Below are 72,089 nucleotides of genomic sequence, written 5' to 3' on the forward strand. Positions count from 1 at the left end.
CAATAAGCATCGCCCTCGAGAGGTTAGGTGGGTTGAGCTGGCCGGGGTTCGAGCCCTTCTGGTTAGGCAAAAAAAACGCTTCATATTTGACGAATGTCAGACCTTGTAAACGTATTGCACACCGCAGGCAACGGGTTGCACAGCGCAGGCAACGGGTGGCACAGCGCAGGCAACGGGTTGCACAGCGCAGGCAACGGGTGGCACAGCGCAGGCAACGGGTTGCACAGCGTTGCACAGGTAAACAAAGCGAGGCGGGATCGAATGTGCAAAATTTTTGCTTTGTTTATTGTGTGTCATCGCCTGGTAGACTTGATTGATTATTTGAATAACTAAAGTTATTTTATTACTATCGGTCGAATTTCTACTTTAAGTTATACAGTACAACATGTTAAAGTTAATTTTAGTTATAAGTATTCGTATTGCATATAAGTGTTGAATTAAATGTATATCTATGATATTCATGGCAGAGAGCCGCTTCAGGAACCTCTATGGTAAAATGTTAAATGTGACGAACTTCATCATTACTTTTAATAAAAATCCACATCACATTTCGAATGGTATTCATCATTAGATCTAAAACACAGACAAAGTCATCATTTAAAATTAATTCTCAAAACAAAAAATCTATACTGAATAAGATTGCTTGCTACAAGGTAGATAACATAATGACTCTTGATTATCCAAAATAACAACAAACTCAACTTACTTAAGCAAAGTATGATCTCACATTATGTTTAAAAACGACAGAAAATACTTATTCGAAATTTCAATTGTAAACAAAATAATTTTAAAAACTTATACAAAGACAAAAGAATTAAAGAAAATTACAAATACAAATAATTTTTATTATAAAATACAAATATTGCAATATATGAAGCATCAAATATTGTACTCATTATCTTAAGTAAGAAGTAATAATTATAAGACAAGACCTCTCTCAGAATAAGCCCCGAAAGCTCATATCAAGGGGGACTTTTAAAAATGTATTGTTGTCTACAAGAAGTCTAGTTAAAATAAAAACCAAAAACTACGTAAGATTTACATACTGTACAAATTGAACTTTTGAACATACATACTGTACAAATTTTGTAATTTTAGATTTATAAAAGACCTGGGTAAATACTGGCTCAAAAAAAATGTTTCTTCAAGAGAGGCCTTGGCTCTATTATCTGTACAGATTCCATGATACCTAAGTCAGCCTGGCGAATCAGGCATGTATCTAAAATTTTAAAGTCAGACTTCAATATGTTAATTGGTAATCTTTCATTTGTTTCAATTCGATTGTGTTTGTTAAGTGTTTTTAAATTAATTACTTTGTTTACATTTGTAATTCATAATTAGTATTTGCTGTGTTTGTTGGATATTTGGCAAATCCTATTTTTTTTGATCAGTTGATGTAAGTTGAGTTTCTGTGTTTCTTCTCTTTTGAATAATGGATTAATGTGTCATTACATTGAACAGCTTAGTAACACATAGAACAACTTATGTGAAACATTGAACAGCTTAGTAACACATAGAACTACTTAGTGAAACATTGAACAGCTTAGTAACACATAGAACAACTTAGTGAAACATTGAACAGCTTAGTAACACGTAGAACTACTTAGTGAAACATTAAACAGCTTAGTAACACATAGAACTACTTAGTGAAACATTGAACAGCTTAGTAACACAGAGAACTACTTAGTGAAACATTGAACAGCTTAGTAACATAGAACTACTTAGTGAAACATTAAACAGCTTAGTAACACATAAAACTACTTAGTGAAACATTGAACAGCTTAGTAACACATAGAACTACTAAGTGAAACATTGAACAGCTTAGTAACATAGAACTACTTAGTGAAACATTAAACAGCTTAGTAACACATAAAACTACTTAGTGAAACATTGAACAGCTTAGTAACACATAGAACTACTAAGTGAAACATTGAACAGCTTAGTAACACATAGAACTACTTAGTCAAACATTGAACAGCTTAGTAACACACAGAACAACTTAGTGAAAAACTTAACAGCTTAGTAACACATAGAACAACTTAGTGAAACATTGAACAGCTTAGTAACACATAGAACTACTTAATGAAACATTGAACAGCTTAGTAACACAGAGAACTACTTAATGAAACATTGAACAGCTTAGTAACACATAGAACTACTTAATGAAACATTGAACAGCTTAGTAACACACAGGACTACTACTAAGGGACACACTGAGCAGCTTAGTAACACACTGAACAGCTTATTACTGTACTTATGATTTTCTTAGATGGATTTTTTTGTTGGTAGTGTCTTTGCATTTATAAAGTTGTATTATAAATACGTCTCACAGGTAGGAATTGCTTGTGTGTTTTTGTCATGTTAATTTGTTGGTTTTAGAAGTCTCTTGCCATCAGGTCTCTAAAAAGAACTCTCACACTCTCACACTTCCCCACAAACACTTCTCAGCCTCATACTCACTCCATCCTCAGACATTTTCTCCAGCCCAAGCACAATCTCTTTAACCCCTTCCCATACACACTTCTCCCTTCATCCTCACACACTTACTCTTCTCTCCACGATTGTCTCACTAAGAATGTGCAATATGGCATATCAGTTCAGTTGGCGTTGACCTCTGGATTAGTGTGTGTGTCAGGTCATTATCCTGCACTCTGACCCAACAGGTGTGCCAGTTCTTGGCAGCCAAGTCCTGTGCCCTACTCTAGGAAAGTACCAAGTCCTAACACACAGAAATCACAATAGCGTGATGTATCAAATGAACAAAAATTCAGTAGAATTACTGGTTGCAATTCTTATACCATGTCGTAGCTCAGTCGATTAAGGCAGCGTCTGGGATGCTCTCGGACGCAGGTTCGAATCCTCGTCACGGCCCTTGTGGATTTGTTTACCAAGTCCTATGTACTCATTTCTCAAAAATTATTTATCAACTGAGTGGCACTGTCTGGCAGTTTGTTCCACTCATCTGCAACTCATTTAGCCGAAACATGGCTTATCTGTTATCACTCGATATAAATATTATCAATATGAATTCATGATGTATTTCTGCTGATACATAGAAACTCTTCGCTGCGAGTCGGCCTTTGAACATTTTTTCATCTTGTTTCCAACAGGTAAAGGCTGAAGTCTTCGTTGTAAACATTCTCCAGACGGTGGAAATGGATGCAATGGATGCCATTATTCGGTGAGTGTTTGTCCTCACTCACCACACCCCCACAACCCCTGACCCCAGCCATTCCCAGCAAACACACAGCGTGATGTTACAATTTTGTTCGTTACTGCAACGTTGCAACAACCTAATATAGTTGTTGCAACGTTCTGGTTACGCTGGGTGTTTGCTGGGTTCCTCCTTCCCCCAGACAAACACACCAGTGATACATATACATGTATGCAATAATGATATCTTGAGATCTCAGAATCTATTTACACTGGTAACCCAAAATCTTCATTTGCTTTACTGCAGGCGAGATATATCGAGCATGGACGACACAGCTGAATTCATCACTGAATTCGCCAGTCATGGACGAGTAGCAAGGGGCAACACACAATACACGGACACCTATGACTCCTTTAACAGTTTTGAGTCGCCAACCTTCTCAAATAATGCACCAGCAAGAGGGTCCCATCACTATCCAGGGGCTGAACAAAGAGGCTACTCTGCAACCGGAGGGTCTGTAGACCTCCTTCAGCACGGAGTTCATCTGAACAATAGTACTATTAATCCCAGGCCGGACTTTCCTCAACAACAGGAGTGGTCGAGACATGAACAGGTCCCCACGGCCAGCCAGGAGGACAATAATCCCGAACAGTTGAGGCAGTCAGTTGGTCAATTGCAGCGCCAAAGGAACGTATATCGCTTCCAGCTGCAACAGGTCGAAATGAGGCAAAATACTCTCCAAGTACATTTCCAGGACCACGAAGAAGCCTCCAATGAGTTCCGGTAGATACTGACTCCAAGGACTCAGGCAGCTAGACGAAGCAGAAGTTGTCTAGCTGCCCCTTGAGAGATCCGTCACTTGAGTGACGGAATCCAAAAACTTCTGCTGGATAGAAGAATGTTTGTAAACCATTATTTTTTAATCTTCCTGCGTCAGTGAAGAAAAACATAAGGAATATCGAGAAGATTCGTGGCAGAATCATAATTCTAAAACTTTCTGTAGTTTTCGACGAAATATATATATATATATATATATATATATATATATATATATATATATATATATATATATATATATATATATATATAGATATATATAGATATATATATATATATATATATATATATATATATATATTTCGTCGAAAACTACAGAATGTTTAAGAATTATGATTCTGGCACAAATCTTCTTGATATTCCTTGTTTTTCTTCACTGAAGCAGGAAGATTGAAAAATAACTCTCCAAAGTTCATTTTTACTTTTTTATTTGGGTTTGACGTCTAGTGATGCGTTTTGACAGGTTTCACCTAACATTCTCAAAGACAAATTCTATTGTGTTAGCACCTGGTTATATCCTGTAATTGTGAGGTGGTATGTGACGTGGATAAAAGACATTACATGGGGTATTAATAGGGTATTAAATAAATGGGGTAGTAAATTAAGATTTACAGATTTTGTTCAACAATGATTTCTCCGATGGTTATGTCTAAGACATCATAAAAGGGAAGGTAGGCGAGGTGTGCAACAGGCGACGGAACAACTAATACCCCAATACCCGTATTTCTAATAAACTTGTTCTACAGAAACTTCTTCTCTACAAAGCGGAGGAAAGAGCCATAAAAGAGATCATAGAGAGGAACGTTACCCCAACTGAGGTCAACCAAAAGATAAAACTAACAATATATTATAAGAGTAGGAAAACCGCCAATCTGCTAATGAAGAATTCTCCCAACTCCAAGAAAAACGCTTTGAAAAAGATTAACGTTACGCCTTCACGTGCCCACTTGGGGATTGTCAGCCCCAACTATCTCAGTATATAGGCAAGACAGCAATGTCTCTCGCTCTAGGCGTTTAACAATGCACAAACAACAGGGCTCCATCAAGGAACATATAATCGCCATACACAATGAGACGATCACCAGGGATAGTTTGACGAGCAACACCGAAAGAATTGATAGATACAATGAAAATAGAAACTTAGAAATCAGTGAAGCGCTGCATATCAAGAAATCTAGACTTAACAATCAATAACCAGTTAATACACAGTTACACTCTACCCACTTCAAGACCCCGGGTCAGTGCAGAAGCTGGACTGAATGCCTCTGCAACAGGAACGGAAGCAACCAGGAGAACATAAGCTGCCAACATGTCACACTCTTAATTTACTACCCCATTTATTTAATACCCTATTAATACCCCCATGTAATGTCTTTTATCCACGTCATCTACCACCTCACAATTACAGGATATAACCAGGTGCTAACACAGTAGAATTTGTCTTTGAGTATGTGAGGTGAGACCTTACGAAACCCATTACTATACTTCAGACCAAAATTAAAAAGTCAAAATTAACTTTGGAGAGTTAACTTCCTACTTCAGTGAAGAAATATAAGTAATATATATATATATATATATATATATATATATATATATATATATATATATATATATATATATATATATATATATATTTGTCAAAGAATTTGGTTATTTGTAGCCAAAGTCTTGCTGCAAAGTTTTCTGGAAGTTACCAAGAATTGTAACACATTTCCACTTTAACCAGTACATACACATTTTTTTTAGGCTGAGTTGTATCAGATCCAAACTAGGTCAAGTGATATCCAGACATTTTGCATGCAGGCCCTATGGTGTTTACGAGAAACATATCAATATAGATAATCCCTAATATCATAGGTGATAACATTTCGCTCGCGTGGATCATCGGGGATTTTTAATGAGTTGAGAATTAGTCAGATAATTCTGAGCTCCTTCGTTAGTAGCCATTCTGGCTTAGTTGGGTAGACTACGGTCTCCCATTTGCCAAGTCCAAGTTCAATCCTCCGATGGTCCTAGTGACTTAATGACAAAGGTTCCTCCATTATAACCGCCTTTGCCTCCTCCCATATATGCATAGTAATGGAGCTCTTGACTGGGTGCAAAAAGACTCGCCAGAAGAGTCTAGTTATGCAGAGTTATGTACAGAGTTGTCACAAGGTTGACCTTGTGGTACATTTCGATATTTTATTCCATCAACATTTTTTGCACAACCTATTGGAGGTACAGACCATTCTCAGTTTAAAGTGATTCTAAGACCCAGTCTGGTTAATACCCTGGTTAAACACCTAAATATTTATTTAGATATTTGAAATGGTTTAAAAGCCTATTACGGTTCTAATAATAGTTTACTTGTAAACTGACAAATGAATCTATGTCCTAAAGAAAGAATATTGTCAAGTTATAATTTTATTGTTTTATCAATAGTTGGTTTGAAATATAAAAAGTTTATGCTAAATTTATTTTCCTTGAATCTGTTCGAAGAATTTGGTTATCTGTAAATGAAATTCTAGGGGATACTCAAATAGTTTTCGAATGTCATATTTTATATCTTTGAGAATAATATTCGGCATTAATGTAACCTAACTTAACTTATTTAGGAAGTAAATAGTAGCACTAATTATGTAGCGGTTTTGAAATGATTACCCCCAAGTGTCCAATCACTTAGGCTGGACGGTGGAACAGCGGTCTCGCTTCATGCAGGTCGGTGTTCAATCCCAGACCTCCCAAATGGTTGGGCACCATTCCTTCCCCCCGTCCCATCCCAAATCCTTATCCTGATCCCTTCCAAGTGCTATATAGTCGTAATGGTTTGATGCTTTCTACTGATAGTTCTCTCCCCTTCCTCCCTAAGGACAGGATATCCAGCCGAAATGAAAGTGTACTTAACTAATTGGGCTTGAAGGATTGAGCTGTGGCCCTTTGCTTGCACTTATAAACTTTTATATATAAAGTCCACATTTATGTGGATGTGCCTTTTATGTGGAATTGTTTTTGTATATGGGAGTGCCTTTTTATATGGGAGTGTCTTTTTATATGGGAGTGTCTTTTTATATGGGAGTGTCTTTTTATATGGGAGTGCCTTTTTATATGGGAGTGTCTTTTTATATGGGAGTGTCTTTTTATATGGGAGTGTCTTTTTATATGGGAGTGTCTTTTTATATGGGAGTGTCTTTTTATATGGGAGTGTCTTTTTATATGGGAGTGCCTTTTTATGTGGAAGTGCCTTTTATGAAATATACCTTTTATGTAGATTTGCCTTTTATTTGGTTGTTTTTTTATGCAGATGTTATTTTATGTAGATGAGCGTTTTATGTAGATGTACCTTATATTTGAATGTACCTTTTATGTAGATGTGCCTTTTATGTTAACAACTGTCTTAATTAAGAATATGTATCTTTCAAGACACATGACGTGTCAGGAACAAAATTTTACATTGTAATTCATACATTTATTAACAATTTCAATTACGTCTGAGTTTTGGGTGAATTCTGCCAATAGGCACCTACAAGATTGGTGATTTAGGGGGATTCATCCACTTCGGACTTCTGATTGCCTAGAATGTTGAGGAGTAGTTGATGAGGAGAAGGGATGATATTCCCCATATATAAATGATATTCCCCATAAATTCCCAGACATAAATAAATATAAAAATGCTTGGTCGAACGTTAATATGATGGCTGTGACATGTGCCTTTAAAACATAAATGTTTCTTGAGTTTCTTAAATGTTTCTTAAATTGACAAAAACTAATTTTCAACCCAAATAAATGAGTTAAAATTCGGTTTATTTGTCACTTTGTTTTGTTTATATTATAAACAGTAATTCTAAGTTAAATATTTACGTATGTATTACTTGTATAGGGAAAATATATTGTATTATATTTTTTTCTGCTGTTTACATTGCTGCCGCGGAGTGCCTACCATCCCGAGACACAGCAGAGTGCAGCAAATTTAATTTAATCTAAAATATTTTTTTTTTCTGGAGTATATTAGAGATTGTTATTTTAGTATTATATTTGGTATTTGTTTGCACCTTAATAATAGTCAACACAATTTTCTGTCCATTGTATCTTTTAAATGTGTGACGTTGTAGTTTAAAAAAGACAGAAATTTGTGTGAACCCAATTTAGTGGTTCAATATATAGGGAATGTTACTATTGTAATAGGTTTTAATGGAATAAAAACCATTTTAATGATTTTGTTTAACTAATGTACACCTCATTTAAAGTCACTATTAGTTACAACACAGCATAAAGAGAAAATTTTTAACACCGGTTGATACAAGTGCTAGAGGAAAGCAGGAACTACATACTCTTAATTATTTGTCCCCCATGTATACATCTTCCTTAATACTAAGACTTTTCTAAGTTATTCCTTGCAATAACATTACGACTGGATGGAATTTGTGTCGTACTTGCCTTGGAACTTTAGTGTTGAGTTTGACTTACGTCAGATGTGGCCACGTGAGCTTCTAACTTGACTTAATAAGTTCTAGTTTCGAGAGCTCAGTCATATTCACCCTGGATAGCTTCTAGAGCTCAGTCATATTCCTCGGTGCATCTAGGGCCAGTCACGCATAATTGTTACAGTTAGCGTGACAGTTGTGGGGAGACACTTATTGTTTAATTATTATTTTCTACCACAGACGTGGCCACACATTTACAATGTTAACCAGCATATATACATTTTCTTCTGTCCTCCATGGACAGGATTAGAGATCTGTAATACGAATAGCTCAATGATTTTTTGAGCAACCACAAGGTGATTTTGGTGTTTTTAAAATGTTAATCTAATCTTCATATATATATATATATATATATATATATATATATATATATATATATATATATATATATATATATATATATATATATATATATATATATATATATATATATATATATATATATATGCGGAAAATCCACAGAGAAATATGAAATGAGGTGAACGAAGGAGAAGGGGGAGGATATCCTCCCCCTTCTCCCTTCTCCTTTAGTCAGTCTGGTGTTGACAAAGGCTTTAACAAGCCGAAACGTTCACCTCATTTCATATTTCTCTGTGGATTTTCCGCATATATATATATATATATATATATATATATATATATATATATATATATATATATATATATATATATATATATATATATAAACATACATACATTTATGTATTTATGACCACGAAGGAAGGATTAAGACAGTAATTTCCTAAAATATTATCGTATTTAATAATACATCTTCAGAAGGATGAATTTATAGTTCAGTGGGTGTGGATATATAGGCAGGAAATAGGTGAGGTGAGGTACAATGTCTTTAATGAGATAATGGAATATTAATAAGATATTAGTGAGATAAATGTGTATCAGTGAACCTACTAAAATCGCCCTTTAGCTGTTCAATCAAAAATGGATATAAATTATACAAACCACAGCTAATACTCAAATTACATTATTTTATACTCTGTATTAAAGCAGATTCAATAAGGTTCCTATTGAAAATGATTTTTTACAGTTCATTATTGAAGAAGCACTCTCCCAATCAATTTGGTAAGAACTTTCTAAAATGAACAAACAAGACATCTTGTCATGTCCTACAGAGTATTTATGCTGAGAAATTCTAAATTTAAAATTGGATGTTTGCCCTACACAGAACCTATTACACACAAACACACACACACACACACACACACACACACACACACACACACACACACACACACACACACACACACACACACACACACACACACACACTCACACACACACATTTTTCCATCTGAGATCTTAGTTTTTGTTACCTGTACTTGTGTCTGCTTTGGATACAGTTATTGTACTTATCAATGTTGTTCTGTAGATACTTGTAATCTTAATTTGTGTTTCTTTCTCCTACAGGTAAAAAAGCAGCCATCACACTCATTCCTTCACCAGCTGAGTCACAATGAATGAGCTTACTAGGTGAGTTGAAATTATCAATGCGGTCATTCATACGAGCAACTAGAATTTCTTTTACATACATCAAACTTATAAACAAACACACAGGTTGACCTGAAGCTCATTAGTGCAGCAGCTTTCAACTGATTAGCCCTGGGTTCGGTTCCCAGGCATGTTGAAACGTTTGGGCACATTTCCTAACGCCCAATACCTCTATTTACTAGCAGTAAATAGATACCTGGGTGCTAGCCGAAGGTTGTAGGTTGTATCCCTAAAGATGGTCACTCGTTGGCTCTCATACACTCACACATGCACACGCACTCCCATGTACTCTAACATGCACATGCACTCAAACATTCAACACACACTCTCCCAAGCACTCAAATGCTCATATTCATTGATTAATGTACGCTGATTATTTAATTTAAGTGTCATTATTTAGTGTCATGTTAAATTTCTAATTTGTTTATCTTTATATATCTTCCAGAGTAACAATGAACCACCTTGACAATGAATTCATTTCAATATATTCAACCGTCTCTGACCCTGAAGGTACGCCGTTCGGTCACCTCGCCTTCGAAGAGTCGCTCGTCAATCATCTTCAAGATATGGCGCTTCTGTTAGAACTCCAGCAGGAGGTACGTGCGGACGTCAGGAGGCAACGGGCAGAGGGAGGTGGCCGGCGTCCCAGGCAAGACCCACATCCCCGACGCCAGGCAGTCAGGAACGACCAGGTGAATTTTCCGGAGGAACGAGACGTTAGTATACAAGGACAGAGGCAGAGTCAGTTGGGTTCGGTGGAGATGTTACAGGAGGAGGAGGAGGATGATGATGAGGCTCTGGAACGTCTCCTGGAAGCCCCAGAGGTTTCCGGGTTGATGGATTCCGAGGACTCTGTAGACTGGCTGGCTGACAAGTAGCTGCCTCCACATCTAGCCTAAAGCAACATTTGCTGGCTAGATAGAAGCGTGTTTGTATTGAGATTTTATATAAAATCTACCAACATTTTTCCTCTCCTGACTATCCCATTCTTTCCTTCCTCTTCTCACTGTCCCCTCTTTCTTCCCTATTCTCACTGTTCCCTCTTTCTTCTCTCTCCTCACGCCCCCTTCATTCTTGAAACTCTTTACGGCTTTATGTTAACCCAGGGACCAAGAGCCGTGTCCCAACAACGACCTTCAGAGGTCGCGAGGGATCCCTTAGTTTAATATCTTTGATTTATCATAATAAAACATTATCCCAAAACTCTTCAACAAACTGGAGGATGTAAAAGATATATATGGATATACCTTTCAAGTTAACATTTTTTTATAGTAATCATATAATACGTTTATGTGACTATGCAAAAGATCCTATATGTAGCTTTATGGTCTATATGTGAACTAAACATAGCTACCAAGAGGCTGAGGGAGAGTGGGGTGGCCCAGTACTGGTTTGTGGGTCCCAGTTGAGAGGGTGACCCGGTACAAGCTTGTGACCCCCAGTAATAATGGGGTGACAGTACTGGTGATAATACTGGTGACCCAGTACTAGCTCCTCAGTGGCCAATGACAGAATCTACTGTCATGTTTGATGGCAATAAAAGTACCTTATATAATGGGCTGTTAAAAAGTGCCTTTGTAACAAATATATTCCAAATGTTAAGGAATGTTTTTTTTACTTCTTACTTAGTGAATGTTAAATAGTACATCCATTTCAATGTTAAAACTATAATTATGTTTCAGACTTTAAGAATTTATATAACGGCAATTAAGTATGATGTACTTTTTTTAGACTTACTTTGTATAAAGTTCAATATAAAATCTGTCTTTATTAAAGAAAGGTGAAGATTCGTCTTTCCTGGTTTCTGACATTTCGGGTTTTTTCTTGCATTTGTTAATATATTATCATAATCATTAGTTTTCTAATTATAAATGTGTGGTTTCTAGTTCTGTTATGTTGCTATAAACTAAAATGTCAAAACTTAATATGATGGTGTTAGCTTAATATGGCAGTATTTAGTGTGATATGAATTTTAATTGAATAAAATGTGCTCGTAGATATATTTATTTATCTAACCTATTCTCTGTTAAGGTTAATATTACAAGAAGACGATTATTGTATCAGAAAGTGGCAGAATTCACCCAAATAAACAGCTGTGTGCAGCTGTTTGTTTAGATATCGTGGAACACCGGATAAAGTTTCCACAACACTAATGTGACTCAGATAACGTTGAGCCCCTACCACACAGAACACCTGTGGTTCAGGTAACATTGAGCTCCAACACAGAACACCTGTGGCTCAGATAACATTAAGCCCCCAAACAGAACACATGCTTACATTTATAAAAATTATAAAAGTTTAATTTACATTAAATAAAATGGTGAAAAACTATGGTGAACTGACTTGAATGGTTGAAACCCTATTAGGTGGTAAACATATCAACACAAAATAGATCACGAAACATTGGACACGAATTGGATTAATACAAAGTTTAGATTCAGACAAATTTCTGAAAAATATTGGTTTGGGAAATAAGTTTGTTGGACAAATTGCCAAGTAACACATTCTTGTGAAGAGACATAATGACTTAGTACGCATTATTAAAAAAAAATACATAATTATCAGGACACCTGTACACCTGTTGATTGACGGTTGAGAGGCGGGACCAAAGAGCATAATATTTTAAATATCTACCGTACTTTTGAATAGTACCGTGGAACTACATACACTCCTCTCCCAGCAACAAAAACAAATATATATATATATATATATATATATATATATATATATATATATATATATATATATATATATATATATATATATATATATATGTGTGTGTGTGTGTGTGTGTGTATTTGTGGTTGACCCAGAGGTCAGGTTGTCGTCTCTACCTCATTCTACCCATTAGTACCCATTAGTATCCCCCTCTACCCCCCATTACTACCCCACTCTACCCCATTACTGCCTTCTGTGGTGTCATGAAGCACCTTCATGTTGCTATTTTTTGTGTGACGGCAAACTATTATTTGAGCCTGTAGGATCAAGCTTTTAGCTCTTGGACCCCGCCTTTTTTAACCTTCGGTTGCCAAATACACTGACTCCCGGCCTCTTGGTCGTCAGCAACATTGCAAAAGGCAAGCAGTGGGACCCACCATCAGTCACAGGAGCGGAGATACCGGGAAAGGACAGGATGTGTGGCAAGATAGCTGAACACTGTGTATCGTCGCCTGGGGAGGTGGAGAATGACTGGAGTAGACAGGGAGAGAAGGTCAAACGTTCTGGTGGTGTTTCCAAGCAACTACTATTCAACAAAGCGTTTAGTCTCTGGGATTTTCCCCTCAGCCTAACACACCCCCCACCCCCCCTATCCGGTTGGAGTTTCAGGTAGTGGTGCCCCACATTGTTGCCTCAGGTGGGTTTCGTTACTGCTCTGTGTGTGTGTGTGTGTGTTTGAGTGTGTGTGTGTGTGTTTGAGTGTGCGTGTGTGTGTGTGTGTGTGTGTGTGTGTGTGTGTGTGTGTGTGTGTGTGTGTGTGTGTGTGTGTGTGTGTGTGTGTGTGTGTGTGTGTGTGTGTGTGTGTGTGTGTGTGTGTGTGTGTGTGTGTGTTTGAGTGTGTGTGTGTGTGTGTGTGTGTGTGTGTGTGTGTGTGTGTGTGTGTGTGTGTGTGTGTGTGTGTGTGTGTGTGTGTGTGTGTGTGTGTGTGTGACAGACATAAAGAACAACCCTCACTGTTCAACACTAAACACAAGCTCTGCCACAGAAAGTCATTTATCATCCTACAAATATCCAACATTAAATATTATTTTATGTATCACCAAAATAACTAAACTCTGATTCATGAAAATATGTTATCATTCAGAGAAGTTGCAGTGCAAGAAGTCTGTTGCTAGTTATCTCTACAATTAATTATAAGAAATGCAGATATATTTTACAAGATAACATCTCCTCTGAGGTCTGATTAAGACCTTTTGTTCCCTCTGCAATCCTTTTTTGCGCTACAGGATGAGTATGGGGTGCACAATAATCTACCACTCACAGGATGAGTATGGGGTACACAATAAACTACCACTCACAGGATGAGTATGGGGTGCACAATAAACTACCACTCACAGAATGAGTATGGGGTGCACAATAATCTACCACTCACAGGATGAGTATGGGGTGCATAATAAACTACCACTCACAGGATGAGTATGGGGTGCACAATAAACAAGCCGTGGTTGGCTGCAATAATCACCAAGGGTCTTGCAACACAACATCCTGCAGCCAGTGTTGGTAAACAAAGCCTCGAAAATCTTTAAGTTTCTCAATGTATTTCTAAACAGTTTCTCAGAGACAAATGACAAATAGTTAAGATGGTTTGTTTTTTGGTGTCTGTATTTTAAAAGTATACTTTTTTTATTAGGAAGAAAGTGTACTTCAGTGTACGACTAGCAGACAACAGCAGATTACTTCAGTGAACAACATGCAGACATGAGCCCCCTACACGAATGAACCCCACGTAGTGTACTGATCTCAGAAGCAGAGGCTTCAGTCGTGGCTCGGCTGCTCCAGACCCCGAGCAAATAAACAAATCCACAAGGGCCGTGACGAGGGTTCGAACCTCCGTCCGAGAGGACCCCCAGACATGTAGTATAGCGCCCCGAGTAAATCCACAACTCACCGACCTCTGCGAACCCTTTAAAGTACCTACGCTCAAAACTCGAGAGAATTTCATTGATAGGAAGACTCTACGCGCTGTGGCCGGCCAGCCGCCGTACTCAATGACCCACGGAACTGGTTTTGCCAGTCATTCATACGGGACTGACTACAGTACCGCGGCTCCATGCTGGCGCCTTCATGTTCTAGTACGTTTATTCAAGTTTGTGGACGCAGGTGGCGTTGGCTTGTGTTACTCGTCCTCTTGGTCGGGTGGGGTAGAGCGAAGGTCTAGCTTCTGACATGGTTGGAGTTCAGGTCCCGATGATCCGAGTGGTTGGTCACACTCCTCATATCCCAGCTACTTGTCCTCATATCTCAGCCCTTTGTTTTCATATCCCAGCTCCTTGTCCTCATATCCTAGGTCCTTGGCTTCATATCCCAGCTCCTTGGCCTCATACCCCAGTTTCTTGTCCTTATATCCCAGCTCCTTATCCTCATATCCCAGTTCCTTATCCACATACACCAGCTCCTTGTCCTCATATCCCAGCTCCTTGTCCTCATATCCCAGCTCCTGGTCATCATGCCCCAAGTGCTGTGTAGACATATCGGATTAGCGTTTTCGTCTCATAATTAGCTTTCCCCTGATAACTTCCTCCCTCCCCACAACATCAAGTTCTCTGCACTGACTACTGAATGAATTTTGTAATTGTGGATTGTGGGGGGTGGGAGATTAACCTATTTTCACATATGATAATACAACATGTAATGGGGGATTAGGAGCCTGGCATCCCTATTCTAAGAATGAGGATTAGAGAGTAAGGGGATGGAGGGGAGGATAGGATGAGGAGGAGGGGATAAGTGAGACCATTACACGAGTCAGGATGCATAAACGTTCATGACTTACGACGCATGACAGCTGTTAAGGATGAGAAGAGAAGGAGGGGGAAACAATCACATGTCTGACCTTGATGTTCATTCCTGACCCTCCCTAAGTCTCCCCCCACACAATCTCCCCTCCCCCCATGTCCCTACCCCCCATGTCCCTACCCACCTGCTCCCCCTACTTGCATACACCTCCCCACCCTCACCTGCCTACTCTGGTATGGGCTTCCCCAATTTCCTGTACCCCACTCACCCTAATTCACCTGATGTTTATTTACTGTTTATTACTGTTTACTGTACTGTTTATTTGACTTTTGATTAAAAAAAAAGGGAACAGTTAGAAACGTTGCTGCAAGAAGTAGTGGATATGTGGGGTCTGCATGCTGCTCCTAGCAACAGCCTGTTGGGCCAAGTTATCTCAAGACGAGCCTTGGGGAGTGGAACAACTCCCAGAACACTCTCCAGGTGTGTGGGCCAGTGGGCCACTCTCCAGGGGTGTGGGGCCAGTACACCTGAGCAAGATAACAAAATGGTAAAGTACTATAAGTAACCCAACCAGGATTCCCCAAGCATTTACCCAACCACTTACGGACGCCCGTACATCTCTCCTCAATCATGGTGGCTGTGTTGACATTTGGTACACAGTTGATGAGCTCTGGAGCACTACGAGGGTGTCTATAACAATAATAACTAAGGAAGTTGTGAGCTTTCCAAGCTCCTAAACACTTTAATAAATGTAAACAAAGAAGAAAATGGTTTAGAAAGATGTACAGGCTTCGTAAGTGGTTGTTTTACAACAATAACACCCTCAAAGTTACAGCTTTGTAACAACCGTTACATAGAAGGATACGAGACTGACCGAAATGTTGTCAATCTATTTTCATATGTAGGGTGGGAGGGTTGGGGTTCAGCCCAGTTACTGTGACTTATTATCTATATGAACACCGTAACCTTCACAGCTCTCTCGCAGTCTGTGACAGGAAGCTTAAATACAATGTTGTCTTGCCTGTGTATTATGTTTTGATGGAATACACTCATGGTGATACGGGAATACCTTCATGTATACGAGGATACATATATATACCCATTGCTTTCATGGTTGTGATGGTATATACTTGTGATAATGAGGGTATGCATGGACAAAATATTCGTAAAAAAAAATGTAATGTCTTCAATATATATGACTTCCAGGTGTTTTTGGCTGCAGGCGCGTGGTCCTCAGGTGTGCATTGTCACTCAGCATGACAGTCAGGTTTGGCCTACAGTCTTAGATGCCAGATATGCTTCTGCCTACAAGTAAACTCACTCCTTCTTGCACTTGTTAAATGAATGTTGCAAAGTTTACAGCTTTGTTTTTTCACTCTCACATTCCACTTCCCTTTCCAAACTTCCTCAACATTCCCCATTTCCCCCCCTCCAACTACCCCCCTCCAACCACCTAACACCTTCTCCCCCACAATCTGCAACCTCTCCCCCTCCCCCCAATCATTTCAGGGGTTATCAATTTAGGTATTAACCCCAGTCGTGATCTAGGTTACAGGGGTGTCAAGGCTCTTTTTAGATTCTGATTTGACTCTGTTGCCAAGGAGAGGTGAATTTAACTCTACTACTTCTTGACTTTTCCACTTCTCCTACCTCGTTGACTTCTCTTCTTCTCCTATCTACTTGGCTTCGAAAACTTTGGTTCCACCTTTGACCTTAATTCGTGTTTGTATTTAGTTTAGGTTAGGTTAGGTTAGGGAAGGTTAGGTTAGGGAAGGTTAGGTTAGGGAAGGTTAGGTTAAGTTACGTTAGGAAAGGTTAGGTTAGGTTAGGTTAGGTTTGGTTAGGTTAGGTTACGTTAGGAAAGGTTAGGTTAGGTTACGTTAGGAAAGGTTAGGTTAGGTTACGTTAGGAAAGGTTAGGTTAGGTTACGTTAGGAAAGGTTAGGTTAGGTTACGTTAGGAAAGGTTAGGTTAGGTTAGGTTAGGAAAGGTTAGGTTAGGAAAGGTTAGGTTAGGAAAGGTTAGGTTAGACTGGGTTAGGTTAGGTTAGGTTAAGCTGGGTTAGGCTAGGCTAGGATGGGTTGAGTTAGGTTGGGTTCGGATGACTTACGAGCGTTTAAAGTGTTGCGATAACGTCTAAAGAACAATACATACTTTATTAAGCTTCAGTCCCTACTCTCAGTACGTCGTGTTGCTTGTCGACACGTTTGGTTAACGAGTCAAGAACCTGTCCGGATGAACCACACTTCGAATCCCTTTGTCCGGACACTCCCGCCTCAGGGGGTCTCAGTATACCGTTGACAGCTAGGCCAGGAGGAGCGTGTTCGGATGACTGATGACCTGACGAGTCCGATATCGTGAGTGGTTGACTTTATACGACTAGTGTCACAATTGTGTAGGGGGCTTTTGTTTTGTTTTTTTTGGGGGGGGATATTTTTGGTTGAATTGTTTGCTCGGCTCGAAATGCTTAGTTTCTTGGATGGGTTGATTGCCTACTTGAGTGTCTGACCTCGTATTGTGGGGAATTTGATGTAAAATTGCATTTGTTTTTAAGCTATACATGCATCCATTTGGACTTATCGGTAGAGCGACGGCTCCGCTTCATGCTGGGTCGATGATCGATCCCCGATGGTCCAAGTGGATGAGCATCGTTCCTCCTTCTCGTGCTACCTATCCCAGCTCCAATCCCGTCCACATGTCCCTTCCATTTGCCATATAATCTTGGTGTTTCCTCCTCATAATATCCAGCCGCCTTGCCTCCTCAGGTACCCCACTCACCAAGGATTGCTAAGGATAAAATAGCAATCTTGAAAGATGGTATCACCTTCAGGAGTGCTTTTGTACTTGGAGCTTGGAAGGATCTAAGCCTTGGATATAACCCTTGGGTCCAAGTCTTGGATCCAAGCCCAAACTATACAAGTAGCAACTCTTGATTTACCACTCCGAAAATAATCCAACCTTTTAGCCAACCTAGAAACATACGAACAAGAAGCAACAAACTTAACCTATCGCGTCCAAAGCAGAGTAATCGCATATTATTGAGAGATATTAATTTTCTGAATAGGTTCCATTTGTAAAGTTGGTTCATATAACGTAAAAACACACACACACGCGACCCATTAGTTAAGAGAGCGAGTAGCAGTGTGCAGGATACAGTGGTCATCCTATTATCAACGCCAAGGGTCATGAGTTCACACAATAAGGACTATCTCGAACCGGGTGATTGTCTTCAGCATGGACTATCTCACAGGGAGATTGTCTTCAGCATGGACTATCTCACAGGGTGATTGTCTTCAGCATGGACTATCTCACAGGGAGATTGTCTTCAGCATGGACTATCTCACAGGGAGATTGTCTTCAGCATGGACTATCTCACAGGGAGATTGTCTTCAGCATGGACTATCTCACAGGGTGATTGTCTTCAGCATGGACTATCTCACAGGGTGATTGTCTTCAGCATGGACTATCTCACAGGGTGATTGTCTTCAGCATGGACTATCACAGTCGTATATAGTTACAGTGATGAAGGTCGAGTGTAATAAGGTCACTGTGACCTCCGCCACCCGAGCAACGCCGGGTACCCGCTATAGTTACTCTACAGCTATGACGTAGCGCGCCATTAATACCCATTACTGCATGGGGGTCTAGAGAGGAGAGCCTCACGTCATCGCGTAAACAGCGATGATAGCAGATACGAAGATATCCGCCCACTATCGATATCGTCGCCATCCCGAGTGCATAGTGTGTTGCTGATTCTTAGAAGTCCTTGCCACAGTAGCGCTTGATAAAGGGGACGAATGGCTGCCGCTGGCAAAGTCTGGATAAAATGCCATTTCGCTAAAGGGTGCCATAATGGCATCTATTTCTGAACCTTTTCTAAAGTTGGCTGTTGTATGATGCTCTATGTAGCCTGCCGCTGTGCCTGATGCTGGAGTGATGTTATCTTGAGGTTATCTTGAGATGATTTCGGGGCTTTAGTGTCCCCGCGGCCCGGTCCTCGACCAGGCCTCCACCCCCAGGAAGCAGCCCGTGACAGCTGACTAACTCCCAGGTACCTATTTACTGCTAGGTAACAGGGGCATTCAGGGTGAAAGAAACTTTGCCCATTTGTTTCTGCCTCGTGCGGGAATCGAACCCGCGCCACAGAATTCCGAGTCCTGCGCGCTATCCACCAGGCTACGAGGCCCCTTGGTGAGTTAATTTGTAATGCTTTTTAAGAATTCTTGTGGAATGCGGACTTTAGATTGGGTATTAATCATTTCAGTGGATAGGAAGCAGATGTAAGGAACCTGTTTCATTGTGTTCCAGCAACATGCCCGTCCTCACATGGCAGGAACGCAACACCTTGCTTCCACATACAAGAAACCCTTCCACATGTCCCCCCACATATCATGCACTTCCAACATATTTTCCCTACATTCAAGGAACTTAACACCTGTGGCACCACCAGCATAGATAAAGTGTGTTATATGGCGAAGAGTGTTACCTAAGGCCAAAGTATTTGTGTTTCCCTGGTGTTTTGTCGCCATATGTGTGTGTTGTCTTGTGATATATGACCAGCTGGTTGTGTTGCCAGGTGCCATACCATCAACTGTATGGCGTCTAGCATCATATGCCCAGAAGGGGTGCCCTTTATTGTCAATGTTGTCTGTGTTATGTTGTCTCATTATGTTGATGCCTACATATTACTCACTGATATATATGTACCAAATAGTACCCGCAGACACATAAACCACATGTTACCCGCAGTCACATGTTCTGCATGTTGCACAGACATATATATTACACATGTGTCTGTGAGTGCACGTCGTAAGTGTGTCTCTAAAACTACATTTACTTGTTACTTGTTAAGTAATTCACATCAATTTACTTTTCAAGTCTATTAGGAAACTGTTCTTTTTCAAAATCTTTTAAAAACAAAAGTTCAAGAATTTGCCAAAAAAACACAAGTAACATATTAAAAAATAATTATAATAATTATAAACCCAAAACAAATAAATCTATATAATATATAAATCCAAGCCTTAACAAAAAAAATTACAAGTAAACGGGATTTAGATGTTGTTGTCGTTACAGATTTAGCTACTCAGAACGAAGTGTCCATTTAGCACGGGCTATGGTGAGCCCGTAAGGGATTTAGATTGATGACAGACATTGTATAGGAGCAAGGGCGGGGTGAGGTGGGACTTCCGCCGGCCCGCAGCAATAGGTGGGACTTCCTCCGGCCCACAGCAATAGGTGGGACTTCCTCCGGCCCACACACCAACACATGGGACACAATACATAAAATAACACAACATGTACAGCGATAGTGAGAGAGGAAATGACATGGCTGGCTGGCAGATGAAAGATTTCCATTATTTCCTATCTTTTACACCCTCCTTCTCCTTCTCCTTCTCCTTCTCCTTCTCCTTCTCCTTCTACTCTCTACATCATCTTACCATTCCTCATATCTTTATCCTCGCTCTCTTCCACGTCAAGGCGATGATACCATCGATAAACAAACTTGAGAATCCATAGCGAATCTTAAAGTAAATATAATAAATATAATAAATATATCACCAAAAAAGGGTGATCAACACAGGGAGATTAACGCACAAGAATGATAATAAAACGTTCGTTGACACGTTAGATAGAATTAGAAGATTTACAAGACTTGAATTACATGCATGAAGGAATAATTACATTATTATGGGGTATAGCCCTGTTACTTAGCAGTAAATAGGTACCTGGGAGTTAGTCAGCTGTCACGGGCTGCTTCCTGGGGGTGGAGGCCTGGTCGAGGACCGGGCCGCAGGGACACTAAAGCCCCGAAATCATCTCAAGATAACCTCAAGATATGAGAAGACAAGTACCCACATGTGTAGCTAGACAAGTACCCACATGTCTTGTGTTGTGTGAGTGTTCCTTGGTGGTCACTTTCATCGACCAGAGTGTTCCTTGGGTGTCACCTTCATCGACCAGAGTGTTCCTTGGTGGTCACTTTCATCGACCAGAGTGTTCCTTGGTCTCACTTTCATCGACCAGAGTGTTCCTTAGTGGTCACTTTCATCGACCAGAGTGTTCCTTGGTGGTCACCTTCATCGACCAGAGTGTTCCTTGGGTGTCACCTTCATCGACCAGAGTGTTCCTTGGTGGTCACCTTCATCGACCAGAGTGTTCCTTGGTCGTCACCTTCATCGACCAGAGTGTTCCTTGGTGGTCACCTTCATCGACCAGAGTGTTCCTTGGTGGTCACCTTCATCGACCAGAGTGTTCCTTGGTCGTCACCTTCATCGACCAGAGTGTTCCTTGGTGTCACCTTCATCGACCAGAGTGTTCCTTGGTCGTCACCTTCATCGACCAGAGTGTTCCTTGGTGTCACCTTCATCGACCAGAGTGTTCACGTTCGTCAAACGGAACAACCTTGAAGTAGGCAAAAAGTTACTCAGCTCAATATCTTTCAAATTTTAAGGTAATTTATCATTTCGATTGTTCAAAGATTATTATAAAAAAAAACAATATATTTGACATATATGATCCGGGTCCATTGTTTAAAGCAAATCAAATTGTATTGTAATTGATTCAGTTATATATTTTATCCATGAATGAATCATTTATCTCTGACTGGTAACTTTTTTACCAATACCTGTGTGAGCAGCATTTAATTAACTTTGTACCACCTGTATGTGGCGGATAATTAACTTTGTACCACCTGTATGTGGCGGATAATTAACTTTGTACCACCTGTATGTGGCGGATAATTAACTTTGTACCACCTGTATGTGGCGGATAATTAACTTTGTACCACCTGTATGTAGTGGATAATTAACTTTGTACCACCTGTATGTAGTGGATAATTAACTTTGTACCACCTGTATGTAGTGGATAATTAACTTTGTACCACCTGTATGTAGCGGATAATTAACTTTGTACCACCTGTGTGTGTAGCAGATAACTTGCAGATATTATTATTAGTAGTAGTAGTAGTAGTAATATTAATATTTAAGCCCTAGTCCCCCTGACCTGGTCTCCTCCCTCTATTCCAAGGAACGACTAATAGCTAGTTTAGGCAAAACTTCCTTATCAGTCTCTTAATATCTATGGTATTTCCCGTTGGTGATAAGGGCTTGTAAAGGGTGCTCGGGAGGCAGGTATTGGAGCACGATCTTCCTCTTTTGCAAGATCGAATTCCACTTAGATATGATATTTACCGCACGTTTGAATCAATGATGATATTAAATTTATCAATGTAACTAGGAAATGTTTATATATATATATATATATATATATATATATATATATATATATATATATATATATATATATATATATATATATGTCGTACCTAGTAGCCAGAACGCACTTCTCGGCCTACTATGCAAGGCCCGATTTGCCTAATAAGCCAAGTTTTCCTGAATTAATATATTTTCTCTAATTTTTTTCTTATGAAATGATAAAGCTATCCATTTCATTATGGATGAGGTCAATTTTTTTTATTGGAGTTAAAATTAACGTAGATATATGACCGAACCTAACCAACCCTACCTAACCTAACCTAACCTATCTTTATAGGATAGGTTAGGTTAGGTAGCCGAAAAAGTTAGGTTAGGTTAGGTTAGGTAGGTTAGGTAGGTTAGGTAGTCGAAAAACAATTAATTCATGAAAACTTGGCTTATTAGGCAAATCGGACCTTGCATAGTAGGCTGAGAAGTGTGTTCTGGCTACTAGGTACGACATATATATATATATATATATATATATATATATATATATATATATATATATATATATATATACATATATTGCCCCAAGAGGGAGTATACTAGGCAGCGTCACACATCCATTGAGTGAACACACCGCCATAGTAGCCTGGTATGTTGCTAATGTGTTTTTTTCGTGAATGATGGCGAAATATTATAAATTGAGGGGAATTTTCTTTTGGGCTGGTTCTTCGGAAGTCCCCGGCTACAGAGACGAAGAATCGCTACAACTAGCGCTCGACGCGCTAGTTGTAGCGATTCCTGGAACTGGAACAGGATAGCAACAATTGCCTTGTCAGCTGACTCACAGCAACCCGCGCACCTTCGGGAATACCAGCATGATTTATGGGTATTCGCCTCGCAACTGTCGCCCACGGTGTATTGGGGAGTCTCGGGGGGGTGTATCCCCGCGGGTCTTCCGGTGAAAATAACTCCGGTTTGTGTTGGGGGGATTTGTCTTGGGAACTCAACCAGGGAGTTCTTGGAACTGTCAGCTCGGGTGTCGTAGCGACTGTCAACTCCGGTGTCATAGGGACTGTCAACTCCGGTGTCATAGGGACTGTCAACTCCGGTGTCATAGGGACTGTCAACTCCGGTGTCATAGGGACTGTCAACTCCGGTGTCATAGGGACTGTCAACTCCGGTGTCATAGGGACTGTCAGCTCCGGTGTCATAGGGACTGTCAGCTCCGGTGTCATAGGGACTGTCAACTCCGGTGTCATAGGGACTGTCAACTCCGGTGTCATAGGGACTGTCAGCTCCGGTGTCATAGGGACTGTCAACTCCGGTGTCATAGGGACTGTCAGCTCCGGTGTCATAGGGACTGTCAACTCCGGTGTCATAGGGACTGTCAACTCCGGTGTCATAGGGACTGTCAGCTCCGGTGTCATAGGGACTGTCAACTCGGGTGTCATAGGGACTGTCAACTCCGGTGTCATAGGGACTGTCAACTCGGGCATGCTGGAGATCCACCTCTCCACATCCCCACACTTCCGCTTAGAGCCGTCTTATCTACGCTTGGGTCAGTTCCTCAAACTGATATCGTTTATCACACAATATCTAAACCATCTTGGACCATTAATACACTTGGCATCCGGATCTAAGTCCACGAGAAGACGGGAGACGTCACTCTGTCCCCGTGAGATACAGTAGACCCGATCTTAATGACCAGACTGGAGGAACAGCTATAGAGTAACCTTCGGTTAATCGCCTGCAAGGCTAATCACCTCCATATAACACCCTCCTCTCCCCTATGTCCTCCTCGTCTGGGTGGACTAAATATCAGTAGCTAAAGTACAGAATTGTCTCGCCAGAAACATACCGATGTTGTTTTGTTCCCTGATCGAGCGCGCTTCTCTAAGAATCGCTAACGAAAAGGAAAGTCATGTCCCAGGAAATGCATCTGGCTGAGTATACTTGGAACCGCTAAAGCTAGCAAATAATTTATCAGGAATGTAGGCGTGGCAACATTAACATTCCTTCAAGTAGCTTTATAAGAGAGTCGTCAGTCATTGGTTGTGGGAGCAGGTTTGGTCTGATAGTGGGGCTTAATGGCTAGCTATATGGCTAAGGAATCCTGGAGGGTTGTTATGGCTACCAAGATGGCCTTCTGGCCAAGTGCTGAACATTGTCCAGGACTAAAGTAAACTCAATGTGTACACTCAGAGATGCTGAGTACATTCCTCAGTGTGTATACTCAAGAACTGCTGTGTACACTCCTCAGTGATATATATATATATATATATATATATATATATATATATATATATATATATATATGTATATATACCACAGTGGTATATATATGTGTATATATACCACTGTGTGTATTTAAACCTCCTGTTGTAATGGTAATGTTCCTAATAATTCAATGATGTCACCTTCTGATTGGTCTACAAGAAGATAATGTTTTCCTCCCGTAAGATCACCTCCTCTATATAGACTATGATTTATTTTAATATAATTCGTATTTATAAACCACAATGCTCGTTCCATCATGATAACAGCCCATATTTTATCTTCGATAATCGCTGAAAAAAACTTGATAATTGTCATGAGTATTTCAATAACTTTTGTTTATTTTTTTGATTATGAATGGTGTTAATGGTCTGATATACAAAAGTATTGTCACATCCCAAAAAAACTTTTTTTTTTCCTTGTCTCCGGATATTCTGTGTATTCTGACTTGCCGGTTCTGCTGCGCAACACTGCTGAAAGTCTGCTCGGTGGGCGCACGTTCTCTGCTGTCTGCAACTGGAGGTCTGCTCTTGTTTCTAACGTCGTACTCTTGTTTCTCTGCTGTCTAAGACCGAGGGGAACTCTTATCTACAGCTTTGGGAGTGTATCTACGCTATCTACAACGTGGGGGAGTGTATCTACGCTATCTACAACGTGGGGAGTGTATCTACGCTATCTACAACGTGGGGGAGTGTATCTACGCTATCTACAACGTGGGGGAGTGTATCTACGCTATCTACAACGTGGAGGAGTGTATCTACGCTATCTACAACGTGGGGGAGTGTATCTACGCTATCTACAACGTGGGGAGTGTATCTACGCTATCTACAACGTTGGGAGTGTATCTACGCTATCTACAACGTTGGGAGTGTATCTACGCTATCTACAACGTTGGGAGTGTATCTACGCTATCTACAACGTTGGGAGTGTATCTACGCTATCTACAACGTGGGGGAGTGTATCTACGCTATCTACAACGTGGGGAGTGTATCTACGCTATCTACAACGTGGGGAGTGCATCTACGCTATCTACAACGTCGGGAGTGTATCTACGCTATCCAAGAGCGTGCATGTACTTGGGTCGGACGAAGGGAGATCCCAGCAGTGTGGAGCTGTAGACCCAGGTCACCTTGGCCAGACCTTGGTCCTTGGTCACCTAGACCTTGGTCACCTTGACGACCCAGTAACGTCATGATTTAAGAGCCAACATTATTGACAATATTTGTTGGATAATGCATGATATTGTTTACTGCCTCTATGCATATGTATTCTCTGCTGCCTCTATGCATGCTATGTATTCTCTGCTGCCTCACATTTTCTTGAGGGGAGGGGACTTTCAGGGGAAAGCTCCAAGCTTTCTTGAGCTTCGTTTAATAATAAATGTTCCTGCTTTTTCGTTTAATTTTTATTGTTGTAAAATTTTATAGTGTTTCGGGTCAGTCGTGGGAGTATACCTGGAGGTGGTATACTACTGGCCATGGGAGTATACCCGGACATATTGACCATTGGCAGTGGGAAGAAGGGAACTATCAGGGGGAAAACGCCAAGGCATTACGACTATATTACGCTGGGAAGGGGGTCAGGATAAGGATTTGAGATGGGACGGGGAGAAGGAATGGTGCCCAAGCACCTGGATGAACGGGGATTGAACGCCGACCTGCATGAAGCGAGACCGTCCAGTATACCCAAGGATAATAGGAAGTTTGACCCCATTTGTGTTGATGAAGTGGTTTCAAAATTCTGTTTCTTCTGTCTAATGCTTAAAAGTTCTACCTTTTTTATTTTTGATATCCAATCTATAATTGAAAATGAAGAGACGATGACGCTTTGGTCCGTCCAGGGGCCAGATTCACGAAGCAGTTACGCAAGCACTTACGAACGTGTACATCTTTCCTCAATCTTTGACGGCTTTTCTTACATTTATTAAACAGTTTACAATCATGAAAACTTGCCAATCATATTGTTGTTATTGTTATAAACAGCCTCCTGGTGTTTCGGAGCTCATTATCCGTTTAATAATTGTAAACAAAGCTGCCAAAGATTGGGAAAAGGTGTACAAGTTCGTAAGTGCTTGCGTAACTGTTTCGTGAATCTGGCCCCTGGACTTCGGACGTATTCCACCGTGTTTCTGACTTGATAATGGTCCACGACCGACCGAAACGTTCCTTCATTTTCAATTATAGATTGGATATCATAAATAAAACGGTAGAACTTTTAAGCATTAGGCAGAAGAAACAGAATTTTTGAAGCCATATCATCAACACAAATCAAAGCAAGTTGTCAAGTGGGTGCATAGAAAATAGAATTAATATTTTACACGTACTCGGAATTTATCGATAATGAGTATAGGCTTTCACCGCAATAAAGACTGTATCATACATAAAAACATCAAGGATACAGAAAATTCAAATCACCTACATCAGAATCATTAATCAGAGAACACTAGAGGGCTGCAGATGCGATTAGATTACTCTGATAGCCAAAAGGTTATATGAGAGAGTGGAGTTGTTTTGCTGGCCGCTGCTTATGTGATGGACTATTTCTTAGGGCTGATATGTTCCCCAACCTTGAGAGGCTACGTGAGATCTAAGGAAAATCCTCATCCTAGAAAGAGAGGCTACGTGAGATCTAAGGACAATCCTCATCCTAGAAAGAGAGGCTACGTGAGATCTAAGGACAATCCTCATCCTAGAAAGAGAGGCTACGAGAGCGACACATTATTCAACTCGACCACACATTACGCTTGTCAAGTTTATTGTTAATGTGAAGAGGGTTGGAAATATTTTGCCCAGAAGCGAAGCTGTGATGGGGGAGGTGGGGATGGTATTTGGTGAGTGGGGAGGGTAGGGAGTGGTGGGGAAGAGTAGGATGTTGGGGGGGAGGTCAGGGAAGGGTAAGAAATGATGGGGAAGGGTAGGCATTAGAAGGAAAGGGTAGAAAGTGTTAGGTAAGGTGCAGTGATAGATAAGAGAGAGAAGCAGTCCGTATGTCATCATAACTCCCACGACTTTCCCCATTTGTATAACGTTTCCTTCCCTGTACCTCTCAGAGGTGTAGGAGGGAGACACACGTTTCGGAGAACAAACGCCATTATTCGTGGAAAAATTATATATTTTTTTCACATAATTAATCAGCAAAGAAATAGCTTTAAATCATAAACAATAAAGTTCATATATTTATGGAAATCAATATCAGTTAAAAGACTAGAAAAAATACAATCCAAATCAAAAGACATACAAGATAAAGAACAGAAAATATATGAAGCGTGAAAAGGAACGAGCAATTTCGAGACATCAAACTGTCCTCAGATCAGGCTCGCTGCAGTCTTGGCCGTTCCTTAAGGCACATTCATCAATTTTAACATAGTGTATGCAATAAAGATAGGTTTATTCTCATATGCAAATTAATATTATTATATATTAAAATTCTATGTATAGTTAGGCGTAGGTTAGATTATATTAGGCGTTTAGGTTCCGTTAGCGATTATTCAACCCGTCCTCGACTCAAGTCCATTACATCCAGTGGTCGACCCCACAGACGCATTCATAAATTGTTACATGCTGTTCATTCAAAACAGGAATTTTCTTAAATATGAATTAATATTATAATATATTAGAATATTGTGCATATATAGGCATTGGTTAGGTTAGGTGTTTAGGTTCTGTTGGCGATTATTTGTATTTGTAGTACGTGGGTGAAGCATTTACAGCGTTGTGGTTCGAACAAAATTAGTCAGTGAAGCACTTGTTCCGGAAGTGTTCGAACGAAATCAGCTGTAAGTCGTGTGTAAACCGTTTTTCATTCATAAACAGGGGGTTTGGCGGGTCCATGGAATCACTTTTGGGTCTTTGTTTGTAGGACGGGCTGTTGTATTGTGTACGTGGGTGAAGTATTTACATCGTTGCAATTTGAGCAGAGGACGTGAGCGAAGCTTTGTTCGAGAAAGGTACATACGTCATCAGTTCTGAGTAGTGTTTTAAACCGTTTTTCATTCATAAACAAGGGGTCTGGCGGGTGCATGGAATGGACTTTGGCCTTTGTTTATGAGGACGGGGGGTGCATAAACAGGGGGTTTGGTGACTGGATTAACAACCATTTGGCTTTTGTTGTTGAAAATGGGCATAGAAAACTATATTTATTCCCTAAACAGTTGAGTTGAAGACTCGAAGCTGTGCAACTCAGGTCTCATTTGATCGATGTAAATAGATTCCAAGACGTTGAGATCAAGTCGATGAGAACTGGACGTCAGTACAATGAAATTGTTGTGAGTGAGAGGACGGCTCCCTGCTTCCCGGTGATCAATAGCAGCAGCGGACACAGCCTGCCTGAGGGGGAGACATTCCTGGACGGTAAGACTTACCTGTATGTACACGGATAAGCTGTTTAAGGCAGCGTCTGGGATGCTCTCGGACATAGGTTCGAATCCTCGTCACGGCCCTTGTGGATTTGTTCATAAGCTGTTTAAGGTATCGAGAGATATTCTCCACATTTTAAACGGTATATTTCGAGCATATAAAAAGATAAACAACAGCAGATCAATGCGTAAAGGAATTTCTTATATTTGGAATAGTTTACAATATTGTGATTGTTGTTATATGCAAATTGAAAGCTAATTCCATAGGAATGGCGAAAAAGTTTATGTAAACACCTGGCAGGACAGGTTTTCCTTGATTTGTATATAAAACGGTATATCGTCCTCGTCAACAGATGCCAAATGGTCGTTAATCCAGCCGCCAAACACCTGTTACTGATTGGAAAACGGTTTACACCAACCAGTCAGTCCCCCGGCCACGCTCGTCAGAGGATTCATTTTTTATTGTTGACGTCGGAAGCGGCTAGTTTATTGTGCGCCCCATACTCATCCTGTGAGCGGTAGCGCAAAACAGGATTACGGAAGGCACAAAAGATCTTTATCAGAGCTCAACGGAAATTATTACATTAACAACTGTTTCATGGGGCTCTGGGTGGATGTGTGTCTTGTGTTATGACAAGTGCATCTAATAGCAATTTTGTCCTTGCTAGTGAAACTCAAGAGTTGCATCTGGGGTGAGACTTCAGTTATCTCGCTCTTCTTGTACCTTCTTCTGTATTTATCACAAGCAACTATACCACCCTCAACACCAAGCATACCATATACCCATCCACAATCGATGGATGATTGTCGATCCCATCATCATCGACAATCATCTTCCTAATTCACCCACACCTTTCATAGTCACTGTTAGATTCATCATTACCATTGTCAACATCCTAAACGATCTTATCCATAGCAATCACTCCCTGATGATTACCCCTTCACTGAGACTCGACACGACCTCCCTCCACACCCACACACACAATCACACTTTTATCTATCAGTAACAAGGTACTATCACACCCACACACACTTCTCGTCACTCGATTACCCTAGTGTACACCAACACCTACACTCTGTCACCCTAGCATACACCTACACCATCTACACCCTATCACTACCTTGTCCTCCTGGCCCCTATACATTACCCTGTACACGTGACCCCTTCAACCACCTCTTAAAACTGACCGGCATTATTACTTTATTCCCTTAAAACAAAATAAAAACCTGTCTCGTTCCACATTGACTATCATCATCTCAGACCATCTCCCTATTCCCCCTACACACTCCTGTGACCCTCACCCACTTCCTCTGACCCCCAATGCACCCCCCAGAGTGCCCAAGCAGCTATCTATCAGTTCCTGGAACAGCTCTGCTAACAATATGCCGGTATCATGGTCCCTTTTCTTGGAACTGTTATCTGCGCAAGATTACCAATCACTCCACCGGTGCTGGCCCCTCTGCGCCGCCTTTGGGCTCGACCTTTACCTGTGTACCTTGACGGGTGGAGTGCCAGAGCCAGGAAATGAAGGGATAGGTAATGAGGAAAAGGATAAATGATTTGGGAGGGAAGGTGATCTTACTGATGGTGTAAGAAGATTCTGTGGGCTGGTATATACGTGTCTATAGAGGTAGGTGTGTTGTGACACATGTGTCATAGCATTTGGGCTGTGGCAGGTGGTGTGACACGTGTGTACCTAGCAGGTGTAATTAGTGAAATGATCTCGTAGAAGGTAATTAAGAATAAAAATACAATAATACGTAGTTTGTATCCAGTGACGTGGCAGAGGTGCTCGAGGCAGAGGTGAGGCAGTTCAATGTTTCAACATTATGATTTCTCCGAATATTCTTATGTCACCGCTCTAGTTGTCTTTAAGACCTGAAGATGAATATCAAGTCTCAAGAGATTATAACAGGTCGACTTTGACAAAAAGCTTGAACAAGGAGTTTCAACAAGGGTAAGAGAGGATATAGTAAGATTTTGATTCATTTGTACCTTCAATATCAAGCTGTGCCAGCTCATTTTGTCCCTAAATATTGTCAATAGTCTTGTTTTCACTTTGCTTTTGAATATCTTGAAAGTTGTGATCAGGTCTCCTCAGAGATTTTCCGTTTTCCAGAAATGGGAGTTTTATGAGAATCTGTAGTATGGCTTGTGTCTGCGGCGGCCAAGAATGCTGGTTCGATGCCGTCGTCTTCCTCCAAACATCTTCTCCGATATATCCCATTATTATAATAATCATTGTGTATGGGAGCTTTATTTCTCTTGATCTCTCCTCACACTCCAGCTTTCGTGGTTTGCCGTCCAGGGCTGTCACGTCTAGATTTTCTCAATTTGCATTTGAGCTTTAACCCCTAAACTGCGCAGCGGTTTAAATTTCTAGTCAAACGCACCATATCAAGGTGTGTGTGTGATTGGAAATGGTTAACAAAAAGGGGAAAAAATCGCATAGGGCACTTGGACACAGCGTAAGGAGTTCCATGCCGGTTCCATACACTGTATCATTGGTCTCGTACGTTTTGTTTTTTTCAATGTTCTGATTGATTCCTCATGTTCCTAAAGGATGTTACTAAATTATCTAGCTTCTCACAAAGCAGGAGAACATAACAAAATAGACACTGGATTAGGTTGAATCCTACTATTGTTTCGTGGAAATGTCCAACCAAATTAATCTAGCAGGACAAGGCGAGGAATGTTCAAGTCACGGCAACTCTTTGTAAAGAAATTCAACTACATTAGTGTCAAAGGTATCCCTTGTGGGCCTTACAAAGGGTGGCTAAGGTTTTGGAAAGTGGCGGCCAACTTCATCAATATGTGATTATGATAGTTCAAAGAGCATTTTTGAGCTTTTGAGGTAAAGACCATTAAAAGGTTCTTAATACATTTCATCACCGCTACAAAGTTGGAACTATTGACACTACACATAATGCAGCCTTCACCACAGTTGTCTAACTCCTAGATACTCATTTACTGCTAGGTAAACTGTGACATTAGGTAAAAGAAAACGTGGCCACCCATTGATTCATTGTTGCCGCCGGAGGCGGCTAGTTTATTGTTCACCCCATACTCATCCTGTGAGCGGTAGCGCAAAAAGGAATACAGAGGGGCACAAAAGGTCTTTATCAGACTTCACCGGTGATGATTACGTTAACAATTTCATCTATCCTTCACACCTTATAATTATAATGTCAGCTAGTTACAGAGAATGTTCTAATTCAAGAGCTATATATTTACTGTTAATCATTATATATTCAGTTGTAGGTCATATCACTAATACGTAATTGTTTTCTCCCGTCCGGGAATCGAACCTGGGATCCGCGAATTTGAGTAGAGATCAAAGCTAACTGTACTAAGAGGCCCTAATTTATCAATATAAACATTAAAAAATATTCGCTTAATTAATGGAATTTAGGCCACTTTATTTCAAAAACAAAAATAAATTTTAGTATTCCAATAATTTAACATAAATTCTGCTTTTATCTCGGACAAAAACAACCTATTCATACTTTTTTTGCAAATGATAATTACAAAAAAAAAAAAAAATTAATAAGACCCATCAATAGAAACATGTTATAAAAGTATTTTGTTACAAGTTCGGTTTTCATCATAACAAAAGGAATCTAGTATATCTAGTGTCAGGTTGATTTGGTTCATGCTGACATTATTATGAGGGGCTATACCAGTCGTCAGCACTAATATACAGGCCAGTCTGTGTATATACCAGTCTTCAGCACCACTTTGTTCCACAACATTGGAACAGTCTCTGTTTCAAACCACTCCACTTCCAGCTCTCCTGATTCCATCACTTCCACAGCAGCAACTTGTGGTGAATTTGCTGAAACAAAACATAATACAAATGGTGATTCTTCACACTCGAGAAAACTGTCAATATTGGGTAAAAATTGTATGGTATTTTGTGTATTTTTGTTACTAAATACTAAACAAATATGTATACAGCATATATATATATATATATATATATATATATATATATATATATATATATATAATATCTCAAAGTATATTTTATAATTGGTAAATATAATTCACTGACATACTGAAAATTAGGATATTGAAAATTATGACATATATTCAAATGTAAGTATTCAATCCTTTAACCAATATAAGATGAATATAAAACACAAGAATACACGTTAAATAATCACAAATTAATAATTGTTTACACTAATTCATAAAATTCCAAAAGGCAATTTAACATGCTTTAAATAAGTATCAATATTTCATGACGTTACTGCAACAGAAGTTTCTTGCCAAAAACACTCAAATGGGTTCACCACTTAAAAAAAAAAAAAAAAAAAAAAAAAAAAAAAAAAATTAAGCATTTTCTCTTCGGAAGGGATTTTTTATTTTTTTATTTGGGCTTTCGGATTATACCTACCTTATGTTAGCCTGTTTAGACCAGCTGGCGGTGATATATTAGGAGTATTGTGCATTCAGAAGGGTACTTTTGTATTCCTAATTTACCTGCTGCCTCCCTTCAGGTTAAATTGTTCCTCTGGTCTCCATTCTCCTTTTCCCACCTTCAGTTGCTTGCATTTGCTGGGATTGAATGCCTTTAGCCACTTAACTAAAGTTAGTAGCGTGTTAAAATCCTGTATATTTTGTCTTCATTTTTCTTTCCTGATTCTTCACGTCAACTTCACGTAATCTGCAAACATCGGAATGTGTGAGTTTATTGATAAATAGCAAGAATATTGAGGGTCGTATGAATGTCCCTTACAGAACCCACCTGTTCTGTGTCAATCACCTTCTCTCAATTTATCCCCCCCCCCCCTTCCTTGTACCAGTAAACTTTGCAAATACTTAACCCGGTGCGTTGTGATTCAGCTTCATATGTATTTATGAAGCTGTCTCTGGTACTTATATGGAGCAAAGACAATTACAGTACTGTACTAAGCTTGGAGTGCTTTAAAGGCGAATCTCACTCACCTGTTTTACATGCAACCCTTTATTTACACACATCTGCACTTACACATGTAAAAGATGACATTAGAAAACATTAATACATCTAGACAACTAGGTTTGATTTTCACCCAAAAAAGAGGAAAAGCCAGTAATCATTATCTCATGGTCTTTAACTGCAGTATATGGTTCAACACACAACAATGACCATAAGTTACATGGACAGAGAAACGACACTAAACTTCAGAAAACTCCCGTGTTAAATGATCTTAATGTTTGGGAACTTCCTTGCAAAATACATTATGAAATAAAGACATAAAAATCTGCTGTAAAACATGAATTCTTTGAGATATAAAATTTTACAGGCAGACTGTTCAAATAATTAGTTTTTTTAAGTTTTTAATTCAAAGAATTTCTCAGCGATTGCCCAGATGTTTCTATGTGTGTGTGTTCCATCTGCATTGGTACTCGCCATTGCTGACAACTTCTCTTTATTCATTCTGCGCCCTGACACAGTCGCTTATTTCCCGAAACCTATAATTTTCTATAATTTTATCAGGCAAGCTTCTCTGATTCGAGGGAAAAAAAGTTTCATCACCTTATAAATATAAAACTCCCATAAATGGTTGTTAAACGTGACTTTTAATGTGTTCTTAAATGGCCCTAAGTGTGTCTCGTCTCATTTACACTCGACGATTCACAGACAGTTCTTGTCTTGGCTGTGTTGTGTCTGATTCTAACTCTGGCAAGCCACCATCACTTGCCCTAAAATCATTTATTCCTAAATCCAAAGCTGACTGCAAACCTTCTTGCTCTATTCCATTCGTCCTCACCAAGGGTTGCTAGACCTACTGTGCAGTGCTGTGCAAGCTATTTACACACACGCACACAGTCTCATTTAACTGAGCGTGATGTGCACGCTCCAAGGTCTTTGTGTTATAATCTCTACTAGTGCTTGTCCCCTCACTCTCGCTAACTATATACTGTTCAGTATGTATTGTTCCTCTCTTCTACTGGCAGATCCAGTACTCATGGCTACCTGACCGGGTGGCCAACCTGTCATGATGCATCGAGTTTTGACGCTATGCTCCCCAACGGACTATATAAAGGGTACGATGAAAAGTAGCGGCTCACTACCAACCACGTTTTCTATACGTGGGTTAGCTAGGTTAGGACCGTTGGAGGGGGGGAGGAGTACTATACGTAAGCCATATGACACAAATTACTCTATTCTAGCAGGGCAGTACACTATACAGTCGGTACACGTTGTTTTGAAGATAATTATTTGTTATATCATTAGTCTTCCTTTACGTTATTAATGCATGGTTTTAATGCAGGCGATGAGTCGCAATAACGTGGCTGAAGTATGTTGACTAATCCACACACTAGAAAATGAAGGGACGACGACGTTTCGGTCCGTCCTGGCCCATTCTCAAGTCGATTGTGTCTTTTCGACTTGAGAATGGTCCAGGACGGACCGAAAAGTCATCGTCCCTTCATTTTCAAGTGTGTGGATTAGTCAACATCGTTTTAATGTAATTTGTGTTGTAAACAAAGGCCGAAGTGTGTCGTTTATGGAAAACCCATTCTAAGGCTCTGCTCGTTCAGGCGGAGGTTGACACCAAAGGCACATTCATCAAGTTTAACATATTTATTCAAAATAGGAATTTTTGTCATATATAAATTATTGTATATTAGCATATTTAAACGTAGGTTAGGATTAGGTGTTTAGGTTCTGTTAGCATTTATTTGCATTTTTAGTATGTGTAAGAAACATTATTTCGAGGGTTTCGATTCGAACGGAGGTCGTCAGCGAAGCACTGTTCGAGAAATGTTCGAACGTCATCAGTTGTCAGTCGTGTGTAAAGCGTTTTTAATTTATTAATGTTCGTATTTTGTACATTTTGGCACAGACTGTTGGAAAATATGATTCGAAACATGTTTCTCTCGCTTCCAGCCCTGTACGCCATAGCCCGTCCTCTAAACGAAGCGCAAATTCCATTCCATGCACCCGCCAGATCCCTTGTTTATGAATGAAAAACGGTTTAAACACGCCTCAGAACTGATGACGTATGTACCTTACTCGCACAAAGCTTCGTTCACGTCCTCTGCTCAAATTGCAACGATGTAAATACTTCACCCACGTACACAATACAATAGTCCGTCCTTCAAACAAAGACCCAAAAGTGATTCCATGGACCCGCCAAACCCACTGTTTATGAATGAAAAACGGTTTACACACGACTCACAACTAATGACGTCCGAACACTTCCGGAACAAGTGCTTCGCTGATGCGTCTTTGGGGTCGACCGCTGAATGGAATGGACTTGGTCTGAGGACGGGTTGGTACGGCAACACCCTAAACTACTCAGCGAAAGAAAATATTAATAAATATAACTAAAATATATTTTAAAATGTAGTTAAATATATTATATTTTAATTATATTATATTTTAATATTTAATTATATTTAGTTAAAATATAATTTACTGTTATCAGGGACAGAAAACTTGTATTTAAGCTTAAGCTTATCGAGTTAGATTTTTATTATCGAATTACAGAATTACGCAATTATTTACAGATTACAGCTAGGCGAATTACAAACCCCCAGCATGCAACCCCCACAACAGTTACCTAACTCCCTGGTATATATATTTTCACTGCTAGGTGAACAGAGGCATCAGGTAAAAGGAATTGTTCCCAACAGTCTCTGCCCCCCCCCCCCCACCTTTCCTACCATCCCAGAAAACTGAACCGGGGGGTTGGTTGTAAGCCGGTTGTAAGCCGAAAACGTAGACCACTATAGTGCTACCACAGGACTCCACTGGGTGATGTGTTCTTACATACACAATCCTCAAGTACAGTAGTAAAGGTGTGACCCATGTAGCGAGGAGCTGTTCGCAGCTTGACTCCGGTCTCCAGGTGCTAGGTACCCGCAGATCGAAGTCTCGCACACGGGGCGGGAGTCGGGAATTCCTCGACCTACCATCACTATGCAATCAATACATGTAATTTATTACATATAATATATGTAATTGATTACATATATCGAGAGACACATACCCGTTGACCTCCTGGCTCAGGATTCGCTAAGCATTTATGCAAACCACTGATGAAACATATGCATCTTTTCCCCCCTAATCATAGCGGCTTTGTTTACATTTAGTATACAGTTTACGTGCTAGGAAACCTCACAACCCAAGTTTATAGTTGATGTAAACAACCTCAGAGTGCTTCGGAGCTCACGAACTGTTTAATGTAAACAAAGACGTCGTCATAATTAAGGGGGGAAATACACAGGTTTTCTAAGAGGTTATATAGATGCTTGAGATGTGGCCGAGAGGACTAGTGGCAACACTTGGCCACAAGGCGACAGGGGCGACCAGCAAGCATTACTCCGCCACCAAGCATGAGGCAACATTCATCATGTGAATCATGGCGCAAAAGGACTTGCTGCCACTCGAGTAGGGTCTAAAACCTGAACCAGCAGGAACACTGTAACGTCACATTGACGTCTCACAACTTCTACACATCATACATGTAGCACCGACTTGAGAATGGTCCAGGACGGACCGAAACGTCGTCATCCCTTCACCTTCTAGTGTGTGGTCTATAGCACCAAATTGTGTATCTTTTTTTCATCGTTGGATTAAGTTAGATTTGGACAGTTTAAGTTAGGTTAGGTTTGTTTATAGAGAAGCGAGGACGTAGTTTTCTCGAGTCAAACACTTTACTCAACCCATCCCTTAACCTGGTCCCTTCCAAGTGCTATATAGTCGTTGTGGTTTTGCCTTTCCCCTCCTGGTAATTCCCTCCCACTCTGGCCTCTTGCTGGGGCAGAGGCCAGCAACAGCCGGGGCTGTGGTCCGGCCCCCTGGGAGGGTGGTGATGTGTGGAGGGGACTCGGGAATGCATCACGGCCTGGTGATGGAAGTGCTCTTGTCACGCCATGTGTTGGCTGCACCACGCTCTTCTCATCGTTCTGGTGTAAACGAGGTCTTAATCTAGTTAGAGATGAGCTTTTTGATGTTTGGTGTTAAACGAAATAATTTTGCATGTTAAGCTCTTGAGAACGCGCGACCTGACGACAGGTCAGGTCGGTCAGGTCGTGATATTGTGTTAAATATCTGGTTTATACCCGGAATGGGTTCTGGGAGTTCTTCTACTCCTTCGAGCTTGACTCGGGGCCCAGTCTGTGGTAACTTGGTCCTACAGGCTGTTGCTTGTGGCGGCCCGCAGGCCCACATACCCACTGGTCTTATGGTTTGAACAGTATGTCAGCCCAGTGGGTATGAGGGTACACAGAGGGTCTATGGGTCTGATGACCCACTGGGTCTGGAAAAAGGTTTAGTAATACCTTTTTAATTTAACATATTTAGGTACCTGGTCATTTCTCCGTTTACCATAGACTATATGTAGGGCTACACAGTCTGTATCAAGAGCTGGGTATGAGTTACTAATATATATATATATATATATATATATATATATATATATATATATATATATATATATATATATATATATATATATATATATATATATATATATATATATATATATATATATATATATATATATATACCCTCTCCCCGGATGGTCAGTCATCAACTGCAGCTCTGTGCCTTCAATGATGGCTCATTCCGGGTCTCGTTTAGTAACACAGACAGTAAGTCACTTGTTTTTTTTAGTTCTTCACGCTCAAGTCATCAATCTACTGATCCAGGACAGACGGAAAAGTCGCTTCCTTTATTTCCAGATTAATTTAGTAACACTGGGACGGGAGCTCTGGGTACTTGATGGGGTTTACCACAGGAGAGTAGGGAACTCCAGACAGTTTACCTCAGAAGGTAGGTAGTAGCTATGGAAGTACATTAATTTACACAACATGGAGACTACTGGAAACTGTGTACATTCGCAAGGAAAATGTATATGGTTAGTGCAAAATAATATTTTTAGGTTCTTTTAATATTTCCATATGTTCTATAATACATAATGTAGCTCAAGCCTGCTTGTGTGATATCAGCTCAAGCTTGCTTGCGTGATATCAGCTCTTTACGTGATATCAGCTCTATATATATCTTTACTCTTTCTGATCTACATTTATCTTTATTTCTTATCCCTTGAATACCTTTTCATTATCTCCCTCTCAATAAATATAAATGAAGCAAAGTGGTCAGCCGAAACTCACATATATTTTTGTGAGCGCGTTCTCAAAGGTTGCCTGTTGCGCGTTCTCAAGGGTCGTCAGGTTGCGCGTTCTCAAGGGTCGTCAGGTTGCGCGTTCTCAAGAGTCGTCAGGTCGCGCGTTCTCAAGAGCTTCCTGCTGATCACAGTGGATACGTGTTAGAAACACCAGCTGAAGTTTATTTTATCTACTTTTATTATTGTTATTATTACTCTATTCAGTTTTATCATGTTCAATAGTATTGTATATTCGAGAAACTTGTATGGAGAAAACAAAAATAATTTTTGTCAGAAGATATTTCAAATTACTTTTGATATTTCAAAAATCATCAGAAGTTATTTTGATATATTATTTTTTTTAATTTGTATGTAATATACTCATAATAGATATCTATAATATTATGTATATATATATATATATATATATATATATATATATATATATATATATATATATATATATATATATATATATACTGACCTGAAGAGGATGAACGAGAGGATTGAAGACATCGATGCTCATGATGCACTTTACCTCATCACCAGATGCTTGTCCCTCCCTAGGCTGACCTACTTTCTAAGATGTTCGCCATCTTTCAACAATATTAAATTAGAAGAGTATGACAGCTTGCTGAAATCAACACTAGAAAAAGCCCTCAATCTTTCCCTCAGCGACTTACAGTGGAAACAGGCCTCCCTTCCTGTCAGACTCGGGGGCCTTGGCGTGCGCACAGCAACACAAATTGCTGTACCAGCGTTCCTGTCCTCTTCAGTGGGGTCTGACAACTTGGTGAAGGAAATCCTACCTGAGCACCTAGTTCAACAGGCAGGGGTGCATGATCCCAGCTTCACAGACTGCACAACCAAATGGGTCTCTCTCGCAGGACCAGCACCCCAACCACCGCCTTCTGAAGCCCATAAGCAATCCAGCTGGGATCGCCCCATTGTCGACCAAGAAGCTGCAACTTTGCTAGAAGCTGCGACGACACCACATGACACTGCCCGACTTAGAGCTGTAGCAGCTCCCCATGCAGGTGATTTCCTATTAGCAACCCCAATGTCAGCAACCGGCACCCGTCTCACACCGCAGGCCCTCCGAATTGCCGTGGCTCTCCGCCTAGCTGCCCCAATCCACACCGAATACAGGTGTATTTGCGGCGAGGCAGAGGCCGACAGATATGGACGGCATGGCCTTCTTTGCCAAAGGACGGGAGGATGGCATGCAAGACACGGCGAGGTTAATGACATTATTAAGAGAAGCCTTACCACAGCCGGTTGTCCAGCAGAGAGAGAGCCCCGTTACCTAATGTCCCGCAACTCTGATGAGCCTGTCGGTCGCCCAGACGGAATTACGGTGAACCCCTGGAAGAATGGTAGACAGTTGGTGTGGGACTACACTTGCGTTTCAACTTTAGCCAATACCTATGTTGACTTCAGTGCTACACAAGCAGGAGGAGCTGCCAATCACCGGGAAGCGGCCAAGTCACGTAAATACAGAGACCTTGAGCACCACTACAATTTTGTCCCCATTGCCTCAGAGACACTTGGTGCCTGGGGTAAAAGTGCTGCTAGCTTTTTGAAGGAGTTGGGGTCTAAGCTAATCGAAACAACTAGAGACCCTAGAGCTGCCAGTTTTCTTTTTCAGCGCCTTTGTGTGGCAATCCAGAGAGGAAATGCTCACTGCATCCACGGTTCCTGCCCGCCATCTGAGGAGCTGGAGGAGCTGTTCAACTTGTGACAAGTAGCCTTGTACCCTGCATGTAATCAATATTGTAACTTTTTTTGTGTAATGACATTTTCAAATAAAGTTAGATAAATATACACACTTAACAAAAGAATAGGGGTGGTAGGAGAAGAAAATATCAAAGTGTTCAGTGAGGATCCACAAGGTCTTCTCTGAGTACTCTTTATTTTCTTCTCCGAGGCTATGGGTCCCTACACTTGCACCAGAGGTGGTACCCCTTCTTGGTTTAAAAAAAAAATATATATATATATATATATATATATATATATATATATATATATATATATATATATATATATATATATATTATTCGTTGTAAATTATGAATAGTTGTGATATATAATCATGTATGTTATTTGTCTATAATCAACTCACTATAATCATCTTCAAGCATCACAATAATCCTTATACATCATCAATCTCAATAGGTTACGAAGCGGTTAGATCAAGCTGCTTCGAGCAACAATCTGTTCGATCAAGCAATCAGAATCCAAGCCTGGCACCAAGCCAGGCCTGGCAAGATAGGCCTATATGTTGCCCCACAGGGCGCCTGACAGCTGGGTGAACAGCGCTTCGGATTCGTAGTCCTGAGGTTCCGGGTTCGATCCCCCGCTGGAGGCGGAAACAAATGGGCAGAGTTTCTTTCACCCTGATGGCCCCTGTTACCTAGCAGTAAATAGGTACCTGGGAGTTAGACAGCTGCTTCGCATCCAATATTCTTTACCAATGTGAGGTTCAGGTTGTGATCTTATGCTTTAAATAATGGAGTAGCAGGATAAACAACCCAGCGGGTTTTCTTCCTATTGGGGAGTGTTGTACATGCTGCTATGGCGGTATGTCCACTCACAAGATGAGTGGCGCTGCCCAATAAACTCGCCCCTCGGGGCAAAATTTAAATTTAAATCAACAATAACCTCAAAACAGAACCAACAAAATTTTCTAAAGTAATTCTGCATTTGTGTTTAGTAATCCGTTTAATGGGAAGCGGCCCATGAGCTGCTGTTACCTAGGAAGGGCTAGGCAGCGTGGGGGTGGGGGGGGATAGGCTGTGGGAGGCTAGGCTGTTTATGGCTAGGCTGTGGGATGGTAAGGCGGGGAGACTGTGGAAGACACGAGGTGGCAACTCACGCTTCCTCTCCAAGCATGAGGCAAGGCACTGCTGCTATCAAGCTCTGTCCTCTGACTCACGGCGTCACAGGCAATCATGGAGACATGGGAAGTCTGGCATGTTCGCAGGCACTCTGACCGTGTGTGTGTTTGTGTGTGTGTGTGTAAACACACATGTGAGCAACATCTCAGACAACATGTGAACAACATCGTAGACATCCGCCATCAAGGACAAAGACATCTCTGCCCAACAAATGGAAGGCTACAATAGTATCTATAAATAGCATTGAAAAACAATGAAAAATAATAATTTGCTAGATATGGAAGTAGCCAGGACACCGGGACTCGGGATTAACAGAACCGGAATAAAAAATCATGTAAATGCAAGAATAAACAAAGCAAAAACTGGCTTAGTAAAAGTAAGGAGATTGTTCAATCTAGATTCGAACCCTAATTAGGTCGAGTCGGCTGCGCGTCAATCCTTATCTACGCCCCTGTTCACCCAGCAGTAATTATGGACCAGACTGTATATCTATCGGTGGGAAGTGTTCCAGGGAAGACTCGTAGAGCAAGGATAGAAACTCTAAACTTGCTATGAAGGTCCAGAAGTGGTTTACTCCGGTACCCATATCTGTCTAATAATAATTAAAAAGGAATCTGTTTACATGAATATCCCCCAGACCCACGGACTACCTTAAACCGGCATGCAAGAACTACAAGCAGTTTTATTATTATTAATATTATTATTATTTTCTACCACAAACGTGGCCACACATTTACAATGCTAACCAGCATATATACATTTTGTTCTGTCCTCCATGGACAGGGTTAGAGATGTGTTAAACATATAGTTCAAGGGTTTATTGAACAATCAACAATCAACCACAAGCAGTGTAAAACCAAGGTACAAAACCAAAGCAAAAGCTGCAAGACACCGTCTCTCATATGACCAAACAATCCACCAAGCAAGGAAGGGTAAGTTTACCTGCCCCAAACACACACACAGGCAATATGTGAGCGTAGACAGCCTCATATTACATGATTACATGAGTGACCCGTGAAAAGAAGAAGTGGTTGTGTATTAATGAACTGATGTACAGTATAGTGGTATTCAAGGCTCGCCTCCTATCATAACTGTCATTATATTCAGCATTTCAACGAACTTTACTTCATCTGTGCCTCTCCCTACTTAGAAACAGAGGTAGTGGTGGGGAATGGGGAGGTGGGTAGGCAGGAGGCGAGGGGAAATATGGATATGGTGACAGGGCAGACAATGAGGAATGGGCAGAGATGGGCCTGGAGCCGTGGCGATGAAGGGTAATAAAGTGTCCAGACGCTGAAAAGTACACCAGTAAGAGACTTTACTGGTCAGACCATTCGCTCAACCCTCATCGTTCCCTCTCCTGTCCCATGCTTTCCAACCCTCGTATGAAATACTGCCCCACCGCACCCACCTGTATACAACAGCCACTCGCACCAAGAGTGGGAGTGGGTGAGTCCCACCTCGTGGGCCCCCCATCACCACAAACGCCAACCTCATATACTCTAGTGACCCCGAGCTGCGTGTTTACTCCTGTGGTGGTGTGTGTGTGTGTGTGAGTACCTACTTGTACTCGACTGTCTGTGCCTCCAGTGTGGAGCTGTCTGCTCATAGATACGGTCTTTCTTACCGTCGGTCGTCTAATGTAGTGACTCCTGATGCGTGAGACCACATACTCAGAAACCGAGAAGCAGTACTTGGATTTTTGTTCTTATAGGAAGCTCTCTCAACTCTTTTGTTTTGTTGTGTGTGTGTGTGTGTGTGTGTCAAGGGAGAAGGTACAGAAGCCGTCGTTCTATTTGAAGCAGCAACATATGAAGAGCACTTGGGGAAAATCCAGTAACAGTATTGAGTTAACGAACGCACACAGTCGCCCCTTCTCTCCACACACACACACACACACACACACACACACACACACACACACAACAAAACAAAAGAGTTGAGAGAGCTTCCTATAAGAACAAAAATCCAAGTACGGCTTCTCGGTTTCTGAGTATGTGGTCTCACGCATCAATACGCACTTCATCAATAATTCTGGTTGATGGTGGTGGTGGTGGTGTGTGTGAGTGCAAGCAGCGCTCCTCCCTCCCACTGAAGGAGGACAGTGTTCAGCAACCTCTGACCTTGAAAGCGTGAGCTGGGAATTTGGATATTTCAGTGAATTCGTGTTCGTGTTTGTGTGTGAGTGTGTATGTGTGTATGTGTGTGTGTGTGTGTGTGTGTGTGTGTGTGTGTGTGTGTGTGTGTGTGTGTGTTTCCTCCTTGCTGCGAGTACAAACATAAACACACACTCAGGGGGGGGGGGAGGCTTCGTGGCTGAGTGGCCAGCGCTCGGGGGTCGTAGTCCTAATGGTCCGGGTTATATTCCCGGCGGAGACGGAAACATATAGGCAGAGTTTCTTTCATCCTGATGCGCCTGTTCATCTAGCAGTAAATAGGTACCTGGGGGTTAGACAACTGCTACGGGCTGCTTTCTGAGAGTGTGTGTGTGTGTGCGTGTGTTAGAAAGCAATATATGTAGAAGATAATAAAGGAAAAATAGATTGGTTAGAAAGGCGGAGTCCAAGAGCTCGATTCTGCAGACACAAATAGTAAATACAAATAGCAAATACACATACACGGGTTACATTGAGGGTACGCGAACAAGGGGACACAGATGGAGACTGAGTACCCACATGAGCCACAGGGACGTTAGAAAGATTTTTTTCAGTTTCAGAGTAGTTAACAGGTGGAATGCATTAGGCTGTGATGTGGTGGAGGCTGACTCCATACACAGTTTCAAATGTAGATATGATAGAGCCCAGTAGGCTCAGGAATCTGTACACCAGTTGATTGACAGTTGAGAGGCGGGACCAAAGAGCCAGAGCTCAACCCCCGCAAGCACAATTAGGTGAGTACACACACACACACACACACACACACACACACACACACACACACACACACACACACACACACACACACACACACACATACACTCACACACACTCACACACACACACACACACACACACACACACACACACACACACACACACACACACACACACACACACACATACACATACACTCACACACACACATACACTCACACACACACACACACACACACATACACTCACACACACACATACACTCACACACACACATACACTCACACACACACACACACACACACACACACACACACACACACACACACACACACACACACACATATTTAAACACCCAAACACTCGCTGCACGGTTTCCAAGGTCACACGAGGACTTATTTTGTCTGCTAAAGATTAGGTGTAGCCAGCCGCTCGCTATTAGTGTCGGCCGGGTCGAGCTCCAGCTCCCGAGTCCCGCCTTTCCAACCTATGATCAGAGTGCGAAAGCACATTCATACATTATATTTATCGCGTATTGCCTTTTTGAAGTTGAATATTGAATTTGCCTCGGCAGTTACTAATTGAAATTCGTTCGCCAATTAGCTTTTTCTGACATTTCTCTACCTCCTCTGTCTCTTGCTTCCACATTTGTTTTCTTAATCCTTCCGTTTTCCATTTACCGCTTTCTTTACGCTGTCAATTCCATTTAATTTCTTATCCCCCAATTTCGCCTCTCCTCTAATGGGTATTCTTTCTGTCCTGTGGCAAATCTTTGGGCATTCCCTGCTTTCTTCTTGTGCTTTAAAAGGCCTGGCTCAAGATGCGCCTTGTGTGTTATTCTGAAGGATTCCTTGGTTAGGGTCTTGAAGGCCAGTTTCATCAGCTGCAAACGTAAATCTTAGCAGTGATAATGTTCTTTTAATGTGTGCTTCTGGTGTTACATCAACTCTCAAGCTAATCTTACCGTTCTCACTACAGCAGCTGCCTGCCTGCCTCCTATACCACCCTGTCTTCCTCGGCTTCTTGGCCTTATTACTCTACCTCTTGTGGGAACTAAACTACAGTATCGAATTGTGTGTGTTTCTGCGGCCCGTGAAGGTCCTGACATTATTAGGTCCTGACTCCGTGGTCCTTCTCACCAGCTTATCATATGCACACATTTACATGTATGCTTCTGAGGAAGGTCATTTACATAAATGAGGAATATGGTGGTCTAAATACCCAGGCTTGGAGGGGAATTGGCATCACTCGTTCCCATCCTCTTCCTGTCTCACTATAGCCTCTTGGTACCATGCGTGTCCCTACTTGCTTTTCCAACTTGTGTATCAGTCATTTTGTGTAACTTTTGTGAGAGTGTATCTTCCCTCATTATGAGAAATAACATTTCTGTCTCTGACAAACTGAGGTGCACTAATGTAGTGTATCAATACAAATGCAGCTCTGGAGACTGTGTACTCCGGAATATATGCTACATTGGACATACCACGAATACACTGAGTAGTCGTCTTACACTTCATTTGGAAACTGGAGGTATTAAGCACCATCATTCTCAACACCACAACACCTTCCTGAATCGCCGAGACATGGTGAAAGATACGACAATAACCACACGCACCGACGACGGCTTCATACGCATGAGGCTGTGTTCATTCGGTAGCTGACACCAGTAATCAACATCCAAATGAATTCGACCTCGAGCACACAACTGCTCGATGGTCCTCCATTGACCTAGAGGGAAGATGGAAGATCTAGCGGACAGCTAGAAGCCGGAGTCAGGCAACACTCCCCCCATTAACTAGGATCACCACTAAGCCTGTACAGTACCAGGATCACTGCACCATTCATCGTTTAACGATCAATCAATGTGGTGGTCACGGTATTGTGTGCGTTTAGGTGATTGATTAATTGATGAAGATTAAGCCACCCAAAAGGTGGCACGGGCATGAATAGCCCGTAAGTGGTGGCCCTTTTGAGCCATTACCAATATCAAGAGATGATCCTGGAGATCTGTGGAGATGTGACTCCACCCTGCGTGACGGGAGATGTCTCCCATGTACGTTTAGGGGTGATCCTGGACGTCATAGGTTCGAATCCTGGCTGCGTCATATTGAATTCTTAATAATTATGTAAAAATATGGGTACCACCTCTTTCATTAGTGCAAGAGCCCATATAGACAAAGAATTATTATTTTCTAAAATTAATTTTAAATTTATTTTTGCCCCGAAATTGTGTGAATATATATTTTTTTAGCTGTATCTGCGTGAAAATTTATATAAATATATTATAATGATGACATATTTGAATAATTAGTTATTATTTAATTTCCGTCGATTGGTTATATTATTAAAATTTAGGGAGTATTGAGGAACTACTCAAGAGATGCGTAATCCTTCCAACTGACATTTGTACAAATCACTTTAAGGAATTATTAATTGTTTAAAATTATCTGTCAATGTTTTTGTGAATACATAAAAAAATAAAATATAGAAAAACAGTATTAGTAAGATAATTAGGTTTATTCTGCACCTTATTAATTAAGACGTGGCAACAGCGCCCGAGTCATGGTGTAAGAGGGGGGGTGTTTGGGGGGGGGTCTTTGTGGGGGTCCTGTTATGTTGGGGGAGAGGGGAGGGGTGGGGGTGTTGTTATAGGGGAGAGGCTGCCCCAGACAGGTTGATACTCACTCAATGGGGAGATGAAATATTATTATAAAGTGTTTTAAGCCTCTTAAGATGACTTTGAAGAGGTATATAGCGATTTGCCTTAAGTTGCCGGCGAATGAACTAGCTACGCGTCACGCCTTCTTAAGAGATATTGTAATTCTATATTAACTCTACATATTCTCCTGAGGGATGCTGCACATATAATCATAGCCTCAAGTACTAGCTCTAGGAGATATTGCTATCTACTCCTGATCAATTATTAGATATTGATCAGGAGTAGATCTGATCAATATCTAAACTTTGTCATCAAAAGCCATTCACACATCTTACGTCAGTATGTAATGGAATGCGATACCATCCGGCAGTTAAGTGACAGCTCTTTGACGTTTCTTGAGTATCCGGGTTAATGTAGTTTACCCTTTGACATTTAATCCTTAGACAGGTTTCCCACGTTTGTTTACGGTTGACAATATGCACTCGAGGTCTGTATGTAGGTTTCCCACGAGTCTCTTACTAGTCCCATCCCAAATCCTTATTCTGACCCCTTCCAAGTGCTATATAGTTGTAATGGCTTGGTGCTTTCCCTTGATAATTCACTATGCACTGTAATGCTAGCTACATTTATACACGTAGATCAACAACTTGTAACGGTGTCTTAAATTTCAGCTAATACAACTAGTACACCACAAATATAAATTATTTAGCGTAAAGAACTTTGCGGTTCAGTTCCTGAACTCGTTATGTAACCTTCAAGTAAGTTAAACTAGCTTAAGCTGCGACTATAGGCTGTTGATGTATTTTTTAACATAATGTACAGTTTATCAATACTGTGACTTAGCTAAACGAATATTGGGGGTTTAGATCCTGAGCCCATTATGTGCCTCATTCGAGTTTTACACCACCACTCAAAGAATGGGTATGGGGCCACTGCGACTCACAAGATGAGTATGTGGTTCACTACGACTCACAGGATGGGGTCCACCATCACTCACAGAATGGGTATGGGGCCACAACGACTCGCAAGATGAGTATGTGGTTCACTACGACTTACAGGATGGGGTCCACTACCACTCACAGGATGGGTATGGGGTCCCCTACCACCCACAGGAGGGGTATGGGATCTACTACCACTCGCAGGATGAGTATGGGGTTCAATACCAATCACAGGATGAGTATGGGGTCCCCTACCACTCACAGGATGGGTATGGGGTCCACTACCACCCACAGGATGGGTATGGGGTCCACTACCACCCACAGGATGGGTATGGGGTCCACTACCACTCACAGGATGGGTATGGGGTCTCCTACCACCCACAGGACGGGTATGGGGTCCACCACCACTCACAGGACGGGCACGAAGAATATTATACATGAAATACACGATGGTAGCTTTCTTCGCCTTGAGAATCGTCTAGACTGACACTTGCAGTTATGTTTGACTGTCAGTTATGTTCCTTTCTCCTGTGCCCGTAGAAAGGGGAGATGCTTAGCACCCCTCTCAGCCCCCTTTGACAGCTTTCCCCTCGAAAACTTTCTTTTCGACAGCCTACCCTTCCCAGTACTATGCCACAGAACGCATGCGTATTACTTTATATTACGATTCCATATTACTTTATATAGACATTTTGTAACCCCTTGACAACACAAGAATTATGTCTCCAGCTCTGGCCATTTACCAGGACTAAAGACCATGAAAAAGGTACAGGGGAAGGAAAAGTGGTGAGAATATGGAATAAAGAGTGAGCTATGATAGCAACACGTGAACTGTCCGGCTTGCTGACGTGTTGCACGCGCGTCTGATACCTACTAATCATGTTCTGTTTTTTTGGGGCAAGATGGTTGGTGAGTGTTTGTAAGGTTCTTCGGCCCATGACAGACTTGCACAGACGATTGGTTTGGACCATTCATTTTGTGTACGTGTGGGTGTGTGTTTGTTTTGGTTGGGTGATGTGGCACCAGCGCTCGAGTCATGGTGTAACAGCTCAAGAGGGGTGGGGGGGGGGGATTCACAGTTGGGGGGGATTGGGTGACAACGGTGGTGGGGGGGGGGGGGGACGGGGTTATGTTGTGACGGGGAGAGGACACACCTGCCTCTGTGCACCAGTTTATACTATGGAGGAAATTAATTCATTTTGTTCGGCATTTGTTTTACGAATCAAAAGAGGATTTGAGGATATTGGGTTGACGGTGAATGAACTCTGCTTCATCTCCACGGAGAGAAATGCTGCAATTCTGATGCATTTATTTTCTTCCTGGTCAATATAGCCACAGTTCTTATACAACACAGGTGACGATTCCTATAAGACAGAGGTGACGATTCCTATACAACAGAGGTGACGATTGAGTGAGGGAAGGGTTAACCAGGCACCAGACACGAGGACCAAGAGCTGGAGCACCACTGTAATCCATAACGGTATGGCTAAACACAATTTGCTTCTCAATAAAGGCACAATCGCCACGCAAAACACAACGTTTGGATTTAGTGTTTGTGTGTGTTTACAGACCATGCTGTTGCCCCCAGCCCTTGAGTTTTGTTCCCGTACATGTCTTGGGATTTGTATTCATATCTCGTTCACTCGTTATCTCACTCTTTCTACTACCTCTCTCTTTTTCTCTTTCTCTCTTTCTCTATCTCTTTCTCTCCCGCTCTCTCTCTGTCTCTCAACACACATACTGTGTCTATTTCAAGACTACGAGGAAAATAAACATCTGAAACTGCCAATGAGGCTTTGTTAAATCTGTCTCTCAAACGGGGCACTTTTCCTAGCCTGTAACTCACCTACTCGTTCTATCTGCTCATCTCTCTAACAACGTGGTGGGAAAATCATATATAAGCTTTTTATATTGCCTGGGAGTGGTAAATATGCTGCTAATTCGGGGTAATTTAATGATGGATAGTGACCGGTTAGAAACGTTTCGCTTCTAGGAACTAGTGGGCAAGACGGCGCTAGAGTTAAAAACAGACCCTCTTGATGGCAACAACTGCGTACCAGAAGCCATCGAAAGCCCATATTTAAGTTTTATTCAGCGGCTTTACATTGATTGATTTAAAGTATTAATGTTGCGTACAGAACGTTAATATAACTATGAACTTAAAGTACATGAATTTTATTGTATTAGGTATTTGGATTTTCTATATTCTATGAGCAAAGTTGAATATATAAGAGAATCTGGTAAGGACGAATCATGGTGAAATTGTAGTTTTCTATGACGCAGACACTTTTAGGGGTAACTAGCGGTTTTATGGACAATGCAAATTTGTTTAAATAATTCTAACATTTTCAGTTTTCTCGTATGATTCCACGTATGACTAACCATCCTGTGAGATGGGAATATTAGAATATTGAATAAGAATAACTTATAGCTAGATTTTGATCTACACTGTGTAATCTCTCATATAGAATAGTGTAGCTGCATAGTGATGAGTATACCTTTTTGAGGTCATCTTGAGATGATTTCGGGGCTTAGCGTCCCCGCGGTCCGGTCCTCGATCAGGCCGCCTTTTTTGTTACCCCCCCCCCCAGAAAGCAGCCCGTAGCAGCTGTCTAACTCCCAGGTACCTATTTACTGCTAGGTAACAGGGGCATCAGGGTGAATGACACTTTTTGCCCATTTGTCTCCGCCTCCACTGGGGATCGAACCCGGAACCTCAGGACTACGAATCCGAAGTGCTGTCCACTCAGCTGTCAGGCGCTTTATCAAGCTTGTTAATAAAAAAATCTAAACTACACGAAGCTATGAGAAAAGAAAGGAGATGAAACATGGAGTCCTTTTATAATAATAAAAGTATGATAATAATAATAATTTGGATTTAGGGAAAAGTAGGTACATAGAAAACGGGATACAAGAAGAATGTTGTATTCTAGTTAAGTACACTAAGTGTTTCTAACATGATGTTGACAAATAAAAACACTATAAACTAAGACTTAGACTAGAATTTATCTATATAACCTCCCTATATCATCGCCTGTAGCGCAGTAGTCGACGTCCTCACCTCACAAACAAGGGCCCAGGGGTTCGACTCCCGCTGTAGTATAAAAAAAAATTGTGGCGGACGCTTATTTCCAACTAATATCTCTATTCATCTAACAGTAGATAGGTACCCGGGAGTTAGAAAACTGTTGTGGGCTGCATCCTGGGGCATCCTCGATAAACCTAAGTACAGGTTTCCTGTGCCCCGACAATGGAAGGTGTTAAGAGAGATATTTCATCGTAGTTCAAGACAGGAGGTGCCCAGTCGGAGGGCCGATTGGGCACCAATCCTAAAGTGTTTGCCCTAGTTCACCCAACAGTAATTGGAACCACGGTTGTAAATAGATTAGAGGGTCGTGTTCCAGGGAAAACTAGTAGGGTAATGCTTGTGTAAAATTAAGTTGGAATAATGATCACTCGCTAGAGGTATACCCATGAATCGGTATACAGTTTACTTTGTTTAATAATTTACGGTGTGAGTTTACTTTAATTAGCCCCAAACTATGTCGAAGACAAAAGTATACTAACAGCCCCAGTACCAAACCAATTCTCAAGTTGTGAATGTGTTAGATACAGGCTCATAAGATACATAAAGTTACCGGGTTCGATATCGAGCCTGGACGAAGACGTTTGGGCACGTTTCTTTAGACCTGCAGTCTGTGTTGTGTTCATCGAGTTATGAATAAAAATTGGGAGTTAGCTAACTGATGTAGCTGGGAATGCTAACCACAACATAAGGGAAAGACTGGGTGCTTCCAATTAGTGATAATTCTGCGTTAGGCTATTGTATCTTAAATTATTTCAGTGTCATTCACCTACAAGCCTTTTAACTAAATTTAATTCACCAGAGCCTAAAATTCCTTAAACTTTTGTTCAATTTCGTTCTATTTTCTATTGTGTATAATTTATTATATAATTGTTCACGTGATGAAATATGCATAAATTAACTAATTTCTTATGTGTGTTCATTAATTTCTCTGTGTTAATTCAACAAATATCGTTTTTCTGGTTTACATAAAGTAGCATTAGTATACAACAGTTTTAGAACATAGAACTTGAGAAGTTATTAAGTTGTAAATTTAAGTTTGAATATAATTTTCGTCTTTGGGGCCATGAACAGCGAATATTTTTCAAGATATGAACAAAGAAATGTTTTTCAAAATCAGTAATTTTGATACATTTCAGCCGCATTTTAATACAATTTCTTCTATGTAAGATTACTAAAGAAACAAATATGTAAATATAATTCATACGAAATCACAAAATATTCATTAAAACCCTTAATTTCGAGGGTGCTGTCAATACAGTTGGGATCGTTCCCGACTCATAACTATGTCTCCAAATCTTGCTTATGTTTTGAGCAAGAAACATATTTCATGCCCCTCTGCATGACCATGACAAAATAGTGATGCGAAAAGGGCGTGGTAAGCCTTCTACAGAGGTCTCTCTTGATGCATACTCTGTAAGTCATCCTGTATCTTATACTAGCCACTTAAATATCAATGTGCCTTTTTTACGAAAAAACGTATTTTGTTGTACAATTCTCATTATTCAATAAGTTCCGTATCTGACGCAGATACATCAGGAGACCAAACCCTTCATGCAAACTGCATCTACTATCAATAAGATGAAGAAGAACACGGAAACTATTCCATGTGAGAGCAAGTCCTCTTGAAAAGCAAAGGTGCAATTGATACGCTGAGACAACTTTATAAAGGGCCAAAGGCCTTAATATATATTATTATTATTTATTAGGGCCATTCTCCCTATATACATAAGCGGTATAACTAGCTAACCTCTACGGTGTTCAAGAGAAAACTTGATAAAACGCCTCCAAAGGATACTTGATCAATCGGGCTGTGACTCATATCGGAATACGAATAGCTGCGTCTAACAGCCTGATTGATCAGACCACCAACCAGGAGGCCTGATCAGAGACTGGACCGCGGAAACATTGATCCCCAGAATCATAAACAACAAATTATCGATGAGAAAACAAAAATATCGTTATCGTCTAAAGGACCAATTCTTTATTACTATAGTCTACCCCATAACTGCTTTCTTCTGTGATTTATTTTAAGAAAGAAAATGGATCTCATTTTGTGAGTAACATATTTATTTTTATGAATATGCTTGTAGCGACTTATTCACACTTAAACATTCACAAAATCATGTGCAATTATACACTTAACCTCAGTTATCTTTAGCAATTAGGGTCTTGAGTTCACTGTTATTAGCACTTCAAATTTTCAAGTTTAACTCGTTGAAGTGACCTTGTGAATTGGTCGCAAACCTCAACAAAACACACAATTATGCCTATTTCTGAAAACTAACAATTTCAGGTGTAAGAAAACGTGCCTAAGCGTTTCGCCCTGAACGGAAATTCAAATAGAGATCAAATGGCTGTCAGCTGAATGTATTAACCACTATCGGTCATCTATGAATTACATGTATATATCAACACACACAGAGATCACACTAACGTGATGCATCTAATGCATGTATGGGATGCTCCCGGACGCAGGTTCGAATCCTCGTCACGGCCCTTGTGGATTTGTTCATGTATATATCAAGTTTTCCTAACCATATGGCAGGTATAATTATTTACCTGAATTTACCCAAGGGCCATAAATACCAGTGGCCTCGACGAGGACAGGAAGCTGGCGGCTTGTCAAAGGTCCCATTCGCTTTCTAGCTGTATCATAAGGTTAGAAATCTTGATATATACATATCAACGACTTGAGAATGGTCCAGGACGGACCGAAACGTCGTCGTCCCTTCACCTTCTAGTGTGTGGTCTGGTTAGCTTACTTTAGCCACGTTATTGTGACTCCTCGCTAGTACATATTGTTCCTCCGTGAGAGAAACATTTGAGTGTCGTGTGAGAGATCCCACAACTCCAGGAGACTGACATCAGTGAATTAACTTCTACGCGAAGGTCACATAATCTCCTGAATACTTAGTGTTCACACTAGAAAAAAAAGATAACATCTTAGTTTAGTTCATTTATTATGCAACCACTTGGACTGGACGGTAGAGTGACGGTCTCGCTTCATGCAAGTCGGCGTTCAATCCCAGACCGTCCAAGTGGTTGGGCATCATTTCTTTCCCCCGGCCAATCCCATATCCTAATCCTGTAGTCGTAATGGTTTGGCGCTCTCTCTTGATAGTTTGAGTTACCTTCCCTTCATTTATTATTCACCCCATACCCATCTTGTAGGCAACATCCTAATTACAATCCGCACAGATGTTTGAAGAAGAATAGGATGCTTTAAGGGATATTCCCGTAACTTTCGAAACAGCCAGGATGAGCATTGGCAAAGTAAAGGATTCAAAAGCTTCAAGTGTAAATGGAATTCCCTCCATAGTTATAAAGGAATAGACAGATGAACTGTGTCTCCAGCTTAAACACGCATTCAGAAAAATTTCTGGATGGAAATTAAAGCACACGGAATAAATAGTAACGTACCAGAATGAATACACTTATGGTTAAAGCAAAGGCAGCAAAGGGTCGTCCTAAATGGAAACGAATCAGACTGGAGAAATGAAGTGGAGCACCGCAAGGTTCCATCTTGAGGCCAACCCTTTTTCTCGTATACATCAATGAGAGTGGGAATACTACAAAACGCAATATCAAATCTGCAGATGACACAAAGATCTATGGTATAAAGTAAGACGCGAACATGATATTGAGGCCTTATATAGAGGACTACATAAGAAGACTGGCAAATGCTTTTTCATGTTGAAAAAATGCAAGACCTTCTTGTGGGATATAACAATACACAACAAAACAATCAAAGTAACATTACACTGCAACAGATTGATAAAAAGGGGCCTAGGAGTCACAGTCCACCACAGTTGACGAATCTTTTACGTCAAGGACAAGAAAGTGGTTATTGAACTACAAAAATCTCTAATGTGCCCACATTAGAGCTACTGTATCCAAGCAGGGAAACCGCATCTTCAGAAGGATATATCTTCCAGAACTTAGTACTCATAGTAACGATGTGGGCCATCGTTCATATCTTGACGTAACAGACAATTAGAAAGTAGAATTTCATAGCACTGAATTTGGACAAACCGGAAAAAGGTTTGTATTCATGTTAATAACGTGTATATCAAATAATATACACGTGGAAGATACTGGAGGTCCAAGTACCAAATCTACACAGTAAAATAACAACATACTGGAGTGAACGATATGGAAGAAAATGCAAGATTGAACCAGTGAAGAGCAGGGGTGCCATAGGCACAATCAGAGAACACTGTATAAACATCAGAGGTCCGCGGTTGTTCAACGTCCTCCCAGCGAGCATAAGAAATATTACCGGAACAACCGTGGACATCTTCAAGAGAAAACTAAATCTTTTTCTCCAAGGAGTGCCGGACCAACCGGGCTGTGGTGGATATGTAGGCCTGTTGCGGAGACAAATGGGCAAAATGTTTCTTTCACCCTGATGCCCCTGTTACCTAGCAGTAAATAGGTACCTGGGTGTTAGACAGCTGCTACAGGCTGCTTCCTGGGGGAAGGGAGTGAGTAACAAAAAGGAGGCCTAATCGAGGACCGGGCCGCTGGGATGTTAAGCCCCGAAATCATCTCAGGATGGATGGGTTTGGTAGTAAGTTCACATATGGTTGAAGTGCAACAAATTTTGACTAGATGTCATAATAATTATAAGATGTACAGATTAGCTGAAATTGTAAATGTAAAAATACCCGCTGAGTTCTAATTATGACTTGCTCTCTCTGTAAGCCTTTTCGCATCGCCGCTCACAGGATGAGTATTGGGTGAATAAACCAAAGACAATCAGATCAAAAGCTTGATCTGCGTGTTTTCAAGATGGGTACAGTGGAATTATTCTTCAAGTGGGTATTATAAGATTATATTGATTAACTGGTGATCTTGGCTGAGGATGTGAGAAGGACCTCTAAATACCTTCTCTATTGTACCGTGTCCTGCCTCTCTAATGTTTATTTCTTTAGATTTAGACGCGGCTTAATCTCAACTCCGTTTCCCGATGCTCACTCTCCATTTTCATCTTTCTCTTGACCGTCAATGGCCTCGAAGTTTACATCATTTCTCTACCCATGGCTACCTTGCGTTACCTTGCGATGATTTCAAGGCTTAGCGTCCCTGCGGCCCAGTCGTCGACCAGGCCTCCTCGTTGCTGGACTGGTCAACCAGGCTGTTGGACGCGGCTGCTCGCGGCTTCAGAGTTTTCAGTTTTATCTGGAGGCACATATCTTCCTGTGGTACCTCGCTTGACTATCTGGTTCTCTTCCTCTCTTGTGTTGTCTCGCTCGCTGTTAGTGTCAGAGGGAGGGACCCCCCCCCCCCCTCTCTCTCTCTCTCTCTCTCTCTCTCTCTCTGGTTAGTGTCAGAGGGACCTGTCTCTCTCTCTCTCTATCCTCTGGTTACAGTGTCAGAGGGACCTCTCTCTCTCTCTATCCTCTGGTTACCCTTTGGTTCTTCCGTGACCTTCCCGCCGCTTCTGACGACTGTTTAATGATACTGACTTTCATCTCTGCATCTCCATGCATGGTACGCTACCTGCTTAGTTTTATTAGCCTCTAACAAGCCTGTTTGGTTGCCATCTCGGCTTCTCTGCCTTTATGCCACAAAAGATTTCGTTGTGTCTCGTTGTGTGACAATGGTTTCTTCCACTGTCTGATATGTATTTTAATTATTATCATATATATTTCTTTCTTTATATCCTCCTACCCCACAATACCTATCGTTAAATCTCACTTGTTTTTAGCTTTTCTCTTACACCATTAACGAACTCTATCCTCTTATTCAACTTTCTCCTCAAACATTCTAATGCTCGTAGCACAATCACCTAACTTCCCACTCTCTCTGTGGACCCACGTTAGCTTCGCTACTTCCCATTGAAGACCATTGATCGTCTCTATGAATTCCACACTTTCCTTCCTCTCCTTTCGTCACTTGAATTTTGTCTTTCTGGCTCGCTTAACTTCTCCATTAATTGTTTTGATTCCATTTAGCCATCAATTTAGTCGCCTCCTCCTTGCACTGCTTTCTCAGCTCTTCCACTTACTCTTAATCATTTCTATTATAAGACTCATTCCATTCATCAGAAGTTAGTCTCCCTCGTTATTCCTCACTTCGAACCTGGCTGGGGTGTCATGTCTCACCTTTTTCCGTCCCTTTTCTTTCCCTGTCTCTGGTCATTACATACATACATACATACACACACACACACACACACACACACACACACACACACACACACACACACACACACACACACACACACACATATATATATATATATATATATATATATATATTTATATATATATATATATATATATATATATATATATTTATATATATTTATATATATATATATATATATATATATATATATATATAAACTAAACTAAACAACTTTATATATATATAAGTCCTATCCACTCTACATTATCGTAATTATTTACATTAGGTGCTGTAGCTGGGTGCTTGAATAGTGGCTCTCCAGAGTTCCAAGGTCACGCCCCTCCCCATGCCAGCCCTGACTCCCCCAGTCCCTCCCCCTGCTAGCCCAGACTCCCCCAGTCCCTACCCCATTTTGTTTTGTCTTCTAGTAATATTTCCACCCTTATACAGTGGTAAGTATTAACAAACTTCAAGAAACTAAACTCTTTTTATTTGCCATTATATGAAAAAATCCTTATTTCACTCAATCATAAACCTTCCATTCGATTTAATGCCAAAATATATTGTTGGGAAATCCAAAAGCGCTTTATTTAGTTATCAAATATATAAAACAAGAAGGTAATAACGAAATCCTCACCACACAAGACTTCCATTTGATTTAGTGATGACTCTAGCCAGCATGCAGGGGAACTAAACTAGACGAACTAAGGAACAAACCCAGTCACTTCTGCCCTTGAACTATATGTTTAACACTTCTCTAACCCTGTCCATGGAGGACAGAAGAAAACGTATATATGCTGGTTAGCATTGTAAATGTGTGGCCACGTCTGTGGTAGAAAATAATAAAACAAAAAAAAACTGCTCGAAGGTCACTCGGCACAAAACACAATTATAAGTGTAAAACACTAATATGAAAAAGGTATGAAACACTAACATACAAGACTGTAAAACAACATTTAAGTGTAAAAATACTAACATCAGCAGCTGCGTATTAGCATCAATCTGTATTACAATATATATACACTACAACACTAAATAGCTTATTGGGGGTAAGGTATCCCGTTTTCTTTATAATTAGGCACGCTGTCGTGGCATGTCTCAAGAATGTGCATCATCACTTCCATCACCTGCAGCCTATACTGCTCTAAAATGACCGAAAATCTCACTAAAATAAATCGCCACTCTCCCAAACTTCCCCGAGCCTGCCCACTTCGCCAGATCCAAGACAAGAAATAAACTTTAAAACTTACTGACTTGACAAATAATGTCGTTCAAGCACTTGTAAATTTCCCGCCACACTACTGCGTAATTCTTACACGTTAACTGTAATATCCAGCGTATATACACACACATATACACGGGCACAATCTCTCTCGGCGTCGTATAGCCAAGCTCGACTGCGGACTGTGTATGTGGGACGCCGCGGAGACTGGCGCTACTCCCTCCCGTACGTGAAGCGTACCTGTCCCTCCGTTCACCCGTCTTGAACCGTACTGGGGGCGCCTGAAACGTACCGGGGGCCCTGAAACGTACCGGGGGCCCTGAAACGTACCGGGGGCCCTGAAACGTACCGGGGGCCCTGAAACGTACCGGGGGCCCTGAAACGTACCGGGGGCCCTGAAACGTACCGGGGGCCCTGAAACGTACCGGGGGCCCTGAAACGTACCGGGGGCCCTGAAACGTACGTGGGCCCCCTTCCCGTGTACGTCGCTGCTGCTACTGCCAGCCAGTTACCAGGGGAGACGAGAGAAAATATGTATCAAGCGGTACTTGTTTATCAGTGACTTCGCTTGGCATATCCTACTTACTAACCTTGTTGTTCCTGACGTTGTTGCTTCCTGCTGCTGTTCCTGCTGCTGTTGCTGCTGCTGCTGCTGCTGTTCCTGCTGCTGCTGCTGCTGCTGTTCCTGCTGCTGCTGCTGCTGCTGCTGTTCCTGCTGCTGTTCCTGCTGCTGCTGTTCCTGCTACTGCTGCTGCTGCTGTTCCTGCTGCTGCTGTTCCTGCTGCTGCTGTTCCTGCTGCTGCTGCTGCTGCTGTTCCTGCTGCTGCTGCTGCTGCTGCTGCTGCTGTTCCTGCTGCTGCTGCTGCTGCTGCTGCTGTTCCTGCTGCTGCTGCTGCTGCTGCTGCTGTTCCTGCTGCTGCTGCTGTTCCTGCTGCTGCTGCTGCTGTTCCTGCTGCTGCTGCTGCTGTTCATGCTGCTGCTGCTGCTGCTGCTGCTGTTCCTGCTGCTGCTGCTGTTCCTGCTGCTGCTGCTGCTGTTCCTGCTGCTGCTGCTGTTCCTGCTGCTGCTGTTCCTGCTGCTGCTGTTCCTGCTGCTGTTCCTGCTGCTGCTGTTCCTGCTGCTGTTCCTGCTGCTGCTGTTCCTGCTGCTGCTGTTCCTGCTGCTGTTCCTGCTGCTGCTGTTCCTGCTGCTGCTGCTGTTCCTGCTGCTGCTGCTGCTGTTCCTGCTGCTGCTGTTCCTGCTGCTGCTGTTCCTGCTGCTGTTCCTGCTGCTGCTGTTCCTGCTGCTGCTGCTGCTGTTCCTGCTGCTGCTGTTCCTGCTGCTGCTGTTCCTGCTGCTGTTCCTGCTGCTGCTGTTCCTGCTGCTGCTGCTGCTTGCTGTTGTATGGCCTCGAGTGTACATTTTTTTTGTTTTTATGGTTTGGTGATATTCGTCTGATTGTAAATTGATGCTTCGTTAGTACCTGGTCAAGCACCAGGTGACCTGGTCAAGCACCAGGTGACCCTGGTCAAGCACCAGGTGACCTGGTCAAGCACCAGGTGACCTGGTCAAGCACCTGGTGACCTGGTCAAGCACCTGGTGACCTGGTCAAGCACCAGGTGACCTGGTCAAGCACCAGGTGACCTGGTCAAGCACCAGGTGACCTGGTCAAGCACCAGGTGACCTGGTCAAGCACCAGGTGACCTGGTCAAGCACCAGGTGACCTGGTCAAGCACCAGGTGACCCTGGTCAAGCACCAGGTGACCCTGGTCAAGCACCAGGTGACCCTGGTCAAGCACCAGGTGACCTGGTCAAGCACCTGGTGACCTGGTCAAGCACCTGGTGACCTGGTCAAGCACCAGGTGACCTGGTCAAGCACCTGGTGACCTGGTCAAGCACCAGGTGACCTGGTCAAGCACCAGGTGACCTGGTCAAGCACCAGGTGACCTGGTCAAGCACCAGGTGACCTGGTCAAGCACCAGGTGACCTGGTCAAGCACCAGGTGACCTGGTCAAGCACCAGGTGACCTGGTCAAGCACCAGGTGACCCTGGTCAAGCACCAGGTGACCCTGGTCAAGCACCAGGTGACCTGGTCAAGCACCAGGTGACCCTGGTCAAGCACCAGGTGACCCTGGTCAAGCACCAGGTGACCCTGGTCAAGCACCTGGTGACCTGGTCAAGCACCTGGTGACCCTGGTCAAGCACCAGGTGACCTGGTCAAGCACCAGGTGACCCTGGTCAAGCACCAGGTGACCCTGGTCAAGCACCAGGTGACCCTGGTCAAGCACCAGGTGACCTGGTCAAGCACCAGGTGACCCTGGTCAAGCACCTGGTGACCTGGTCAAGCACCTGGTGACCTGGTCAAGCACCAGGTGACCTGGTCAAGCACCAGGTGACCTGGTCAAGCACCAGGTGACCCTGGTCAAGCACCAGGTGACCTGGTCAAGCACCAGGTGACCCTGGTCAAGCACCAGGTGACCCTGGTCAAGCACCAGGTGACCCTGGTCAAGCACCAGGTGACCTGGTCAAGCACCAGGTGACCCTGGTCAAGCACCAGGTGACCTGGTCAAGCACCAGGTGACCCTGGTCAAGCACCAGGTGACCCTGGTCAAGCACCTGGTGACCTGGTCAAGCACCAGGTGACCTGGTCAAGCACCTGGTGACCTGGTCAAGCACCTGGTGACCTGGTCAAGCACCAGGTGACCTGGTCAAGCACCTGGTGACCTGGTCAAGCACCAGGTGACCTTAAGGGTCAACGAGGTTTCGAATTCGAACTTCTAAAATACAAAGCTATTATTCCCTCTAACTACACCTAAGCAACACTTTCTAACAAAACTCTTTTTCTCGTTACTGCACAACCATCTCTCCTTTCTTTTTGTCCAACACTATCTCCCCCTTCCCCCTGTCCCCACACCATTTCTCACCCCCCTGTCCCCTCTATCCCCCTCCTTCGATCCCCCATATCACCCCCCCCCACTGTCCCCCCCACACTAACACAGCCATAAAGCTATACTTAACTCATCGGGTAGACACACCAGTGAGCTAAACACCGCCTCTTTCCTCTTGCCAGCTATTTTTTTTTTTTTTAAGCAGTGTTTCGAACATATTTTTAGTACCATTGTGCAAGGCTAATGATGGGGTCGAGTGACATTAAGGTTCTCAGCTTAATTGGCTGTATATCATTTAGGGGGAGGTGGGGGGGGGGGGTGTACGGGGGTAGGTGTGTGGTGTTTGGGTACGGGGGAGGTAGGGAAAGCACAGCTATAATATCTAATTCCTTTCAAGTAACAAATATGCAGCTGGTTATAACTCTGGCTGAACTGAAACGGTACAACGCCATTACAAAATTTCTCAAGTTTGTGAAATATGTTGAATAATATATATCAAAATGAGCTATTAAAAATTGAGTGATATGTTGACATAACGGAATTTTTTTTTAATGATGTGGCTTGCAATCCAGTGGGCGGCTTGGGGAAGGTTACAATCTCCTGCTTGTACTAGGCGTGGGGAAGGTTACAATCCCGTGCATGCACTAGGCGTGGGGAAGGTTACAATCCCCTGCTTGTACTAGGCGTGTAGAAGGTTACAATCCCCTGCTTGTACTAGGCGTGGGGAAGGTTACAATACCCCTGCATGTACTAGGCGTGGGGAAGGTTACAATCCCGTGCATGTACTAGGCGTGGGGAAGGTTACAATACCCCTGCATGCACTAGGCGTGGGGAAGGTTACAATACCCTTGCATGCACTAGGCGTGGGGAAGGTTACAATACCCCTGCATGTACTAGGCGTGGGGAAGGTTACAATACCCCTGCATGCACTAGGCGTGGGGAAGGTTACAATACCCCTGCATGTACTAGGCGTGGGGAAGGTTACAATACCCCTGCATGTACTAGGCGTGGGGAAGGTTACAATACCCCTGCATGCATATGTGTTACGTTCACTTCGTACATGGTTTCCGGGGGCCCCAGCTTGTAGGTGACAAGCCAGTCTCTCCGAGAGCTTTGTGATCATTCCAATATAGGTAGATCGAGGGTGACAGTCATCATTGGAGCATGTAAATTGGTATACCTCGTTTGATTTTTAGAGAGGGTTGAATTGTTTTTTCCGAGCTGTTCTTAAATATTAAGTCAGCAGTCCTTTTTGTTTTGTAATAAATGAAGAAGTCCAATGTTTGGTCTGGGGCTGTCGGTTTCACTTCATTTGAAATAATATTTTATATTATTATTTCTTTTTATTTTATACTATGAACTCGTAGAGGATTTGTAATAGTTTCATGTGAGTGGTTGCTTGCTGTTGTAACCTTTCGAGGATTGACTTGTCATTCACGGAAGACATCTCCCGTCACGCAGGGTGCAGTCGCACCTCCACAGATCTCCAGTATCAGCTCTTGATACTGGTAATGGCTCAAAAGGGCCACCACTTACGGGCTATTCATGCCCATGCCACCTTTTGGGTGGCTTAATCTTCATCAGTCAATTAACTGACTTGTCATTTACAAGCTGGAGCCCTTAGAAACCATATACGAAATTAGCGTAAGACGACAATCGCTAGTAGGTAAAGCAAAACTCCTGAAATCTGTCTCCATGTCACTATGGCTCTGTAACACACTGTCCCATGCTAATTGAATAAATGATTTTCCAAGTACTAAACTTTGTAACACAGCCATTGCATATTTTGTTTTAATTACAGCAAAATTGTATCTGAGCGTAAATAAAATTATAAACAGGTGAGTTGGTGCTCAAATAGATCGAAACTGAGTCTTGACTTTCATAGAGAACGGTACTAATTTATGGGATAACTTTAAATAAGTAGTATATAAGTGCCAGCATGAAACTATGTTGATCTTGCATACATTGTCAAAGAACAGAAAACTGTTACGCTTATCGAATCATCTTTAACCAAGGACAAAGCTGACAGCACGGTCACCAAATCAGTTAATGACCACACCCATCAGTGTTTACCAGTAACGCGAATACCATGTACAGAGATGGATGTTCCCATAATTCACTTAATATCACTCATTTGCTGTTGGGTTTGGCCAGTAACTGAAAGGGTGACCGCGGTAACATCCTTACCATTAACTAGGGTACCTCGATAAGCCTAAAAGGCTTCATACCCCAGACAACAGGCTGCCGGATATAATGAAGGAAACTGCTGATGACCAAATGGCTCATAGGAGACGTCTTCTATTTAGGTTCACCCAAACTCATACATATATATGTCTAACCAACGCTTGAAACAATCCAGTGATCCCGCGTCTATTTGGTTATCCGGTAATTTATTCTATAAATCGACAACACTATTTGATCTTTCCTGGATCCAAACTTATTTAATTTATATCCATTGTGTTTTGCTCTACTTTGTGTCCATATATTTAAAATTATATTTATATCCTCTTTATTATAGCTTTTCATCCATTTATATACCGAAGCCAAACCCTGAAACCCAAAACTCTGTTGGGTTTTGAGGGGAACTTTGACAAGCCGTCGGCTTCCTGTCCTCATCGAGGCCACTAGTATTAGTATCCCCTCAAGTAAATTCAGGTAAATACTTTATTCATATATCACCCTTTTACTCTCCTTCTTCCTTGATAATGTAAATTAAGCTTTTTAAATGGTTCTTCATAAGAGATTTACAATTCCTGGGATTAACTGAGTCACCCTTCTCTGTACGCGATCAAGTGCGTTTATGTCCGTTCTCTATGACCAGACCCAAAACTGCGTAATATAAATGGGACCTAACTAGTATTAAATATACGCTTGATGTTATTCTTAAGGCTCATCAACCGTTATTAAAGCATCACAATAGTCTACTGATTATCCTTCAAGTATACTTTAGTCCTGTGCATATTTGAGTAGTGTACACTGAAGACTGTGACGTCCTAAGTGCAGTAAGTAGTGTGCTCCAGGGGTAGTATATCTCAAGGAAGTGTACCTCAGGGTAGTAGTGTACCCCAGGGTACTAGTGTACCCCAGAGTACTAGTGTACCCCACTACCCCAGGGTAGCGTGATTGCACCACTTCTGTGGTTGATTTACCTTGACAAAATCTCTAAGTTAATTCCGCATGTCTGCCTTCCTAACTTTACAGCAGCCATTAAAGAGAACGTGAGTCACATAAATCATGCAACTAAGACTATTATATCTTGGGGGATGTCGTTGGCAAGTTTCTGATGCCCAAGGAAGCCCTCAAATGATGGTTATCTGACCATCCTACTCTCTTGATTTGCCACTGCGTATAAAATTCAACTTTCTAATCTAACCAGAAACGTACAAACCTAATCAATCCACAAATGTGGTAGATAGGGTTACTGCTTTTGAAGTCTCATGTACGAGGCTCCGATGGCTCAAGTAAATAAAATGAAACAGACAACGAGCCTAAACGAACGAGGCCGAGGCATATAACGTCTATATTACGGTGTTTTATTTGTTTCTAACACGTCACATTTTTATTGGATTAGTCGATTTAGTCGAGAGGTTGGGTTAGGGCACATAGATGCTAAGAGATATTAAACACTATCAGTCAGTTACGACCAGTCGTAGAGAACCTTCCACTGCTGTTGAACCTTTTATTGATATAATAATATACATATATATTAAGCTGTGTAACTTGCTTACCAAGATTGTAACTTTCTTGCTTAAATGAATTTTGTTGTTCAGTCCACGAGCCCAATATGTGTCTTGTAATATTTTACATTACCGCCCACGGGATGGGTATGGGGTTCACTACCGCCCACGGGATGGGTATGGGGTTCACTACCGCCCACAGGATGGGTATGTGGTTCACTACCGCCCACGGGATGGGTATGGGGTTCACTACTGCCCACGGGATAGGTATGTGGTTCACTACCGCCCACGGGATAGGTATGTGGTTCACTACCGCCCACGGGATGGGTATGGAGGTTCACTACCGCCCACGGGATGGGTATGGGGGTTCACTACCGCCCACGGGATGGGTATGGGGGTTCACTACCGCCCACGGGATGGGTATGGGGTTCACTACTACCCACGGGATGGGTATGTGGTTCACTAAAGCCCACGGGATGGGTATGGGGTTCACTACCGCCCACAGGATGGGTATGTGGTTCACTACTGCCCACGGGATAGGTATGTGGTTCACTACCGCCCACGGGATGGGTATGGGGGTTCACTACCGCCCACGGGATGGGTATGGGGTTCACTACCGCCCACGGGATGGGTATGTGGTTCACTAAAGCCCACGGGATGGGTATGTGGTTCACTAAAGCCTACGGGATGGGTATGGGGGTTCACTACCGCCCACGGGATGGGTATGGGGTTCACTACCGCCCACAGGATGGGTATGGGATTCACTACCGCCCACGGGATGGGTATGGGGTTTATTACCGCCCACGGGATGGGTATGGGGGTCACTACCGCCCACGGGATGGGTATGTGGTTCACTACCGCCCACGGGATGGGTATGGTGTTCACTACCACCCACGGGATGGGTATGGGGGTTCACTACCGCCCACGGGATGGGTATGGGGGTTCACTACCCCCACGGGATGGGTATGGGGTTCACTACCGCCCCTTTTTTCCCACGGGATGGGTTTTTGGTCCACTACCGCCCACGGGATGGGTATGGGGTTCACTACCGCCCCTTTTTTCCCACGGGATGGGTTTTTGGTCCACTACCGCCCACGGTATGGGTTTTGGGTGGATACAAAATTCACTAAATTCTAAAAACTAATTTGGTATTAGTTTAACCAATGCCTCACCTTAATCAGCTGAACCAAACACCAGACACAACCACTCGTCTTGCAAGAACTAAGTTAATTTTATCGTACCCAATGTATTATGTCCAGATGCAGGCGATGAGTCACAATAACGTGGCTGACGTATGTTGACCAGACCACACACTAGAAAGTGAAGGGACGACGACGTTTCGGCCCGTCCTGGACCATTCTCAAGTCGATCAAGACAATCGACTTGAGAATGGTCCAGGACGGGCCGAAACGTCGTCGTCCCTTCACTTTCTAGTGTGTGGTCTGGCCAACGTCTTATATCCAGATTCTCCAACACAGAACATGCGTGGGGCTGTTTACATGCGTGTTGAACATGCGTATGTGTTTACAATGACCAGGAAAGGATACCCTCCCCCTCTTTACGCGAATATTTTCGACGCACGTTTGAGTTTACTTCGAAGTTTACAAGCTAGAAATGCATTTAGTCTGTTCAGGTATCTTAATTATTGCTGGTGTGTTAAAATTGCTCTGTTCGACAAGAGGGAACATTTAATTGGTAGTTACATGCTGTGGTAGTTCTTGTGGGAGGGGGCCTGTAGAGAACATGTTATTTTTGAGCTCTGTAGAACATAGAGCGCCACGGCTCTAATGTGCTGGAGAATCTGGGTGCTCAGCGCTGGGTCAAGTTAGGTTAACTTTGCTTCTTAGTAGTTTGGGTGACGGTCTCGCGGAGAAAGCCCCGCTGTCAGCTTCATACAGAGAGCCCCGCTGTCAGCCTCATACAGAGAGCCCCGCTGTCAGCTTCATACAGAGAGCCCCGCTGTCAGCTTCGTACAGAGAGCCCCGCTGTCAGCCTCATACAGAGAGCCCCGCTGTCAGCTTCGTACAGAGAGCCCCGCTGTCAGCCTCATACAGAGAGCCCCGCTGTCAGCTTCGTACATAGAGCCCCGCTGTCAGCCTCATACAGAGAGCCCCGCTGTCAGCCTCATACAGAGAGCCCCGCTGTCAGCTTCATACAGAGAGCCCCGCTGTCAGCTTCGTACATAGAGCCCCGCTGTCAGCCTCATACAGAGAGCCCCGCTGTCAGCTTCGTACAGAGAGCCCCGCTGTCAGCTTCATACAGAGAGCCCCGCTGTCAGCTTCATACAGAGAGCCCCGCTGTCAGCTTCATACAGAGAGCCCCGCTGTCAGCCTCATACAGAGAGCCCCGCTGTCAGCTTCATACAGAGAGCCCCGCTGTCAGCTTCATACAGAGAGCCCCGCTGTCAGCCTCATACAGAGAGCCCCGCTGTCAGCTTCGTACAGAGAGCCCCACTATCCACCTCACACATAGAGCCCCCGCTGTCAGCCTCATAAATGAGTGCCTCACCTTCCTGGGGAAACAACTCACCCTACAAGACGGATGGCGCAAGGAAATAAAGGGTCACTTAAAGAGGGAAAAAAACCTCGCTGAATATTTTAACAGCCGAATATATATCAACGCAAAATTCAACACGGAAAATTGGCTGCAAATTAGGTAAGTTTAGGTTCAGGAGAGACCTGGGTAAATAACTGGTTTGGTAATAGGGTTGTTGATTTATAGAAAAGATTATTGAATAACTTAATAGACGTGAGGTCGCCGGTGTTGTTTCAAGCGTAGGTTAGACATATATGTGAAATGGTTTAGGTGGGTACACATAGGAGCTGCCTCGTATAGGTCGATAGGTCAAACTCGTGTAGTTGTGAAATTTATGTAAGGAATTTACACCAAGTCTTTCGCACTCTCCTGAGTGCTTTGTCAAGGTCTGAGTGTGTGTGTAAGACGAGACTTACGTCTTAATGACTAATCTGAAAAATTTCACAAATAATTTCACAATAAAAATAATCTCAGATTTCATAAATATACAAATGTGGGTTTTATCCTATAATATTATTATTTTAAATAGTAGAAACAGTATTAGTACCAGAAATAGTAGAACTATTATTCTACTATTATTACTTTGTATTGTTATAGTATGTATAAATTACTTGGTATTTATATTACGTATTAGTAATAGTAGTATTACGGGCTCACCATAGCCCGTGCTACTTGGAACTTTGTTTCAAGTAACGAATCTTTAACAACAACGTAATAATAGTAGTACAAGTAGCAGGAGCAGCAATGGAAAGTAGAAGTAATTCTACCTATTCACATTTTCGTCATAATTGGCATTTCGCGCGCTAACTTTGACATGAGGAGGCTGACGGGCGTAAAGTGATTATATTTACTTCTAAAGCCAAAAAGTAATTCACTCCGTCCTCACTGGCCGGGACGCGTACACACCGTTGAACTTTACGAGCGTCGTTTAAGTGATATATACACGTGGAGGCAACTGTAAACCTATTTTAGTCGCAAACATAAAACTGAGGAAAACAGGAAAACCTGCGCAAAAGCGAGAGTTTGATAGAGAGAGAGAGAGAGAGAGACAGAGAGAAAGAGAGAGGCCGATCTACCTTTGAAATTATTTTATATTTGAGCTGTGATCACATGTTGATCACATGTGATTGCGACAGTGTTGACTTTTTACTAAAGTTACTCCTTTTATTTCTAATTGCGCGAGCAGTTAAATGCCTATCACAGCGGCGATATACAACAGAAAATGGTTCGAAACTAATTTTGTTTTATCATTGAGTCTTTTTTTATCGTGCGATTTCTTTCTTAATGATACAAGTGAACAAATGATGCTCCCGGACGCAGGTTCGAATCCTCGTCACGGCCCTTGTGGGTTTGTTCATTTGATGCATAACGTTAGTGTGATCTCTGTGTGTGTTAATGATACAAGTTTATTGTATCTTTTTAACTCTCCTCGCTTTATTGACTGTTTTTGTTATTTGGAGATCAAATTTGTAGGTGTATTATAGGCGAGATCTGACTAATGCATTATGTTGGGTCAATACGCTCTTCCGCGTTTTATAATCAATATTTCTAGCTCTGACACCCATCACACTGTTGTATTATCCGCATGATAAGTATACCTTGTCTACTCCTCTCTCATTCCGCAGGAGAAGAATACCGGGTCTACTTCTCTTTCTCATTTTCATCAATGATCTTCCACCTTTTTTTATCTTTTCCAACTTCCACCTTTTTTTATCTTTTCCAATTTCCACCTTTTTTTATCTTTTCCAACTTCCACCTTTTTTTATCTTTTCCAACTTCCACCATTCTCCACTTGACACTCAACACGTCAAGCCATTTCTATTTAATGCTTACAGCCTGACACTGGTGGGTGACTCTAAGATCTCCACAGACGACAACTCTCAAATCTTTCTCTTAAGTTGCCTTGGAAAGTGGAATTTCTCAAAATTTAATTCTCGATGTTTGGAACAGGAATGGTCCAGGACGGACCGAAACGTCGTCGTCCCTTCACCTTCTAGTGTGTGGTCTGGTCAACATACTTTAGCCACGTTATTGTGACTCATCGACTGGAAAAGGAAGGTATTTTGTATTTGTGCACTTTAGGTTTGTATCGAGGATTCCCTTCCATTGTCAAACTACTGTTCCTCCCAGTGGGATGCAATGTCTTAACGATATCTCATGGGATCCTCGATTGTGAACCAGATACATTGGCCACTGATATTATTGCAGGATAAGGTAAGGTGGGGGTGAGAATGAGGCGCTGAGTCAGTATGACTTCTGCACTCTGAAGAGACATCAGGATAAGAAATATGGTAGGATTTTCAAGTTGTGTTTCGTCTACAAATTAACATTTTAGGTGTTAGGCCTTGGTCGTACGCCTTGGACTGGTCGGTTCAGCGACGACCTCACTTTATTCAGGTTAGAGTTCGACTCCCAACGGTACAAGTGACCGTTCCTTGAAGCCTTCTTCATATCCCAGTTCCCAGTTAACTGCCTCACTCGCACTTACGATCTCTGTAGCTGTGTGAAACACTTGCCATCTATGGACAAATCCACAAGGGCCGTGATTAGGGTTCGAACCTACGTCCAAGAGGACCCCAGATGCGCCTTAATCGACTGTGCTACGACATTTATCCAGCTGGACTGGTCACTACAAGAACGGTTGTGCTTCTTGTTGAGCTGAGAGCAGATAAGAATGAAATCAAAAGCTTCAGAGCAAACTATTCTCAGACTCTGTACCTCCTTATCTACTCCCACTAGCCTTCTCAACCCTCCCTGTCCCTTCTACCCACCACCCTCCGAACCCCTGATAACTATCATTCACGACAACAACCCCCATCCAATTAGCCCTACCCACGGAAGAACTTCCTACTCCAGTGGAATGGTCGTCAAGGGTGAGTGAAAGTGAGGATGGAAAGAAGAAAGTGAGCTTCAAGGTAATGCACACAAACATTGATTGGATTACAGAAACAAAATTGTCAGGCATCGGAATAAATGCAGTGATTCCACAGGTCTACCATGAAGTAAGGAAAGAGAAGTAAGAGAAGGAGGAGGAGGAGATGTTCTGCTGGTAAGGAAGGACTGAAACTTTTAAGAGATGAATATCCCTGGCTGTGAACGGTTAAGAGACTACATATCAGGTACTATGACCATGAGAGGACCATAGATAATTGAAGTAGTAATATATATATATATATATATATATATATATATATATATATATATATATATATATATATATATATATATATATATATATATATATATAACCACTAAACGACAGAACACCTAAAAAGGAGTATGATAGAAACAGCATGAGCACCATTAATATAATGGAGAGAGAAGTTTCTGTCGCCGCCAGCTATGGTTCCAGCCTGTTAATTAAAGGAGACTTCAACCATTGAAAGATAGACTGGGAGAACAGAGAAACACGTGGAAGTTCCGGTTCATAAGAGAGGTAAACCACTGGACGTGACAGTGGGAATCCTTCTAATTTAACATGTCAATGGTCCCATAATAGTTCCCTTCCCTTCCTCTCATTATCATGGGAAAGCACCAAGCCATTACGGCTATATAGCACTCGGAAGGGGTCAGGATAAGGATTTAGGATGGGACTGGGGGAAGCAATGGTGCCCAACCACTTGAACGGTCGGAAATTGAACGCCGACCTGAATGAAGCGAAACCGTCGCTCTACCGTCCAGGCCCAATCCATTGGGTAATAATGAGAGGAAGTGATGATCTAGACTTGATCTGATATTCACTCTGAACGAGTCAGGTATAATAGAAGTTTTCTCTCTCTCTCTCTCTCTCTCTCTCTCTCTCTCTCTCTCTCTCTCTCTCTCTCTCTCTCTCTCTCTCTCTCTCTCTCTCT

At 41.9% G+C, this 72,089-nt stretch overlaps 1 protein-coding gene and 1 long non-coding RNA gene across 14 annotated transcripts in view; one reads left to right on the forward strand and one right to left on the reverse strand.

The window, feature by feature from the left end:
• Positions 1-11,958, forward strand: part of LOC138359902 (uncharacterized) — a 17,725-nt gene extending 5,767 nt beyond the window's left edge. For 2 of the 8 annotated variants that reach the window (XR_011226129.1, XR_011226131.1), the window contains exons 2-3: positions 9,880-9,942; positions 10,471-11,958. Coding sequence is in view for 4 of the 8 variants with exons in the window: in XM_069319735.1 (XP_069175836.1) it covers positions 9,926-9,942; positions 10,406-10,838 (450 nt within the window). In the remaining 4 variants the exon portion in view is untranslated. Of the gene's footprint in view, positions 1-3,110; positions 3,182-3,460; positions 4,164-9,879; positions 9,943-10,405 lie in introns of those variants that run through there. The other 6 variants (XM_069319734.1, XM_069319737.1, XR_011226130.1 and 3 more) reach the window with 5 other exon arrangements.
• Positions 11,959-32,265: 20,307 nt separating this feature from the next.
• On the reverse strand, positions 32,266-59,517 carry LOC123747365 (uncharacterized). Of its 6 annotated transcripts, none has more exons than XR_011226143.1 (5): positions 59,188-59,517; positions 39,835-41,107; positions 39,358-39,489; positions 33,644-33,913; positions 32,266-33,079 (listed from the first exon to the last, which is right to left on the reverse strand). It is a non-coding gene; the product is annotated as an uncharacterized lncRNA (long non-coding RNA). The 6 variants fall into 6 exon arrangements; XR_011226144.1 differs by having other exon boundaries at positions 39,835-39,946; positions 59,188-59,402; XR_011226145.1 differs by having other exon boundaries at positions 40,620-40,715; positions 59,188-59,401.
• Between the last annotated feature and the right edge of the window lie 12,572 nt (positions 59,518-72,089).

The sequence above is a fragment of the Procambarus clarkii genome, chromosome 94 (genome assembly GCF_040958095.1).
Source record: "Procambarus clarkii isolate CNS0578487 chromosome 94, FALCON_Pclarkii_2.0, whole genome shotgun sequence".
In the NCBI taxonomy this organism is placed as follows: Eukaryota; Metazoa; Arthropoda; class Malacostraca; order Decapoda; family Cambaridae; genus Procambarus; species Procambarus clarkii.